The sequence below is a fragment of the Coptis chinensis genome, chromosome 2 (genome assembly GCF_015680905.1).
Source record: "Coptis chinensis isolate HL-2020 chromosome 2, ASM1568090v1, whole genome shotgun sequence".
In the NCBI taxonomy this organism is placed as follows: Eukaryota; Viridiplantae; Streptophyta; class Magnoliopsida; order Ranunculales; family Ranunculaceae; genus Coptis; species Coptis chinensis.
The window spans coordinates 103705715-103772567 of NC_141457.1; the positions used below are offsets into that span (position 1 = coordinate 103705715).

The following is a 66853-nucleotide window of genomic DNA, read 5'->3' on the forward strand; positions in this document are numbered from 1 at the left end:
TACTACTAATTTATCAGATATCTTAGGATTTGGGTTCACGTTGTCGGTTAAATCTCTTCTTTGGGTAAGCATTGTATGAAGAGTAAGGTGGAATAGTAGGAAGAATAGTACGTTAGAAGTGATGGGTTCTTGCTTCTTTTTTTTTTTCCTCGAGCTTTGTACTTTAGTGGTAGTTTACGACTCCATGCTTTATTAGGTAGATATATTGGTTCTTTGGTAGACATGTTCCTGCCCACTTAATGGAGTATTTTTTTTTTTTTTTTAAGCAGGCGTTTTCATTTTTTCTCATTTTATGGTTGGTAGTTTGACCAACTCAAACCAAGTGGCCTTGAGAGGTCAAGAGGACGAACCAAGCTTTTACCGACTCAAATCAAGAAGTACACTTAATGGAAGTTATTGAAATGAGTTTAGTAATGAATTGTAGATATTTCAAGAGAAGGTTTGGTTGTAAAGCCATAAAATTTCCCTCGGATGCATCAGGTCTTCTCGAACATATGTTGGTATTCTCGCTTGATATCATTCGAGGCCATATAGCAAAGGTAAAGTTATTTTTTGTTCAAATCTTCTGATTTGTTTTATTACCACATATATCTTCTTTCATTAGCTTCTACATGTCATGAGCCTTTTATAGTTATAAGCTGATGGAATTGTTTTGTCCCATTCAACAGTAGTTGTAGTGATCACCGTCTAGAGCACAAGTGATATGCATTTCTTCTAATGGGTATGTCTCCTCATTTACTTTGAAATTTATTGGATTTGGTTGTTCCAATATTTCTTTTCCTCGGCTGTTTTTTTCTTTTCTTATTACGAGCATTGCATCATGGGAGTAGCAAGATAAGCAATTTGGGTAGATTTGATTGGATCACCAGTGCCAATTTACACTTCCAATTAATGCATAGGGTGCAAGGTCAAATGCAGAGCCATCTCATCTTGCTCCCATCTCATTTTTTTTTTTTTTATTTCAAACTGATATAGATAGAGTATGACATGGATGTTCAACTTATAAGATGAAAACTGCAAGCCCGAAGCTTTATGTGATAGATGTACTATCAAAGTAATATGTTAATAAATGTGTTGATTCAATGTCTTGACAAATTTATTTGATGGCAACATCAGGAACTTTTCTTTTGAATTTCTATGGATTTAGTGAGACTTTCAATTTTGGACATGCATATCACTGTATAAAGTTTTTAATTGTCGCTTCTTTAAGTTGTATCAAAACTTCGCCATAGTAATTGTAATTTTAGTCATAGTAATTGCTAAATATTTTGGTCCCAATGACTTCTTCTTTTGTCATAATAATCTATGTTGAATTGCTAATCACATAGTTTAGAATTGCTAGCAATGTCTTTGTCGTGTCTAGCCCATGCTGCCAGTTCTTGAAGAGATGAATTGCATATTTGCATGCAAATCAAAACCATAAAGACATCCGTGACGAAGACTAGGGAGTGCATTTTGAGAGTGATATATCAACTTAACAAAACAGCTCAGTTTTCTGACTCGCGGCTGGGATTTGTTTTGAGGGGGATAAATCGAGGGTCACCATGCTGCCACGTGGATTGGGAATTAATTAGAGTTTTAATTAGAGTTTTCAAACTCGATGCATTTCCAATTGCATCATTTTCTCGCTTTAATGTATTGGATTCATGGTTTCCGTTTCAGTGCCATTTTGGAGTGGAACTTTTATATAACAGGTAATTATTTCCATTATTTATTATTTTAAATTGTGTGATTAGTTCCATTTTAAAATATATTTTCTATTTTGTTTTCTGAGTGTCTTTCCCTGATTGCTTTTACAATTTGATGTTAGTATTGCTTACTTAAATCATTGTTCTCGGGGATCTCTATCACAGGAAATATACCCACTACTTGGTATGCGTGTTTCTTTCTCTTTTGTGGATATGTATGCCCTTTGTTCTGATCAAAATTATTTTTAATTGTTCAAGACTTTCAATAGTCATGTTTAAACCTTCAGGATTATTGGTTTCAACTTATGGCATGATTGGTTATTAAATGGTTCGTGTTTCTTCTTTAGTTATTGTTATCTTCTGATGACGTATATTGTTTGTTTGCTTTGGGGTTTGAATTTGGTATCATAATGCTTGAATGTTACTATCGTTAGACATGGTTACTGTTTGTAAAGCAACAATGTGTTTAACGGGCTGTTTCCTTACTCGCGGCTGGGATTCGATTTCAGGGGTATAAATTGAGGGCCACGGTTCTGCCATGTGTATTAGGAATTAATTAAATGTCTTAATAACCCTTTGTAGTGCAAACCCTTGGTTCTCACTTTCGCCATTAAGGGCAGTTATTCCTCCCCGGCGGTGGATTAGATATTAATTACCAGTCTTAACCATTATGGAAACGAACAAAGAGAAATCTTTTGGTCTTCACAATCGACAAAGAGAAATAAACCCCCGTTCCCTTCAAAACCCTTAGTTCTCTCTCACCAATGAAGGGTTGCTCTCCTCTTTTCAATATTCCCTATGACCAAATAAGAAAAATAAAAATAAAAGAAGAAAGAATCATCGTATATTTGCATCCATCACTCCGTCGATTAGCAAGTTGCTAATTTTGATATCAAGTACGTTTTTTTTTTTTTTTCCCAATTCTCTCAGCCAATCAATTTTCAAGGTCAATTACAACTCTTTTATTCCATTTTCTAAATCAAAATTTTTTCTTCAATGAACCAGTTCTCATGATAAAACAAAGAGATTGAGAGGAAAAGGAAGGAAGAGTTGAGTTGGTAATTCTCTTACCGAACTGAATTTCCTATTTATGATAATTTATGTCAATACTTTTCCTTTCTTTTTTTCTTTTTTTTTTTCCCATTTGAACAACGTAAGTTATAGATATTGGTTCATAAAGTGTCAGATATTGATTTTATTAATGATATTAAGGTATAAACAGTTGGATCCTTCTATGAGTGGAACTGTGGAAGAGGTGAGGAGCCTGTTTTTTGTGACAAAGAACGTGAGAAACATTCATTCAAGATTTTTAATTTTTCACGATTAGAATGGTTGTAAGTTGTAGCACATGCATCTGATAAATTATTGCTCTAGGAAAACACATTGAAGGAGGAGGTCTTAAAGTTACCAAAAGGGGAAGCAAAGCCCAAGGTATTTTCAGACACGATATGTCTTGCTTTCATATCTTATGTTCAACTGTATGAAGTGATTGCCAGTTTTTGTTCATGGGATTTTTGGTTGTGGGTTTACTTTGCTCTTTTTGATTACTCTCTTAAAGTTGTGCTTCCTATTTTATGATAAACTTCTTATTTCAGTGTCTATAGTATATTAGAGTAGTACTATCTATCGCACATGTATGCTTATGCCATCTTAATCATGGTCAATTTGGCCCTTCATTAAATGCCTCTTGATGGAATACATGCCAACTTTTCTAAAGGTTGTTGTTTCCACACTTCAGCACGGAGGTCCTTCTTCCGGTTTTGCATTTGGCATTTGGAATTGCAAGATCATCTTTGGCTTTACACTAAAGGTTAGATGACTACTTTTTGTTTAGTTTTTCACGGGCCTTTCTAAAATGAGAATGTTTTATCTCAATTCAGCAGGTAAACATGCCTTGAAGAATTACAATGTAGCAGGTCTAAAAAATGATATCACTGCGATTAGATGAGGTCGAGATGTAATAACAGTGGGGATTTACCTTAGGAGCCTCGCATGAATATGGACTATGAGGGGACAACATGATCGTGGGTTTGTTACACACTACTATAAGAGATTGGTGGAAGGGAAGGGAATTCTACATGTTTGTTCAAAGAAATACGGCCGGCCAAGCAACCGCAAGTTTGGTTCAAACCTACTCATTAGATGGACCACTTGTTCCAGTGGGACTTTGCTCAAGTGATGATCAAGCTTTCGAGCCTTTCAAGTCCCGACAAGGCCACTGAAATCAAATCAGACTCAATTGCTCTATGGTTTCCTCCTCGGGGGTCTGTGAGAAGACGACTTTCTGCTTCGAAGTTCATGTCTATACTGTTAGTTCTTTTATTTTGCTCTCTAAGCATGTAATGTAGAAGGAATTTTGATGTATTTGTTTCCCTTAGTTTCAACAGGAAAGCTCATTGTACACTGTTTCCATACAACCGGGACTAGGTTTTTTGTTCTTCAGTGATTTGCAATAAGATAGGAACTAAGTTGGCAACTTGGCACACTTTGGATATATACATCAACTGTGCTATTTTTTTCCCTCATTATCTCATTCCAGATATTCTTTTATAGATTCCTTGATGATTAATGCCTAATATCAGACTGTTAGGTTAAGTTATATATATAAATTAGCTTAATTAAACCACAGACACACACACACACACACAAACTGTTGTTTATTATTATTATTATTATTTAAGTCCACCCTATTGAGCTTGGTACGGTGAAAAAGTTTTTTTTTAGCAGATTAAGTTGCATTGGAAATTGAGAGAGTATCGATCATCTTGCAAATGCACCTATTTGAACTACTTACATATGAATGTAAGAAGACCAATCCAACCACTACCTTTTTCGGCTTTCTTCGAATTCTTATTATGCGTTCTTTTTAATACTGGTTTAACATTGTCTTCCAAAGCTGTTTAGATGATTGTAAGTAGCATGCGTGTAATGTCATGAGCATTGTTACATTATTATAATTTCAGGAGATCAAACCACTAATGATGGTTAGGGGTTAGCCAACCATGTGAACTCTGGAGTCATTGTGTTAGTAAACAATAAACATCAATACATGCAGAACATATGAATTCTAAAAATTGATGTGATATAATTCATTTTCCAACATCACACAAATAAAGAATTCTAGCATCACATACGTAGTTCTAACGAATTATTTTTCTATTAGATAAATGCATGTACAATTTTATATCACACACTATTGACGATGTCTCTTTATGAAATCCGTGCCGAAGGCACGGGCATTAACTAGTCTATTATAATAAAACAAAATGGGTAGACAAAGAGTGGTCAGGATCGCGTGGGGATCTGAGTTAGATGTGTGTGGGGATTTGCATAAAGAGGGGTTTTAAATACAAATTCAATGCATACATTAGATGCCTAATCGTAATTAATATTTTAATTAATAAAAATTTAATAGAGAAAAAATATTTTGTGTTCAATACATACATTGGACGTTTTTGACACATATGGGGTAATGTGGACATTTGAAAGATCTCCTTAATAACATTTAAAGTGTTTACTTAACACATTAAATACGCCTTTGACAAGTCTTCATCGATATTATGTATGATTTTGAAATATATTAAACCCCAAGATGTAAACTTGAAATACACTCGAGTATCAACCAATTTAAAATTGTCAATTTGTAACCGTGCTAGACGGTTTATGTGACGTTTTGTTACCCGTTCATTTTCAACCAATTAATGCTAATTTAAGAAATCGCGTGGGTTCTGAGTTAGATTGGGGCAGATGTACGATCTAGAGCATTTTGAAACCCCTTTGATGCTAATTCTCAATGACATTTAAGTCGATTCCTTACCTATATTAAACTTATTAAATGTTTTTAAAGATTGTATTAAAAGAAATTAATCAATTACAAAAAATAAATAAAAATGGTTGTATTAATAGTAAGGATTAATACACTATCCAAGAAATTTTCAATTAATCAATTACAAAAAAAAGTTGTATTAATAGTAAGGATTAATACACCATCCAAGAAATTTTCTACACCATTTTTGAAATTTTGAAACGCCGTAGTCTTTTGGAATGACCTTTTACACAATATTATACTCATAATCAATTTGTAACATTCTCATAATTATGAATCATCAATTTACCCATCAATATAATGTACCTACGTTACATTTTAGTCTTTGGAATTATCTTAATTTTTCCACAATTGTTGTTCTTCTTAATTAAAACAGTAAACAAGCTATGATATGAGGTTAATTAGTATTCTCACATTAATTAGCACCATTAAAAGGCACCTCTAAAATGTAACCACTACTCAATAGTCAATAAAAATGACAATTTCTCTTAGACTAGCTCTTAGTTTTATTTGTTTTTGCCATTGATTTTCTTCTCTATTTTTCATTTTTCATTTTATTTTCTCATCAACATTTTATGTGTTTTCTTCGTTTATTGCTTTTGATTAAGTTTTAAATTATTTCCATTTAATTCTAACTAATTTGTTTTAGTCATGTTAGCATTTTTTTTATTTTTTTTTATGGTGTGTAACTTTGATTTTGGTACTTTTACATATTTTTGTGAAGCTAATGAATACTATTGGCAGGTTTAATGCATTTCTAAAAACCAAGGACAATGATATGGGGTTCAACAATATGACATAAATTCCATTGTTAGTTTGTTACGTACGTTGTTACTCTGTTCACTCCATGTTGCATATATGATATTACCAATGTTTAAGACATATTTGTCTTGATACGAATTATATATAATACTAATTAACTGTGTTGTTGTTGCTTTAAGAGCAGTACGTACATGTTTCTTCGTCAATTTTAATCTATCTCGAGATTCAAGAAACTATGGCTTCATGATGTTCTCAGAGTTGCTAACCATGCAAGGTAAAACTATATTTGTTCATTTCTCTTGCGATTGCCCACAAATATTTGTGTATGTTTTTTTGTCGTGCAATTTTAACATTAATAGTAGCAATTAAACATCAACAATTTCTTTATTTGCTTTCAACTTTTTAGCATGTTTGGATTGATTTATTTTGTAGTTTCAATTTGTTGATGATGAAGGTGTCTAGGTGCAAGACAATATAGCTTGAGGTACGTTTTTTCTTTTATTTTATTTTCTTTTTCTTTGATAAACAACTCGAGGTAGTTAGTATGCTGGTAGAAGCTAGCCATAGCCCATAAGTCTAACACAATGTTATTCACGGAAGAAGAATGATTAATGTTCTCCAATGAGGCAATGAGTACAATATTGGTTTTGAGTTCAATTTGTTTTCAGTTCAGTTTGAAATTTTTGTTTTTGTCGTTGTTAAAAATATATGTCTTTTCCTATTAAGCACCGTTGTGACTATCATTCATTCTTTTCGCGAAACCTTGTTGCAATCTCTATTGGTAATAATATTATTATTTCTTGACCATATCAGTAGAGTTTCTTTTGTATCAAGTAAGATCGTTGGGTACTTGGGTAGATTTGTACATCTTTTTCAACCCCATTTCTTAAATTTTTATTTTCTATGGTATTCCTATGTTATTGATATTTTATCATAAATTAATTTGCTTATTAGTTTATTAACAATAATTCCCCCCACCTACTATTATGTCTAATTTGTTCTACCCAAAACGGTTGATATTATAGTTATATAACTAATCAAATTCGTGGAGAATCAATTAATATATATAAATTTACAGGGCGGAACGTACAAAACATTTAACGTTTATGTTGATTGCATTGCTTTGTGACTTTTAACAGAGTGGTACTCCACGGACCTACTTTAATTTTAGACCTACTATTGCGACTCACTATATTTGGATAACATTAGTTTGCATTGCAATACACACGGACACGTATCTCTATGTAAATCAATGATATGATTAGGACTTTTAACACATCGGTAGGTTCAAATAGTAGGTCAAATAAGTGGGTCGGTGTAGCATTACTGCTTTTAATACCCGACACAATTGTTAAATTTCAAGAGCATAATACAATGATACGATCTATTAGAAGGTTAGGAGCATTCAACTAGCTTGGTTATATATTTATCGTTTGTGTTGAGAGTACTGCTCTTAATACCCGACACAATTGTTAAATTTCAAGAGCATGATACAATGATACGATCTATTAGAAGGCTAGGAGCATTTAACTAGCTTGGTTATATATTTATCGTTTGTGTTGAGAGTTTATGTTTATTTTCTTGAAAAGTTGCCTCGCAATGACCTCATCTTCAAGGTCCTTTTTCTTAATACTTGATCTTATTTTGCTGATGAGAAGATTGTCTTGAAGTTGTTGGTAAAAAAATATGTAACACAAAAATACAATTTAGCATGAAAGGGTAATATATTGAAAGTTAAAATTACATCACATGAAGAGTTACCGAAATCTAAATATAAAAACGATATAGCATCCACTAAATTTACAATAATGAAATTTGAAATGGTAGAGTACTTTAGAAAGACCATGCACTCAATTCTTTAGAAAGCCTAGCAAACATGTGGCGGTTTGTATTCCAAACAGAATCATTGAAGTTTCATTTTTCTTTACCAGAAAAATTATTTGATTTTTCAAGACTCCCATTAGTGGCAGTCGTTACTCAACTCCCTCTTCGACTTCCTCTCCCCGCCCCATTACTAAATCCAAAATTTTCTTTTTCTTCACCAGAAAATTAATTGGATTATTCAAAACTGCCATTAGTATAGTCGTTACACTGCACCCTAACCTCTTTTGTTTCTCCATTTTCCTTTCGCATTCAATTCAATTATTCAATAGAACCACAATTCATGTATAAAACCCTAACTCCCCACTCTCTCTCTCCCAAGATCGGTGGTTTATGAACTTGCTCAAACTCACTTGTTGTAACCATCCCCCATAACTCTAGAAGGCTTCTATAAGGTATAAAACAACTGCAATTTCCAACATCATTGTCTAAGTCTTCCTGTCTTCGTCAATTTCTTAGAACTAACTTTTTTCAATCATTGTTCATTGGGCGAATCTTAATTCCAATTTCAGAATTCAATTTGGTACTTGCAGAGTTTTTCATTCTTTTTCTTTTTATTAATGATACAATTATATAGTTCCAATTCACTTGGTAGGTTTTCTATTTTCTGATTTTTATAATTGAACAAGTTTAATGAATCCGATCATGTTTGGTAAGTTTTCATTTTCATTTCATTTTGAATTCAGCTATTTTAGTTTGAATGAAACTATGCAAGTCTTATTTCAGGTTGCGAAATGGTTTTAGATTGCATCGTTCAACTTGGATAACTAATTAATAAACTCTTTCTTTTTCTTTTTATTAATGATACAATTATACAGTTCCAATTCACTTGGTAGGTTTTCTATTTTCTGATTTCTATAATTGAACAAGTTTAATGAATCCGATCATGTTTGGTAAGTTTTCACTTTCATTTCATTTCGAATTCAGCTATTTTAGTTTGAATGAAACTATGCAAGCCTTATTTCAGGTTGCGAAATGGTTTTAGATTGCATCGTTCAACTTGGATAACTAATTAATAAACTGATGCAAATTGTTTTGTGTTTTCTGCTTACATACATTTCGTAAAGACCATTATGGGAATTTTCGTAGATTTATTGTTTTTTTGGTGTTCTCGACTGTGAGTACAATATTGAGAACTGTTGATGCAGTCGTGTGCTCCATCTTACTTTTATAAACCACATGTCATCAAGGTGTTAAATATACTCGGTTTGTGAGTATATTGGAAGAAATAATAACTACGTTTACCTTTTTTGTTGCTTCAAATTCATTGGAGGTTATACTTATGCCAACCGACATGTATATGCAATGTTAGATGCTTTAGTGAAAACCAAGAAAAGTAGGTGATCCCCCCCAAGTTGATATGCATTGATTTGATTTTTCCTTATTCTGATATACTTGCATGCCATTTTGTATATTGACTCCAGGTGCAAGTGACGCTTACAAGGAGTGTTGTGAAGGACTGTATGGACTTGGTGTTTCAAGTCCTCATTAGACTTCCTAATTAACAACTAGAAAATTCAAAGGCAAGTATGTTGGAAAGTGGTCCCAGCTCACTTTCACATATTATATGTTACTGATGCTTAATCTTGATATTTTCTTGGGTGAAAATATTTCAATTATCAACGAGAGGGTGTGATAGTTGAGACATGTGCTCCAGTTCTATGTGAGCAAATGGACATCATGCCAGATCTGCAATGGTGCTGAAGAAATACCAACTTAACATAATATTTTAGTCAAGCATTTATGTAAAAGAAAACATGTTTTAGTGGGGATTAACCCGTTAATAATGGTGGAATGATTTTGTAATGTTATTAATTTTGGTGTTAAATTTTCAGGGTTACGAGTCAAAGCTTTAGTAGATGTATCTACCAAAGGCTTTATTGATAACCCGACTTAAGAAGCAAACTCATGTGCTCGATGTCGTAGTCTCCGCTTTTTTTACGTTGAAGCATTTGCTTGGCAAAGAGGCTTTGTTATCTTAGCTACCAAAGATAGTTAAGACACGATGGATCTTCATAATTATTTTTATCCATGGTCAATTTGAGAATGTTTTTTTTTTTATTTTTGCATGTTTACAATATTATTATTATGGCATGTAGTATTTTATTTTGAGTAAACACATTTGAAAATAACCGGTTATTCATCCGGGTGTTTTCACCTTCACTCATCTTCGCCAACACATATGTTTTCACCTCCACTCATCTTCGTCAACACATCTTCATTCATCTCTCCCAATCTTTGCAACTCTCTTACCAATTCTCCTCTACTCATTTATTTATTTATTTTCTTATGCAAATCCTATTTTCTTTCATCTTCTAAAAAGTTATTGAGTTACTTAATTGATGAAGAAGAAGCTGAAAAAGCCATTAATGGCTGCTACAAAAAAATTCAAATACTATTTAATTTTTTTGCGTTCCAATTCCACTGTAGTTTCGTTGCAGTTTTGTTAGATAGTTGATTATCCATAATTTCGTCGGTATTCCATATATTTACTCAAAATACCACTGGTGGTATGATGTTTCGTTTCGATTTCGTTTCGGTTATTTGGAAAACTGAAATAATTGTCGGAATTCATCCGTGATTCCATTCAAAATCACGAACTATGGGTGCACCAACGTTAATACCACAAATAACATAACAAGCACTTCATAACAAATTGTGCCGTAGGCACGGGTGATACCTAGTTACTTAATATAGAATAGTACTTGACAACTCATTCTACTATTATGCATGCATATTCAGATCTTCAATATGATTTTTCTCATAATTTTCCAAATTTGCCGCTAAACTTACAATTTTCTTTTATTAGTAATAAAAATTAGAAAAAGGGAGAAGAAGATAAGCAAATAGTCCATCATTCCGGCCAGTGTTTCACTCTACCGTGTTTATGAACATAGCTAGTAAATTCGTGGACGGCAAAAGTTCGGTACGTCAATTATTCGCCTAAGATTCGAAATTTTCAACAATAATACTTTTAAATATTCGGTCCAATAAAACGCTAACAAGAAAAATACGATATAATGGTTTTAAACGGGTATAATACTGAATATATTTCTTTAAAATTTGGCTATATATTTTACATTTAAAATTTTGATATATAAGTATATAACGTTTTTATTTTTATTTTTACAATTTTATTCATGAAAAAATAATACAAATGTCATTTTATTCGCCAAACCTTATAATTTGTGAATAATTCGCGAATAATTCGGCAATTATAAGCCCGACCCAACCAATTTGCGAATTAAACCGTATCATTCAAAAATTCGCCGAATTATTCGTTTTATTCGCCAAACCTTATAATTCGCGAATAATTCGCGAATAATTCGGCGAATTACTAGCTATGTTTATGAATTTTATGTTATTTAATTTAATTGCAAAACCACCATCAATAATATTCAAACTTTTTTGACGAAACTGATACTGATAGTCTTTGGTGGATTGCTAACTCAATATGCTGAAATAAAACACATGTAAGCCTTTTGACATCTATGAACTTAAAGAGTCGAGAGCATGTACCACTTAAAATCACTTCCCTTTGTGGCGGCAATTTTATTTACGTTAAATATTGTCGTGGGAGTTGCTAAACAAACAAGCAATCCTAGAAAGTGTTATATCTATGTCATGTACAAATAATGTTTTATTTGTCTATTTCCTTACTTTTATTGTCATATATTTGTCACTTTTAGTATATATTTTTATTTAAATATAAAAAGAATAATAAGAGAAACAAAGAGTCTATCATTCCGAGCAGTGTTTCACTTGTGTTCTCTGATTGCAAAACCTCATCAATAATATTCATACTTCTTTAATGAAACGGATCTTCTTTGGTGGATTGCTAACTCAACATATTGAAAGAAACACATCTATGGACTTAAAGAGTTGGAGCATTACTACTCAAGAGCGATTCCCTTTGTGGTAGCAATTTTATTTATGTTAAATACCGTTTGTGGGAGTTGTTGAACAAACAAACAGTCATAGAAAGTGTTCTATCTATATCCTGTACAAATAATGTTTCATTTGTCTATATTCCCAATTTATTACCATATATTTGTCACATTTTTTTTTTGTAAGTATGCAATTTGTCTTAGAAGGTTTTTATTGTTGAAAACTTTTGGAGATTAATTATCATAAGGGGTCTTAACTCTTAACTAACTAGATAGATTATATAAGCACACTAGGACAATGTAGAACTTATTTCTTACCCGCAGAACTGAAAACAAAATTTTCAAATATTAAATCTTTATGCGCTGCTAAGCGTTATATTGCTACTCAACAATGTTATTAGAAGTATCATGACAATAGGTCTCGCAAAAAATGGGTGTGGAGAAGATGTCATTGATCTATTTAATTAGTTCAAATAAATGGGACTAACACCGGATGCACAAATATTTATAGCATGTGATGTCCTATTTGATGAGGGGATGTTGCAATTTGAATCAATGAGCAACCATAGAGCATTATCTGAGTGTAAAGAACATGTTGGAGAGTACAAAATGTTTGATAGAGGCATGGAGTTAATTGAAAATATGTTGTTTGACCGAAATCGTTCGATATTTCGGACCCTTTAAAAAATGAAATATATCATAAATGTCGATATATAGGTGGATATATCTTTTTTGTTAACCGGTAAAAAAAAATTGTGTCAATATATCAGACATATCGTCACTATATGATATATATCATAAATATCAGAAAAAATAATAAAAAATCAGTAAAAAAATCATCAAAGTCAACAAAATCAAAGATCAAAATCGGATATATTGAATACTTCGATTGATATATATTGATATATCGGAAAATCCAATATATATCGGATCTGAATTGTGTCAATATATCTTTCCGATTTATCTCAATATATCCATTTTGGACCTTTCAAAAAACAAAATATATCGACAATATATCAATATATCGGACGATATTTTCGGCCTTGATATAACACACTCATTGGCGTCGCAACATGCTCATACAGTCATACTCATTCTTCAGTGCCCTATAATTCAAATTTTAGACTTCAGTCAATCACCAGCGCTGCTGCTTTTCATATATATTTTTCATAATCATTCTTTTGCTATATTATTTTACGGATACAGTCATAGAGAACACCTCATTTTGTTGTTGCTATTTTTGTTTTTGGTTCATGGCCTCTCTCAATTCTTACTTTTTCCTGCAGGGACCGCATATACAGTTTCATCTGTAAGTAAAATTTGCCTTCTAAAGATACCATTCGTTTCAAGTTTTCAACTTCCAACACGTTATGATTTTTTTGCATTTGGATTGGATTTCATGCTAATGAATGAACTCCATTGCTCATTTTCCAGAACTCCAGAAGACCAGAAGTCATCACCGTAAAAGCAAGATAAAAAAAACCCGAAGTATATGAATGCCAAATTATAACAGAACCTTCTCTATACCTGACGGTGTTAACCCAATCTTCTAGTTTCTTGACATTATGAATAAATCCATAAAAACAGTCAAACTTTAAATTATGAGTGGAAACCTAGAACAGTCATAAATACAATGAATGCCAAGTTTTCCTAATGAAATTCAGCTATTTCAAACACACGTACGTTCCCATCCATCGAACCAGAGACGAGGAATTCTCCATTTGAAGAAACGGACAGAGATGTAATGTTATGCAAGTGCCCATTGAATATCTTCACACAATTCCCAGATAGGCTATCCCATACCAGTACTTTCCCGTCTACACACCCTGTAGCTATGTACTGAGATTTACCCAACCATGCAAGGCAACTTACACCAACCTGATATCAACAAATGGGATTATGCTTTTAGGACAAAACAGTTATGTCTACGAAGTCAGGTCTACCATTACATATTATCGGGAAAAAAAAAAGTCTACCATTACATGTATTATGTTTACCAAATCAGACTTGACTTGGAAACCATATACTAGTAGGTCCATCTTCCTCACCTTTCGTCTTCATTAGACAAAATAGATTTCAACATTGTTACACAATTATGTAAAGAACCAATAAAATGGAAGGAAACGACAAGCAATTTGAGAAACCAACACACAACACACCTCATGAACGCATGTAAAACGAGCTACAGAATTTTGCATATCCCAAATGATAAGATTCTCGTCCAGTGATCCAGTTGCCAGCAAAGGTATGCTGCAAAGCAATAAATGATAAGAAACAAAAATAAAACAACACAAGCAAAATTAAAAATAAGATCAATGGGAATTTTGGATAACAATGGTTCGCAAGTAACTTTGCAGAATTGTTGATTCACATGGTAGGACATGTCTACAGACTCAACGTATTATCCCGTTCGCAAGTAACTTTGCAGAATTGTTGATTCACATGGTAGGACATGTCTACAGACTCAACGTATTATGCCCCCACACACACACACACACACACACACACACATTCAAGTCATATGTATGTATTTTGTATTTATAAAAGAAAAGAAACACTAAAGAAATAACGTAATATTTTTCCAAAAAAAATTGAATTTTTCCAATGAAAATGTAATACTTTATATGTTCCAAGTTTTTTCCTTCTCGACTAAATGCCTATTGACCTAATAATTAAGATTAAATTGCTTCGGCCATAGGTATGATTAACAAAATAATGGTTTGGGAAACAAAATTGGAATTTGTCCAAGTGCCCCCACCTGAAGGGGATTCCTGGCATTGCCACTGACTGCCAATACCTTGGTGAAAGCCCAACACACTCGACAGAATCCGAGTGACTAAGCAGGGAACTGATTACCTATATCACGATAAAATTGAATGATCAGCTTCCAGTCAATGTCATCTAAAAAGACAAGCTTCAATACTTTCCGTTAATATGAAACAAGATATGAAGTCATCAGTATAATAACACGGTTAAAAGAGAGGGCATTCATTGCACTTAATTTTACTCTCAAAGCAAAGGGGTAAAAGTGAAAAAAGGAAAAACATAGTGAGTAATAGACTAATAGACACAGGTTCAAGCTCAAAGAAGAAACTAACACAGTATTCTTAGCACAAAAATTCTCAATGTTGAAGATGTTACTCTCATTATTTGATCAGACAATACCAGCACCACATTATGAAAAAGCAGACATAAAATAACACGAAGCTATGTGGAGCTTTGCCACGGCAATAGAGTTGTGGTGAGCAACAACTAAGGGTGGAATTTGAGCCAAGCGGCTCGGGCTCGGCTCATTTAAGCTCAGTTCGAGCTCGCTCGTTTAACTATATGAGCTGAGCTCAAGCTCAAATTAAAGATCATGTAACAAATGAGCTTGATGAAGCTTGGATCATTTAGCTCAAATAGCATCTTTGTAGTGTAAAATAACCGAGCTACTTGGGCTTGGCTCAAGCTCGCTTGTTTAATTATATGAGCTGAGCTAGAGCTCAATTTAAGGCCTGTCTAATAAACGAGCCGAGCTTGAGCATAGTAAAGCTCGGCTCGTTTAGCTCGAATATCACCCTTACTCACTAGGGTGTCCCCTTCAAGTTTCAGAATATTGATTACATACCTATCGCTAGAACCATTTAACTGGGTCTAGCCCACAGGTCTACTATTTCAATGAACACCAAGAAAATACTTCAGCTATAGTGGTTTTTAGTTTGCGGCTGAGATTTAATGCTATGGTTGTCTAAGTGGTGGCTACGATTCACTTTCATGCCTCAACAATTGTGTTAATCACCAAAAGCTTAGGGGAATAATTAACAACCTACCAATACTAGTCTTGGTGGTTTGCACATGGACCCTATGGCCCGGGGTTCCGGCACCCAACAATAGTAAAATGAGAGGTGAAAAGAAATCCCAGTAGGTGAGAAAGGGAGAGATACATACCTTCCCAGTTGCAATGTGCACTATGTGGACAGAACTATCCTCTGACCCCGTAATAGCAAGGTTGGAATCATAACTTATGGTCAAACACGTGATTGCCTTGGTATGATACGGATAGCCTAGAACAGAATATAAGAACAAATAACTGTCAGCAAACCAATGCATCTAGGGTGTATAAGGAGGGAAGAATAAAAAAGAACCAGAAAAAGACAATGAAAGCAAAAGCAAAAGCAAAACATAAGCACAACCCAAACATTTCACTGAGTTTTATGTGCATATTGTGAAATCAAAGCACATCACAGTTCACAAAGGAGCAAGGTTGAATTCAATTGACAACAGCCATATATACAGTGGTAAACGTACTCTCACGAACTGAAATTTGAGTACACAACAGCAAGTAATTGACATTTGTGCAAGAGCACCAACCCACACATTTCATCAACTTTTTATGTATAGATTGAGAAATCAGAGCTTATCACAGTTCACAAGTGAGAAAGGTTGCATTCCGTCGAGTGCAGACATTTATACAATGCTAAGCTTATTCACAGGAACAGACATTTATCTACACAACAACAAGTAATTGAAGCTTGTCTACTTTGCATTGCAAGTTCGGACTGCAAAGTCTACTTTGCAGTGCAAGCACATGTTAAGAATGTTGCCAATGGCATCACGGGACTTAAAGTTTCATACTTTCATAAATTTACCAGAAAACCAGACGTGAAGTGTAAAAAGTACTGGACCTATACCTCATCCATCTACTTTTGAATATTTTCCTAGTATAAATCTTTCACATATAAACTGAGCTAAACTTTATATGATTTTAGGACTTAAATTCTTATTTATTAATTATTATAAAGATTAAGGAACTATGTAGTAAATCACTTCCAATAAGAAAGAATTATTTTATTTACTACTAAAAAGAAAAGACCCAATAAGAAGGTAGGATACGCACCCTTCACAACATGAATTTTGGACCCCGTTTTAGGGTTCCATATCATCAATGATGTATCATTAGAAGCAGTACAAATTGTTTTCCCTGCAGAAACCAAGTACACCAAGTTAACAAAACTGAAAACATATAGAGGCAAAACAAGGATATAAGGAGAAATGTAACATTGTACATACCATCGGGAGTAAAATCTCCGCAAGTAACGCTGCCTTCATGACCGAAAAAAATATTCAGATGCGAGGCTTTGTCAGCATTCCACAACCAAACTGTGGAATCTTCCGAACCGGCCAAAACCAAATTTCCTCTTGGATGCCACCTAACCCACTAAGAAAATATAAAGTGCAAATTTCAGCTCTCATTTTCAAACTACCTTAAACATCCAATATTATTTGAGACTTCACCTCGACACCGTCACTAGGACCTGCAAGTGTGCACTTATGGCTACCAGAATATGCGTCCCATACTTGAACAAGCCCATCAAAACTTCCAGAAGCAAGCAATTTCCCATCAGCACTGAAGGCTAAACTGGTAATGGAGTTTGAATGACCTGCATAAAACAAGATGGAGGTTTACAAAAAAACAAAGCCAAAACCTCCAAAGAATGAAATGGCAATCAAGGAAATCTTTGGATGACTTAGATATACCTAGAAGCTCATGAGGCTGATCTCCCTGACCAATGCTCCACAGAAACCCCATATCATCTTCACCCCCTGTTGCCACCAATGTTTCAATTGTAGGACTGCATGCAACTGTGAGGATTGGATCTGTGCCCATACAAACAGTAAGCAAAAAGCCAAAAACAAAAACCTTTTTTTTTTTTTTTTTCAAAATTGAAAGACCGAGATAGTATCTACATATTCATATTGATGGATGAATCAACATACAAACACTGGCTACACTCATATAACAAGTTTATTCATCAAAAAATAGGAAAAAAACACATGACACAGACATATAACAAGTTGTCTATGAACTACACCACTGGACTCCACTAAAACACGAGCAGACGAGAAACAGTAATTAATTATCAACTCTGAAAAACATGTAATGTATTAAAGAATTGAAGGGGCATGATAGTCTTTACCCTTATGGCCATTGAATAAGTGAAAAGAATCATCAGGATTATCTGCAAGCAATAAGAAAAAACATAATTGAAGAGAAAAGGTCGAAATTTTATTAGGAAAAACATAGATAAGCGTACCCATATCTTCATCTTCATCTTCATCTTCCGAAAGGTGGCCATCATCACCATCATCATTGGCTGTAAGATAAAGACATGCATTATTGATTAAAAGAAGTAGAGAATAAAAAAATAAAACTGACCGACCTTCATAGACGTCGTATAGGATGTCTTCATCACCAATCGCATCTATTTCCATCTTTGGGGACCTGGTTGGTCCATTGAATGGCTATTCAAAACCCATATTCTCTCTCAGCCCTCATCCCTATAGAGATATTCTTCGCAGATCAATCCGAAGGTTCTCCAGTTTTTTATATTTCTCTCAGTTGGCCAGCCCTAGTACTACTTATTATAGCAGGCAACGTTTCCATTCAGTTCAAGTTGATTGCATTTACCGTTTTGTCCTCCATTCAGATCAAGTTGGATATAAAAATCCGAAGGTTATGAACAAGAGTTTATAACAGTTATGTGCAGTTATTACCTACAAGATAGAGAAGTGGAATCGAGGATTGACTAGGCGGGCAGCAGAAATCTTGATCCTAATAATTTTCAGCAACAGGTCAGAATAGTTTTTGGTTGAGATTGTCCATGAGACTGCTATGTGAAATTGTGGCAGCACCTCCTAATATGCTTTAAATATCAACTACAATATCCAAACTTTTCAGAAGCTAAGATTTAATAACAAATGACCATATCAGTTATCGTGCTATAAAGTTTTAGTATTTAGTATTTATTATGATAAGATGTTTTAGCATTTCATGTACATAGCATCAGTTACTCATAGAATGAATGCAACATATTTTTCATAAGTCAATATTGTTATCCATGCATTTAAGTGAAGAAGGTGTATGACAAAGGACCTTTATGGATCAGATGCCACGATTTCAAAACCGACCAAAATAGTTCGGTCGGTTTTGTCTGATAGGGTCGGTTTTTTGCACACCCCTAATACCTACTACATGGAATTTCCCAATGACCCAATCCAACCTAAAGAGTAAGGTAAAACAAAATGTGAAGTTTCATTTTGAAAATAAGAGAAACACCCCAAATCCACGAGCATAATAATAAGTACTAAACAATAAATAACTCAGAGAAGAAAAGACGCCAACAGGAGGGGAAGAAGTTTTTTCAGATAAAGGACCCCTCTGAGAAACTAAGTACATGCACCTAATGCCTATTCTCTCCTTAAGTTGGCCTCTAAACCACAATGCGAAGGTTTATTGAACTGGCTCTGGCTTGGCTCTTTACATGTAACTGTGCAAGTGAGACTCAAATTTCCTTCTAAATGCTTTAAAGTCGTCCACAAATGCTACATTTCACAATCCATGCCAACGAATAATAAAAAGTATATAGTAACTGAATTGTCGTTTCAAAACCATTATTAAAAAAAAATTAGGACACAAGAAAAACACTAACTAAAAAAGAGATAAAGTAAATCCTTGATATAAAAGAAAAGAGACATTTCTTTTTTGAGAAAACAAAAGGTCACGATTCTTTTTTGAGTAACAGAAAGTACTTTAAAACAAATTGAAAAAGCTAAACAATGTAGAATCATTGTTTCGAGAGCAGACTATATTTTTGGCTTAAAAAAAACCATTTTCAAAATCATTGTTTCATGCTCACTGTAAGAAGTTGAAAAGGTAATTGAGAGAATTTAACGAGTAAGTCTCACTATCAATAAAAGAGCTTCCTTGACATAGTAAAGTTGATTGCCAAGTGAATTTGCTCCACGTCCCTTCCGCAATGAATCCTCAGAAAAAATTCACAGGCGTGGAGAATAATACCTTTGCATATTTTCCTACAATATGGAAGTTTTTTTACTGCCAAGTAAAACATACTCATGAATATCCCCCTTACAGTTCAAGACATCCTTTTTTTTTTTGCTAAAAGGTAATTGTGTATATAGCAAAAAGAAAAAGATACAGTTATATCAGGTGAGAGACTCTTATAGCCCCTCCAACATTACAACGATTTAAGCAATAAATCTATAGTAGGTGAAGTGTTGGTTCTCCATACTATGTAGGAAATCTGGTCTGTGAGGCCACCATTGTTGCTGCCCATTCGCTAATGTTGCTCCTCTTTTGGCACATTTATCTGCTCCGAAATTCACTTCTCTCCATGTACAGTGAGAATGATGTTTGCTTTGGTCTTGAGTCTATTCCATTCTGCTTTGCATCTCCAATGTACCTTGCTTTTCTGGAAGGCTTGAATTGCAGCTTTCGAGTCTGATTCTACCACAATTCGATCCCACCCCAACTCGATAGCCTTCTTAACACCTTCAACAATTGCAACTGTTTCAGCCACATAGTTGGTTGTAATCCCGAGACCTCCTATGAGTGTTCCTATCACCTGGCCTGTGTGAATTCTGAGAGTCACTCCCCAGCCAGCATCCTAAAGAGTGAGGAAAAGCAAAATATACTTTTATACAGCAAAATTTTATACCTGAAACTATATACCACAGGTCCACAAGTATCCCTCCTTTCAGTCTAAGACACCCAAAAAAAAGCCAAAAACTCCATCAAATGACAAACGTCTTATACCTGAAGTTATACAAAATTAAGTTAATAATTTATGTCAAAAGGAGTTGTGAAGCTAACATAGCACATAAAACACAGCTCAGCTAATGTACATTTGATAATCTCGAAAGCAATCAAACAGTACATATTATGCCATTCAACTACACAATTAGTCGGGCGGGACTTACTCACCTAAGTTGAGAACCTTCCCTTCGTACTTCTGATGATGGTTTGGGAGTTTAAGAGTAAGAGTGGGAGTGGTAACCACTAGAGGTGGTCTGTGTGACTAAGAGCGGGAAATGCCAGTATCATGAGCTTCTGATGATTTGTAAAAATTCCCAAAAATCTACAACATATAGTTCATCATGACAAAAAATTCAGAGTTATACACACTGGGATAAGGAAAATTAAAGTTAAGCTAAACAGAAGAGAAACTCGTACCACTGAATGTCTTATTAGCACCATTAATAACATTCCATAAACCAGACAGCCGCATCTGCATATTGGCCAAGAATCACACAACACAATACAACTCTCCTATTTCACGAAACATGGAGTTTTCATGTTAACTTTGATAAGAAAAAACAGTGAGAATTTATTATTTTTTCTAGAAGAGTTGTTTCAAAACCATTTGTAAAAGTTTGGAAACAAAACCATTTGAAAAAACACCGTGAGAGATTTGAAAAAGTAAAAAAAAATGAGCGGAGCCTCGGCATGGTATCAAACTCTGAAGACGATGTTGGACTAAAACATGTTTTTTTTTTTATAAAACGGTAAAATAATTCCAAATAAAAAATATGGTTTTGAAAATATGGAACACACAGTAACAACTCCAACAGCCAGTCTCTTCTCCCAGATTTGATTATTTTACATCCTGATTCGGTGTTTGTTCATTTCATTTTTCCATCTCCACGCACAGTGTCATCTTCCTTTCCTTTTGATATAGGCATTAGCTACAATAGAGATATTGGTTGAATCATAATCTGCATTTTTTGCACGTTTAAAATTGTCATTTTCATCAGAAGGAAGAAAGGTTTGGATAACAGAGAGACCAATAGTATATTTATATTGAAATGAATGGAGAAACAAAATCCTAATTCACATATTAATTCGTCTTTTCTCTTATTCTTTTGCAAAAATCAAAACAATGTAGGCATCTTCGCCTTATATTGGAGTTGGGACTATGTTTCCTATTCTTAAGATATAGCTTTTCTATTGGTATCCTGTAGGCTAACTAGCTGGGTATATACACTTCCGGGTTTACTCATAAGTTCCTCGTGGCTACCGTGTTCTACAACCTTTCCATGCTGCAATACGCATATCATATCCGCGTCACGTATTGTTGATAACCTGTGTGCGACGATGATAGTTGTTCGATCTTTCATTAGCTTATCAAGCGCCTCTTGTACTGTCTTTTCTGAGGCTGAATCCAATGCACTGGTAGCTTCATCTAAAAGAAGAATTGCCGGGTCTTTTAATATTGCCCGAGCTATTGCCACCCTCTGTTTCTGACCACCTGACAGCTGCACTCCCCGCTCACCGACTTGAGTATGGTACCCCTCTGGCATTCTACTGATGAAGCCATGCGCATTTGCTGCCTTGGCAGCCCTAATTACCTCTATTTCTGAAGCACCATCCTTCCCATACTGGATATTTTCATAAACTGAAGTAGAAAATAAAGCTGGCTCTTGTTGAACTAACCCAATCTTCAGCCTCAGAGATCTCAAGTTTAAGCATCTAATAACACGCCCATCAATCAGAATGGAACCTGAGGTAGGGTCATAAAACCTCATCATTAACGCAATCACTGAACTCTTTCCAGAGCCACTTGGCCCCACTAATGCAAGGTTACTACCGGCAGACACTCGCAGATTCAAGTCCTTGAATACAGAAACATCGGATCTCATGGGGTAGCTGAAACTCACATTCCTGAACTCTACATCACCCTCAATCTCTGTAATCCCTTCAGATGTTGAATCATTTGGATCTATTGCTGTTCTTCTTTCAAGAATACTGAAAACTGGTCGAAGTGCTTGTGATCCCTTCAGGATATCAGGTGCCAAAGCAAGTGTCTCTGCTATTGACAGAGCAGTGATCACCAACACCATGAAGGATTTCATGATATCTCCAAAGTTTGAATACTGCTTCTTAATAAGAATTGATGCATACCATAGGCCGAGTGCATAGGAGCAGAATCCAAGGAGTTGTGATGCACCATACCCAATGCCAGATATATGTCCACGTAGGAATGCCAGTTTATTTGGCTCGTTAAGTTCAGAGGTGAACTGGGATACAATGCGTGCCTCAGCCCCAAATGCAGCAACAGTACGAATGTTGGTGATTGCCTCACGGGCAACGGAAGTAGCACGGGAGTAAGCTTGAGTGTAGTCTCCACCAAATCCCTGAAGAAATAATTGCTGCAATTACAGAAAGAAGGATAGAGCATGAGAATAGGGTACTACACAGTTGTAAATGTGGGATTCCAGCAGATTTTCTCGCCCACCATTTGAGGGGGGGTCAAACGTAGGGAATGATGTCAGAATTAATTTCATAATGACCGATTATCTTAGAGGAAGTGTATATGCAAGAATGTAAAATATGTTTATGAATGAAAACTACAGATAACGATCTGCTTAACCCCACCAGCTCTGTAGCTAAAAGAGAAAGAAGCAAAACAACATGCAGACTATCCTGATCAATAGACAACCAAGTACTCCAGACCAACCTCAGTTATAGAGGCTCCAATTAGAAGCGGAAATGTGGCAATGACGACACTTGCCATGCGCCAACTGAGTGTGAAAGCAATAATAAAAGCTGTTACAGTGAGTGCTAAATTCTGCACAATAGTTGATACACGGTCAGCAAGTGTACTTCTTAGTAAGGTTGCCCCTGCTGCTAAATTTGACACCAGAGACCCAGTGTTGTTCTCGTCCAAATCAAACCAACCAATCTCATTCCGAAGGATAGCTGTTGTCAATAAGAACAGGTCCTCAGAAAGAATCAAACACAAAAAATATCCCGATCTTTTGAAATATACATATTAATAAGACGTCTTGTGCAAGTAAATAAAGGATATCTTTCCATCTAATTTCGTTTGGTTTTCAAGGTGTTCTTGCAATACATTAGAATCAGTATAAAGGTATTCACATTGAAAAATAAACTACAGAATCGAAAAATATTTATAAACTTAATTCCAATGCATTTCCATATGAAGACCAAAAAAGGATAAAGAACAAAGAGGCGCAACAAAAATCCTTATTGACAAGTCAACTGTTATGTAATGGTTGACTTGGTTGTTTTAAGTTGTTATCATACATATCTTATTTTCAAGACAACTTTAGACTTCTTAAAGATAGGTTCACTATTTGTCATATTTTTGAGACCAGTTGAACTAAGCACAGTGATTAAGTAGCAAGCGAAAGTTCTTATATGTAAGAGAATTAAAAACATCAGAAATAAAATGTAATAATCCAGGAGGGGTGAAAACCTGAAAACATGGAGAGACGAACACGAGTAGTAAGCCGCTCTCCCATCAAGGTATAGAAGTAATGCTGTAACATATAAATAGGTACTGTTGCTACAGCCACTCCAATAAATACAAGAGAGACCACCCTAATTTCATGCTTGATTCGTGAGTCATTGTAAGAGTAGAATGCATCCAGTACATACGTGATTCCAAGAGCAAATAGAGGAGCTTCCATTCCTGCCAGAACAGCACCAATTGACCCAATTAATGCAAAGGGCCACTCAGGCGAGTTCAGTTTGATCAGTTTCCAAATTGAAGGTGCTGGCATAGAACTGCACGAGTCCTTAAGTTGGTTGCCCATCTGTATCTCTTTTGTGCCAATTGAGTTAATCTTTTGCGTGTCATGAATTTGACTGTTGAATGCTTCTGAAAGCAATGAACTTCTAGAATCACTAATATTCTGGCTCGGGTCATTATTATTTGATGTTACCTGTAGACTCACTAGAGTAGCATACTCTCCCTTCTTATTGGACATCAATGCCAAATGGTTACCACTTTCAACAACCCGTCCATTCTTCAAGACGACGATTGTATCAACATCACGAATTGTGGACAATCTGTGTGCAACAATGATTGTGGTCCGGTTTGACATGATTGAAACAAGTGCCTGCTGGACAACTTGTTCAGATTCTGCATCAAGTGCACTTGTGGCCTCATCCAGAAGTAGAATCCTTGGATTTCTCAATACTGCTCTTGCAATGGCGATTCTCTGTTTCTGTCCTCCAGAAAGCTGAGTTCCCCCCTCACCAACCTTAATTCAAAAGAAAAGGAAAAAAATAGAAAAGGAGAATAAGAAGGAAGAGGAACACTTGGACTAAGAAATCACATTCTATCAATTGACAACAAACAAAATCAATAAGCATTCAGTAGATGCACACCAATACATATATTATGTCTTTAAGTTTCTGAATGAGGGCCATCCATCGCAGTAGGTATATTTTCTTCAAACGGTACATATCTAATAGCTGAATAACCTATTTCTTGAGTGACATACAAGTTACTGGTATTAAGAGGGCACTGAGTGGAACATATACCAACCTGGGTTTTATAACTGTCAGGCAGAGATTGTATGAAAGAATGTGCATTTGAGGCTTTTGCAGCTTCAATAATCTGCTCCATGCTAGCATCCTCTTTACCATATAGAATATTTCCAGCTATTGTGGTCGCAAACAATGCTGGTTCTTGGCTAACCAGACCCATCTGTTCCCTTAGCCACTTAAGTTGGAAAATCTTCAGGTCATTCCCATCCAACAATATTTTACCTAATGGATATCAATACATAAGTCATGCGTGTGTTCTTTACAGCTTAAACGGTTATGAAACTTAGCATGTCAAATACTTAAGTTGCTGTAAAAACCCAAATCTTCTTCCAAAGAGTTCATGTGTGACTTTGTTAATAGCCAAACTCATTCTGACCTAACTGAGTCCTGACATCTTCCGATATATGCATGTGGGAAAAATATTTAAATATCATACTTGGGCCATTTGAACAATTTCACATGTTTATCAGGGTTTTTTGGCCATACTTGCACTGGTTTATTGTTTCTACTTGTTAGTAGTGAATATACCTGAAGTTGGATCATAGAATCGTTCAACCATGGATATAATGGTGCTCTTTCCAGATCCACTCGGACCGACAACTGCAAATGTTTTCCCAGCACCAACAGAAAAGCTAAGAGATTCAAACACCATATTGGATCGTGAAGGATACGCGAAGGAGACCTCACTGAATTCTATTTTCCCAGTCACTTTGGGTAAAACTATTCCAGTATCAGACTGTTTAGAAGAAGCTGCAACTTTTTCAATCATGCTTATAATGCTGCCTGCAGCTGCACGACCTTTTGCCAAAGCAGCAAGGTTTGGAGCAGCTTGGCCAAGAGCACTACACAGACACAAATCAATTCAATAAAAGAAATACATTAAGGAAGGTAAACAGACTTACATATTTTAGCATAGACTTACAATCCACTGAAGATGGCATTTATGATCGTCACAAACGCTTTTGCACCAGAGGTAATGTGATGCCTGACTAGAACACCAGAGTACCAAAGAAGTAACGCCCAAGCACAGAACAACACCCCATATGTAAGGCCAACACCAACTCCTTTTACAAATCCACCCTTCTTCCCCAACTTTAAAGCATTGTTAAGTGACCTTGAGTAAGATTCAATTGCTTTTTCCTCCCCCACAAATGAGTAAACCGTACGAACATGCGAAATAACCTGGTCAATTGAAGAAGACATATGAAGTTTCTTTAAACCTTTAACACACTATAAATACTAGGCACCATGGACGAGCTGTACTTCTTTTGTAAGTTTAAAAAGTCAGAAAATAAACACACTCCTCGTAATATCACTCCAAACCTCTTCTCTGCCTAGAAGATTCTCTTGCTACATGGTCGATCAAGACTGTCGGATTGACGAAGCTCTGATTTGCAACATGGAAAAGGTATTGACACATCCCAAATACATGGTTCTTAGAGAATGTTACTGAAATCTTTCCATCTGACCATTAGAAGTGATTTTATGCTGATAATGCAATATGAGAAGAAGGAGAAATGGCTTAATGCGTGGACCCCTTGATTCTTCCGCCCAGCTCTCACAAGCATGCAAGAAATCCTATCTATGAGAACAGGAGGTTTGGAGTAGAACTCCATAAAAAATTTCCTCCTAAGCAAAAAGTCTATTCATGCTGAGTAGACTGAACTAACATGAATGACCCTATTCATCATATATCGTAGAGAAAGAATCGCACATGATTGATGATTCCAAAATCTGATCTCTTACGCATTTTTTGCATGGTCAAGAAAGAAAGCTGATTCTAATCATAATAGTATGTTGCTGTTTTTGCAAATCAGTTTACTATGTTGAAATTGGCGTTATAGACAAATGTATACGCTTCTTTTCTTCATAAGTTGATTATTAAAAGCACTAACTAGCATGAAACCTATGAATTAGAGACACAATGGTCTACCTCTTCTGCATATTTCCCAGCTGCAGCGCTTGCGTCCTCAGCCTTTTTGGACAAACCGGACATGATTATTGCATACGTACCTCCCACTATAGCTATCAATGGTACAACAGCCACTGTGAGAAGTGTGAGCTGCCAAACTAATGTAAATCCAACAGCAAAACCAGAGAAGCATTGAGCAAGGTATCGCAGAAAATGCCCCATCTGTGACGACACAAAAAGGAAATAACATATTTAGTACCCTCACTAATGATATATCAGTTACAGAGCATAACGGCAATATATGACTACCTTATCACCTATTGCATCCTGCACAAGAATTGTATCACTTGAGATGCGAAAAACTATATTTTCATCCCTTGCTTCCATGTCAAAAAAGTTAATATCTCGTTGTAGAACTGATTCAAGGTACTTTACTCGCAAACGAGCTGTCTGTCTCTCCCCAGTTTGCATCCAACATGAAACCCCTGTAAAATATTATTAGTAGAAGAATATCAGTTCTTTTAAGCTGGAGTTACATTTCAAGTTACTCAATACAACTGAAAGTAACACAAGGAAAATTTGTAATTTGGATCAATAAACGAATAAACTTACCCACCCATGCTGAAGCCAGGACAGCCAGGCCTAAGTAAACCAAGTATAAGGCATTCTGCAATCAAAGTAGGAATGCCAAAAGTTAGTCAAAGTTCCATAAAGAAATATCATGTCAATCAATAGTTCAATACCATTAAAACTCTGCACTACTTATGATTATTTCTTCAAAAGCCTGTATTTCCATGGACCACAGTAAATTTAATGTCTGCTGTATCAACATGGTATCTCAGTTCCAAATATTTTTTTCTCTATAGTTTTCTTGTCAGTTTGTGTGTATGACATCTATGATTAACGGATTTTCAAATGGTACTGTGACTACTGTCAAATATATCTTCCGCATTTTTCGCCTTTTGCGAGGGTTTTATTTCGTCAAGAGACTCAAAATTCTCAATTTTAACTGTAATCCATCTTGGAATGGTTTGATATCAAGATACATTTCCTCACATTTTTCTATAAGGATATTTCTGCTTTCTATTATTTTCCTTAGGCTCACATTGATGTTCTTCTGGGTTCTACTCCACTCTACCATGAGTGCTTGACGCGGGGGTAATGTCGTCTTTTTGCATTTCTATTCTGCGCAACTTATTGAAGAGGCGTGGAATGGTTTTTATTAAATTCTCCAGTTGTATGGCTAGAAAGGACTAAACTAAATTATATATACCTTGTTGCATGCATGCTAGAATGAAGGAAAATGTACCTTTGAAATGTCAGATGATAATCTGTGAGTATCTTTGGAGAGTGATCCCAATGAGTCAATCAAGTGGCCAAAAAACAAGAAAAACGTAGGCAAAGCTGCACCATGAACACATGCTCCTATAGTTCCAAAGAACATCAACAAACAATCTTTCTTGTCAGCAAATGCAAATAGACCAAAAAATGAAACACTAGTCTGTTCCTTCTGGTTTGTGTTTTCCACAGCACTCGTACTTATTGAGAGCTCCACTTCTTCCATTGAACCGAAAATGCTAGCTAGAAAGAGAGAAAGAGATGGAAAGAAGAAGAAGTGAAATTAAGAGGCTCTCTCATGGAGCACTCGTGGTAGTGGGTCTTATTGCTAATCATGGAAAAAGCTATCCAACCAACTATTCGTCTTCTTTTAACTGTTTTTATCAAAATGTGGTGAAGGTTTGAGAGGAGTGCATTTAAGGTGCATGTTACTTGTGTCTATCTATCCCATGCATAATATCTATACAAGTACTTTGCTAGCTACTTCTCTCATGTTTCTTTGTTTTCGTTCTACTTACTTTAAAACTCTGAATTTCGGTGTTTAATGGATGTGTGGCCACATCCACCATGTCCCTCTCATTGATCTTGGTCAGCCGATACATCACCACCACATTGATCGAATATTCTTCCTTGATGCAGTACATGGAGCGATGCATGCAGTAAGCCAGTAATCAAATCCAATTGTTATATTAGTGAAGACGTTTTCCAGGAGACAGTATGGTTAAGGAAATAAGGAGGCTATCTTAAGAAACAAGATGTGGTCCTAACTCCTAACATTGAATAGTTAATGCAATTGTGAATTGATGATCATGTGCACTGGCTTGACTTTATATGATTCTAACCCACCCGATCTGATGAATGTTTGATAACTTGATATATGTTAGATTATAACATTTATTTAATTATTTTTATCGTCGATTAAATTCCTTTAGTTTCTGTGTTTAACACATTTTAAATGAAACTGAAAAAAGGTGGCTACCTCTTCTTTCGACTAGGCTCAACGTGGATGCATTTGAATAACTAGTTCATAAGTCATTGTCGTTGTCTGGCCAGAAAGTGCTAATGAAATTCCTGACATGTAGGATTAACTGACACTGAACCTGTACCCACCTACGTGTCTGCTACAAAATAACAAAGTAAGAAAATATACAAGCATTTATTTTTTGCTGGGCCCTGAAGGACCCTTGGTTCTTGTCAGATAGTTGCCAAGCAATCAAACCCGAGAGCCCTTGGTTCTTATTCAAATGGAAAAGATACGTTTGTCTATTTTTTTACTTTGTGTCCACACGTGGTATACAGACATCTCTATGTCCACTATGTGCAAGTGCATCTTCCTGTACATCTCATTATAAAACGTAGTGAAAATAGATGTAAGCCAGGTTCCCAGATGTGGGATAATCAAGACGTTAACAGACAGGGCCTGACCTGCTCAGTTGGAGTTTGGAATTTTTGCAGACACTCTGAATTATCGAAGAACAACTTCAACACTAATTATAAGATGAAAATGATTGTTCAGCCAACCCAGTATTTGTTACATGACAATTTTATTGTGAATGTGTACAATTTCTTCCATGTGTACATGAAACTACGATAGTAAGTAATTGCAGTAGAAACAAGTGCAGGGCATGAAACAGACCAGAAAATTTTCTTCACCCTAATCAACTCTGTTTCTGGATAGTTTTCAAGAACTCGAGACTCAAATATTCAAATGGAAACCAGAACGGTTAACTTGTCACCATCCCTATTAGTTTCAAATGAACTTTCCAGCACATCTCTTAGGTGGAGGAAAAGGACTTGTTTTACTGTATTCACCAGCAAAGGTTAGCATCTTGATTAATGTGGGTCATGGTCATCACATTATCATCAGTTGAGAAGGCAAAAAATGTCCAACAAAACTGAGGGCATCTCGTGCCAAATTATGCTTATACATTCATTACATCACGGCCTTCTATCATAGTCAGATCATTTTATATCATATCAATCGAGTTAGATTGCTAAACCGCAATTCTAGTATAAGACTTCACTCACTATTTTAATTTGTTACAGTCCTTCAGAGTTCAGATACTGTAAACCGAAACCTAGATTTTTAAGGGCCAACATAGGTTAAACTGTGACAGACTTGCAGCGTGAGACACGGTAAAGTCGGAACAAGTTTCAAAGAATGATAAGCAAAAATCTACTGAATGTTTGTCAAAAATAGCACAATATTAACATAGCAAAAGGAATAGAGTTAAAAAAAAAAGAGAGCCTAAAAAAAATAGTCACAAACTCTTGCACAGCTTGATTGTATTAGTTGTCTTCTAAGTTCTAATCGCTCCATACCAAGCTGGAAAAGTTACAGTAAACACTTGTTTTTGCTCTCACCAAAGAAGTTGCACAGCTCTGCAATATTGTTTGCTCCTTTCAACGCTATATATATATTGATTTAATGCCCACATCACAATAACTTCATCGTCTCCTAGAACCCATTCTATGGTTACAGTACCATTTTCTCCTAAGAGAGATACAGCAGATGCAAAATCATTTTTCTATAATATGATTCACCAAGACCCATATAACACTCCCACGGTCGACAATTTCTTAATTTTTATAAATGAAGGTTATCTAGTTTTATAAAAGGTAGGATATCACTGTTTTGGAACATTGAAATATTGCAAAAAAAAAAATCAATATACTTGCTGCACAAGAAAGGGCCAGTACATGGAAACTCTCGATTTCAAGTTAAATTTCACAACTACTGAGCCAGTTTCACTTGACACACCAGAGGTTATGGAAGCCTGGGCAACTGCTGCCTTAGTAGATACATACTAAAATATTAGGAAAAGAAGTGATGGACCAAAGACACTTTATTCCCAATGCTTAATGTAGCAAATACTACAAATGTCTTATTACAATTTGATAACAAATTCAATAAATAATTTCTCCAAATTACACGGAAGAATTGTTTGTAAACATCACCCTATGAATATATTGTTACAAAAACTGCACATTACATTGATATTTGTAAGAAACCGAGGTTTGGCATCAAGACTTACAGAATGCACGAAGGGTCTCATCTAGGGCCTTTCTGTCGTAATCACCAGTAAAGACACAGTTGCCAAGAGGACCTTTAAGAAGAATTAGCCTCAAAAGTCCATCAGCTACCTTTTTATCAATCTGGATTCCAAAAGATGTAAAGAAACCATTAAAAATGAGACCAAAACAATTATAGTGTTAACAAGAAAAAATTGGTTAATAAATTCGCACCGCCATGTAAGATTTGAACATATCCACAGTCATAATTTCAGGTGGGGTTGTCGGTAACTTGGCCTGTTCTAGAATATTGTATGTTCGCTTCACAATTGACTCGTCTATCCAGCCGAGACGGTATGACATGTCGACAGCCATAACCTGCACATCAAGATACAACGCTCTTCAGCATGAACAAACTAAAATTCAGAATTGATACAGTGAAAGGAACTGCGGTGGAAAATACCGTTCCAGCTGCAACAGCTTCTCCATGAAGCCACTGACCATAGCCAAACCCAGTCTCTATTGCCTGAAAAAGAAACATGGTGATATGTTATAGAATTTACTCAATATGATGTGGTTTTTTATTCTGACAATGATGATAGAGTTGTTATTCATACAAGACTAGAATAAGCCGACAGGGCTTATAAACCTATTGGAATAACAAAGGCAATTTAACATAATACAAGGTTGCTAGGTCCATTCTCTTTCAAGGCATAAAGTTATAAAGCTGGGAACCGTTTCCAATATTTTGGGACATATGGCCAAAGAGATGCACGTCCACAGATTTCCATAAGACTATTTTGTCAATTGAAGTCGTTTTCTTCCAATGGTAGGGATTTTATCTATCTTTTATGTACTTTGTGCCTAGATCAGGCGAAATCATGTACTGAGAGTTTATACTGGGGAAAATGGCTTGGGCACAGGGAAATTCACTCATTATGTTTTCTTCGAGTTGTATCTCCATTGTACTTGTGGGGCACTCAAGTTACCTTCTTCCTGTTCTTATGAAGCATTCACCCTTTACTGACCAGGGGAGAAAACTTATCATCTGAATTTTAAAGAATAGATGATAGGAGATACTTATATTTGCAATACCTACTTCAGAACTTCATCATTTTAAACAGAAGGGCAAATGATTATGAACTAAGGGATCCATGTCCTTGCTTAACTATATATGCTTCCCCATTCTGTTCTTACGTTATATACTTATATGTGCATGATTAACACTATCGTATACATAACAACCACAAAAGTATACAATCACCACTATTCAATAAACCACCAGAATTAAATATTCGGTAAGAAGAGATAAAAGAAAACTCACATGACCGAAGGTGTGACCTAAATTCAATGTTGCTCTGAGTCCACCCTCTTTTTCATCTAGTGATACAACCTCGGCTTTGTTTTCACAAGAACGTTTGATAGCATAAGCCATTGCATTTGGGTCCCTGCACATATCATGATACTAATGTGTGACATAAATCAAGGATACAAACACGTGACCTAGTAATGAGGAAAGTAAAATACAATAGAGTGAATACATCCTGGCTTGTCCCTACTAAATAATTATTAAAACATTGACCAGAGGCGGTTCTTGATATTAACTTACTAGTTACTAGTTGAGGACTTGATGTGATAGGGATAGATCAATTTCCTTTTGCTGTTAGGGTCTTCCACTTGGTGTCAGATATAAATAAACGGGTTGGGATGGCTGTTGGAAATATTCCAAAGAGGATTTGTGGGATCGTAAACAATGTCTTTAGCTCAGAGAGACCAGCTAACATTGATCTCGCTGGCATTCCTTACTACGTATCCGTTATTACTATTCCCAATAGTGTCAGTAAGTTCTTATTGGTACTAGTATTGGTATTTTTTCCGACTAATTTGTTTGGCAAGACAACAACAATCAAAGGTTTTAATCCTTGCTTCCAATTTTAGTTGCTTATACAAGACTGCTGTAATAGAATGACATATTTTCACAAAATATTATTGACATATAGATAGAGCAAGCTATTATAAACAACAATAATGCATTTGTCATTTGACATATCAAAAAGCGTGAGTTATGTTCCAAATGGGGTTGGGGAGTCATTGAGTACCTTGCTAATAATGCTTCCATATTCTTTTCTTGCCACTCGAAAAATTCAGCATCCCTAATGAGTCCGTACTTTACAACTTCACCAAGCCCCGAAGCTAATTCCCTATCAGGCAATGTGTTTAATGTGTCCGTATCTATAAGTACACACTGCGGCTGGTAGAAAGCACCAATCAAATTTTTCCCTAAAGTGTGGTTTATTCCAGTTTTCCCCCCAACAGAAGAATCAACCTGAAAAAAAACAAAGGTATTTAGACATACTAACATACAAGCATCATTTAAAAAGAAAGTAAGGGCTGCAACAAACCTGCGCCATTACAGTAGTTGGAATCTGAATGAAATTCACACCACGAAGATACGCAGCAGCAGCAAAGCCACACATATCGCCAATCACACCACCTCCAAGAGCAACAAATGTAGAACGACGGTCAAACCGAGATTCTATAGCCTTGTCAAATACTTTCATAAGAGTATCCTATTAACAAAAGAAACATTAATGCAACATTTCTCTCACCCCCATTCTAAATGAAACTTGAAATCCAGAATGCATACCATGTCTTTATACTTCTCACCATCTGGCAAAATCACACTCTCAACCGAAACATTTGAGTTCTCATAAGTCAGTGCACTAATAACTTTATCAAGATATAACGGTGCAACAGTTGTATTAGTCACCACAAGAACTCTCTTCCCATGAACATGCCTGAATTAATTAATATATATAACACATCAAATCAAATTGGCAATAAATCGATAGATATAAATAAAAATGTCGCACCTCTGAAGTAAATCAGGTTGATTGAGTAGTCCAGAACCAATATAAATAGGATAACTACGATTGCCCAAATCAACATCGACTATTGTAGGTTCGGGTGAGTATTTCTTTTCCATTAGTGGAGTTGAAGTAGAGGAAATATTTGATCTTTTTAGAGCACAACTCGTTTTTAGATGATTCGACTTAAATTTAGCGGATGTAAGAGTAAGTTTTTTGTTTAGGAAACGTGGGTCGAAGGTTTCGGATCGTGAGACAGTTGATGGTTTAATCGAGAATTGAAGAGGTGGATGAGTTGTGGAAGTAGCCATCTAGAAATCGGAAATTTTTTTAGTGTTGTTGGAATAATGAGGAAGAAGAGGTTGTCAAGTGGCGCGGTAGGTGAAGAAGACAAATGTATTTTAAACGTGCGTCTATAGGTGCGGCTCGGGTTTAAGTCCAAAGTCCAAAGTCCATATTTTGTACTTCACATACCTCTGCCTCTACAAATTAAATTAGATAACTGTAAGCAGTGGGAGCACGAATGGAGGTGGAGAAGAGAAAGAGAGAGATGGATTTGTAGTAGTAGAGAGAGTTGGATTTGGTTGACAAAGAAAAAAGAAGAGAGAGAAATTTCTCGAAAATGAAAACAGACATAAACCAAAATATTTTAGGTCACACAAATAACTTTTGCTCCCCTCACTTAATAACCCATCTCAGCTAAGAAAGTCTAGTTCATAATGTTCACATTTTGGTTGAAGACTACACAAGTAACCATGCTACAAGTAAACCACAAAACTTCAAGAGGCATACCTAAATAGCAACAACCCATAGAACCTGAATTGAAAAGTGATGTAATTAAGGCTTAAAACCAGCTTTAACAATTTTTGAATAGCTTAAGTGGGTGTTTGGTTATCATTTTTTCAAAAAATCATTTTTTCTTAAAAAGTATTTTTTTGAAATAATATTTATTCTAAAAACAGTTTTTTAAAGTCTAAAAACAATAAACATGTTTTGTTGTGATTTTTCAGCTTTTGGGAAAAAAGTCTATTTTATCAAATAAGATTTCACATGTTTTTGACCAGAATTGAAGATTTTTGGCATATGTATCCTCTAATGGCATAAAAATCAAAAAAAATCTAAAACATCAAGGAGGCATTCATTTGGGTTGAGCAACCCAAAGCGGTTCCTTCAAAGAAAAATAGTTTTTAACTTGAAAAACAAATTTTAAATTATCATAAAACAAGTTTTGGGACCAAAAGTGTTTTTGAATTTTTTATAAATATAATTATTAAAACAAACCCACATTATTTTTTTCAAAAATGTTTTTCACTAATAAACATTTTTTTTATTCAATAAATAAATAAATCCAAAACCCCCTTTTTGACTTTTCTTTAGATCCCCGTGCAAATACAAAAATCACAAGGAAAAACAAAAAGTAGCGATTTCTCCCATTGCATCAAACAAGCTTTTAGCTAAAGCCAAAATACCACACGCACTTTGCATACATATCAATAAGAGCAGTACTTGACTGCACACACAATTTGATTTAAGTATCAGTGAATCCATCTCCCAGTTATCCATGGCAGGACCTAAAGCACAAGCAGAAAGACTGCAGACAAAATACCAATATATAATATTTTACAGACAAAAAAATTTAAATAAAAATGCTAAAATGTACCAAGGACACACGCTCAACACAAAAAGAAAAAGAAAAATACATTAAATGAAAAAGTAAACTTAAAAAGATTCACACAAATTATAAAAAACACTTAATGAAAAACAAAAAAAAGTTTCAATAAAAAAAATATAGAAAAGACTTTAGCAAAACATTTTTTTTTTTTATTTTTCTTTTTTCTTTAAAAATAAATAGGATCCATCAAACACAATTTTTCTTTTAAGAGCAGATGGGATCTCAAGCACAATCTAATGAGATTTGCTACGATCCCTCGAGCATCACCATCATAGCCGTGATCCCACATACTCAGAATTATTTTCTAAACATGATGCAATTAAACAAACTCTAAGATGTGAATATGTGATCCCACGGGTTTGATCATAATAAGCTTCAAACTCTATTTATAGTGTGCCTGAGAGCATGCGCAAAGAAAACAATACAAAATATGATTAACACGTTCGTTGTAAATAACTATGAATAATACTAATATTTTGAACATGCCATCAGGCAAAAGAAAAAAGAAAAATAATAAATAGGTAAAACCATTTGCATATATCTTTAAGAATGAAAACAAAAAAAGTTATATCCTTATACAAAATATATAAACATAAGACATTTTTTCAAATGATTGGAGCATAAACACTAGTATACCATCAAACACAATTCAACAGGTGGATATGGAAATGTCGAATGAAAAATCAGGTTTGATGGTTCTCAAGCATCACCAAGGCGTAGCTGTGATCCCACATACTCAGAATTATTTTCTAAACATGATGCAATTAAACAAACTCTAAGATTTGCCGAATATGTGATTTTTTCCTGATCATAATAAACCTCAAACTCTATTTATAGTGTGCCTATTTTCATGGGCGATTTTAAACAATTTTGAAAATAATCGAAAAAAATTGGATCGTTTTAATATAATTCTAAAAATCCATCCGATAAAATAATTTGAATTATTTTGTATTCAAAATTTAAAAAAGAAGGCCTAGGTAAACCAGTAAAATATATATTTTAAACGTTTTTTACAGAATTTCATTTTCTTAATATATAAGTTTACAACAAACAAAATTATATCATCCCATTTGGAAAATCTATAAGTTTATAAATATCGAAATGAAAAAAAAATTTTAAAAAAATGATGAATGTTATTTGACTTAAAACTTTATCAAAAAAATGTCAAATTTAAAATAGATAGAGTTTATCCAAAGCCAAATTCCAATAGATAGAATATTATGAAAATATAAAAATTTAAGACCAAAATCCATTATTTATGCAAACACTTTTCAAATTCCGCAAACGAAATAAAATTAAAACATTACAAATACCCGATCTCAACAAAAAATGCATGCTTTATTGGTTAGCAAAATTTTTCTTCTTATTTTTCTTTGGATCACTTGTTTGAATGAAAATGGGTTTTCGAAAGAAAAAAAAGTTTTATTGTTGTTGGTAAATGTTGTGGACATGGTTTTCTCTCCCTACAATGAACATTGACGTATGATATTCCAAAAATTGAAATTAAAGAGATCTTTTTTTTTTTACCAAGTATTCCTAAATTTCCGAATTTATTCAAAAATTTCAAAAAATCAAAATTGGAAATATATTTTGAATCGAAAAAATTGGATCGATTGGCTTTAGCATATTAGGTTCAAATTTTTTTGGAAAAATTCAAGGATTAATCCAATCAAACCGATCCAGTCACCCCTAGATTCAACGAATCAGTTTCACTCAAGAACTCTTCTTTCAGTATTTTGGAGTTTTCCAAGGAATGGATAGACAAAAATAAATACAAGTCTTCATTTGGTAATCCTGGTCCCAGTGGAGCTGGTTATTTATTTCGACGGGATGATGGTTCTTTCATTTGTGCAGGGTCTGTACCTATTCCTTATGCAACATCTTTGTTGGCTGAAACTATTGCTATTCGAATAGCACTGCACTTAGTTTCACAACTTAGAATTCCTCTAATAGTTGTTGAAACGGATTCCAGTTTCCTATGCGATCTCCTTAATCATCAAATAGCCAAGTTCCATGGGAAATTAAGGAAATTGTGAAAGATATATGGGAATTGATAAGTGGAATTCCACAAACTTTGATTCAACATTGTTATCGTGAGTATAACTCTGGGACAGATTGTTTTGCAAGATTGGGATCGACACGAGCTCAACAAACAAATTGGTCATCCTCTCATTAACTTCATATAGTGAAGACTATCCCTTTCTCCCTGTTTATAGTGAACTTTGGTTCTCCACATTTCCATATTTTCTATGTAATATACTTAGTATGGACGCTACTAGTAGGGGTGTCAATGGATCGGTTTGGATCGGATTCTGTAAAATCCGAACCTGAACCGATAAAATTTAGTGAACCCAAAACCAATCCAAACCGATAAGAATTTAATGAATCGAAACCAATCCGAACCGACTTTAGTGAACCCGAAATGTGATCCAACCCAACCCGAACATAAAAGAAGAAAAAAGTCATTACCATCTCCAGCACGGGATCAGTAGATGCGCCAAAACTTGAGATCATGTTTTGCCTTCCTGGGAAGCAGCCCACCTCCCTTCCTTTGAAAACTAGGGCAACCGAATCCGAAATATGCTGATGCAAGTTACACTGAAGATTGAAGATCATACCAAAAATAGAACAACAAGAATTTAAGCTCGGTTAAGCACAGACGGTTCCTTGCTTTGAAAGGATACCTCACTTTAAGGATTGCCATTTCTTGGGGATCGCTGGATCTTAGTTCAATAATCACTACTGCAGGGATAGAATCAGAAGATCTATACTTCCAGGAGTCGCTCCAACAGGTGTATTATCAGTTCCAGATAAGAATAAATGACAACTATTGTACCCAGATATTACTACAATGCCACTCTATTGGTTCGGGTTAATATCGGTTCGGTGGAAGCAAATACCGAAACCAAACCGATAGCTTATCGGAATTGAAAAATGAATCCATTACCGAACCGAACCCGAAAGACCAAATCCGAACCCATTTTTTATCGGTTCGAATCGGGTCGGTTATCGGGTTATCGAAACCCATTGACAGCCCTAGCTACTAGTATGTGTAAATACCGTTTGGTGTAATTAAGTTATTAATAAATTAGTTTGGTTAACAAAAAAAAAAAAAAAAACAGTTGCATATGATCCTTCTGACTCCATCCATGTATGATGTGCAAGAGAACTAAACTTTATTTGCAAGCTAAACTTGCTTATTTCTTACGAAGGCCCGACCCATTCTCCTATACACCCGGATGCAATTGAGGCCCAAATCCAACCGCAAACGAATGAAAGTAGGCACGTGTCATATACCCAGAACAATATAAAAAATCAAGAAATTGGGCTAGAGAGTCTCATTTAAAAAAAAAACAACTCTAAAGCCCTATCCATAATTTTTTTGGGTTTTAATACCCTACATTGTTTTTATTATGCCATAAGTGTTTTTTATAGAAAATCTTTTAGAATCTAAGCTTTTGACTCGAGACTAGGTGCCACCTTTTATTTTTAATATAAATTATTATCTTTTTCACCCTTCCAAAATAACTACTTGTAGATAAGATAACTACGGAATAAAGATTGAATAAGATAACTACTTTTAGATAAGATAACTACTTAGAACAAAAAGAGTAGATTTTGGGTTTGAATAGAATTTAGCAAAAAGTAATGCGTGTATTGCTCCAAAAGTTAAATTTGACATTACTTCACTGTTTTCATCCTAATGTGGACGTTATAAACTTATACATTTTAAAATGCAGATGCACCATGTTATAAACTTATATATTTTAAAATGGATTCTAGATTCACCACGTTATAAACTTATATATTTTAAAATGCCATGCACCATGTTATAAACCTATATATTTTAAAATGCATACACAATTGATTTTTTAAAATCTGACATAAAAATGATTTGATTATTTATTTTGTGGGTTTGATTAACTACTATTAAATGAAACGGGTTGGTTTAGAGTTTATTGTTTATAAATTTAGAATATAGGGATTAGGGTTTAGTGTCTTAAGGTTTAGGATTTAGGCTTAGGGTTTAGTTTATAGGGGTTAGGGTTTATGTCTTAAGGTTTAGGGTTTAGGCTTAGGGTCTAGTTTATAAAGATTTTGGGTTTAATGTCCATAGTGGTTTGGAGTTTAATTAACGACTAGTGTCAAATGGAGACATAATATTTTTAGTTTTTCATTACCGTTTGGTGTACTAATTAAGCCATTAATAAATTAGTTTGGTGTATTAAAAAAAAAAAAAAAAACAGTTGCATATGATCCATACACTCTCCATCCATGTATTATATGTGAATTTTTGTGTGAAATTTAATTTTTTTTTGTATCCCACTATATTACTTGATAGTTATTTGTTTGTTTCCAAGTGAGGATATTTTTAATTATTCTTGGTAAAGTTGGATAACAATTAGTTCCATATTCAAATCCATTAAATTCTAAACAAATTTAAGAGGAGTCTTAGGACTACTAAATATTTATAACTAAGTCCTCTAGACTAATTTTCTGTATAAAAAATGCCGCGTTCTCAACTTCACAAAATCAAAATTAGAGCAAAGTTTCAGGTAATCATCTGTATATTCTTTATATATTTGTGGTTCACTGTTTAAGTAGATTTAAAAAAATTGTATGGAATATGTTACAATAATAATGTACATTTAGCAATATAACACGTCTTCTTTCTTTTCCTCGTAGTATTTATACCTATGTATCTTCTATCTGAATTAATCCTATTAGATTTTATCTGTATTTCAGATGGAAGAATTATCTTTTGATACCGATCCACTGATTGAATATGGAATGGATAGACATTGTACTAATACAGAGTCTAGTACTCAAAATGGTGGAAATAAAGGAGCAAAAGGACCAGTGCTACCTGCAGTTGGGATGGAGTTTGAGTATTATGATGATGCTTCTAAATTTTATAGTGACTATGCAGAGGCTTTGGGTTTCGGCATCCGAGTAAGACATTCATGGTACAGGAAAATCAGTAGGGAAAAGTATCATGTAGTACTTTTGTTGTGGTAACGAAGGTTTTAAGAAACAGAAAGACACATATCATTTAAGACCGGAAACAAGGACTGGCTGTCCAGCAATGATGCGACTCAGGTTAATGGACTCTATGATGTGGAAAATTACTGAAGTTAAGCTTGAACACAACCATATTCAAATTTCTAAACCCAATAAGAGCATGGGCACTGGAATCACGAGAAGGATGCAGTCATGTAGTGATATAGCAGTACCAACAAATAATGTCCTAAATGCCGTGGGTTATGATAATTTAACCTCTGCTGGAACTGATGTTGTAGTCAATCAGTACAAGCGATTGAAAGTTAAAAACGGAGATGCACGGGCCTTTTATGACTACTTTTGCCGCATGCAGTTGACAAGTCCAAATTTCTTTTACTTGATGGATTTCAATGATGATGGACGTCTAGGAAATGTATTTTGGGCCGATGGCAGGTCGAGGGCTGCATACGGTCAATTTGGTGACGTAGTCATTTTTGACACTACATATTTGCTGTACAAGTATGAGGTGCCTCTCCTTTTATTTGTGGGTGTAAATCACCATGGCCAATCGGTGCTGTTGGGCTGCGGAATACTGGCTGATGAGACAAAAGAGTCGTTTCACTGGTTGTTTAAAGCTTGGCTAACATGCATGCTAGGACGTCCTCCATCTGTTATAATAAGTGACCAATCCATGACCTTGCAAAGTGCAGTGGCCGAGGTGTTCCCAGAGCCTGCCACTGCCTTTGTATGTGGCACATCATGCAAGAAGTTTCGTGGAAATTGAAACAGGTGCATGACTACAACTCTGTTATAAATGCACTAAATAATGTGATTTTCAACAGTTTTAGAGTGGATGAATTTGAATCAACATGGGAGAACATCGTCCAATGCTATGGACTTAAGCATCATGAATGGCTTCAAGCTTTATATGAAGATCGAAAACGTTGGGTTCCAATTTTCTTAAAGGAGATATCTTTTCTGGGGATGTTAACTACAAGGCAGAATGAGAAACGGTATCCATTTTTTGAAGGTTACATTTATAGGCATACTTCTTTGAAGGAATTTCTTGGTCAGTATGAGTTGGCATTACAACACAAGTATCACGAAGAAGCCAAGGCAGCTTTTGAGACGAGATATTCAGGCATTTTGTTGAAAACCAAATGTTGTTTTGAACTACAACTCTCCAAGGTGTACACCAGGGAGATTTTTTATAAGTTCCAGAATGAAGTGGAGGAGATGCATTGGTGTTTTAACACAACACAGACGCATGTTGATGATTCAGTCATAACTTACACAGTCAAAGAGCGTATTAATGTTGAGGGGAATAACAGGGTTATTAGAGAGTATGAGGTTTTGTATGATACTTCCAAAAAGGAAGTACGTTGTATATGTGGTTGGTTTTCCTTCAAAGGTTATCTATGTAGACATGCTTTGAGCGTCCTTAACCATAATGGTGTGGAGGAGATTCCTTCCCAGTATATTCTATCACGATGGAGGAAAGACGTTGAGAGGATGTTTGTTTCTGACCATGGCTCCATATATGTCAATGCCAATAACCCTTTGCAGCGGTATGATCATTTATACAGGCGTGTTTCTCAAATTGTGGAGGAAGGTGTGATATCTAAAGAGCACTATGAGGTTGCATTGCAAGCGTTGGAGGAATCACTGAATAAGGTTCGACTTGTCGAGCATGTTGAGGCAAATGTGATATCATACCAATCAAACATGTTTGGAGATACTAATCTGTCAGTAGCAGAGGGAATAGTTCGACCATGTCAAACTACACTGCAGTCCTTGGAAAAATTTTGTCCAACCTCCCAGAAAACGGTATGTTGACTGTGTAACAGCATAATATTTGTCAATATGCATCCTTTTGTAAATAATCTGACGTAAAGTGCCGGTTGATGTTGCATGCTTTGTGAAACATGCAAGATGGTCACAGTAGATTGATTTTTTTTTTTTTTTTAAATTTGTAGGTTATTGATAAGAAAAGAGCGAATACATACACTGAAGGAATTGGAGACATGGTCAACCAGTGCTTTCGGCCTATAGCACCAAAGCCACCATATCTTGGGAATCTGGTTAGCATGCACGATACAGTTTTGTTATTGTTTATATTTAATTTATTTGCATGTTAAGTGTTTAACTTCTATAAGTATCAGTACTTTCAAGAGCATACTTGTCTATGAAGCACGGACACTCCTCTAGGGGCAACGTATCCGTGTCGGACACCGACACTCCTCGACATACCTCCGACGTGTCCGATATTCGATTTGGAGTGTCAGATTTATTAATTAATTTTTAGAATTTCCGACACTCCGTGGACACCCTAGGGGCACACAGGGACACTTCTACATTTTATTCCTATTTTTTTTAAAAGTGATTAAAATACTTAAAAGAAGACATGACTTGGGTAGGGGTTTTATTTCACTCTTGAAATAAGAAAAATGAGGCACAATGCACGTTGCATTTGATGATTGTCAAGTCCTTTTTATATATATTTGTTACAAATCCTTTGTAATTGTTATTTCTTTCGGTGGTATTAGCTTGCATTATTGGACATGTATGTTGTTAAATATTTTAGAGTTGGACATGCTCAAAACTTGTGTTCATATTTTGATTAAAATTTAGTGGAGAATGTTAAATTTCAATTATATATATATATATATATATATATATATATATATATATATATATATATATATATATATAATTATCCGAACGTATCCGTGTCCTATTTTTTTGAATTATGCCGTGTCCGTGTCCGTGTCGTGTCGTGTTGTGTCGTATCCGTGTCGCGTGTCAGTGTCCGTGCTTCATAGATACTTGTAATGGAACCTAATTACCAGATCAAGCATGTGATTAGATTTTATACAATTCCTTTCCCCTATCTCAAGTGGTACCATTTGAAACCCTAATTTTTTAATTTATTGAATTATAGTAACCAATTTTAATTTCTCTATTTGCTATTTTGCTATGTTACATGGACACGCCATATTTTTAAAATAATCCGTGTTGAATACGTGTCCGTGTCGGACATGACACGCATATATTGTACATGATATTAATTTTTGGTATTTTTCCGTGCCAGACACTTCATATCCGTGTCGGATGCAGACACACTTATCCGTGTCAATGTAACTTAGCTATTTTGTTACAGCCACAGGATCGGTACAACTCATGGTTTGCAATGATGTTCACAAATTCAGGAGTAATGCGGCCTTTCCGACAACTAATGGTTTGAAAATTTAATTTCTTCATCTTAATAAGACGCAAACCTGCATCAGCATCATTATCGATTTATTTTCATTATTGATAAAAAAAAATTTCGTCTTCTTCTACTACTATCATCACTTACTATCTAGTATCTATTGCTTTTTGCTGGTAGTATTGATACTGTGAGGGAGTAATATTCACATCTAATGAATATTAGACACGTGTCCAGCATAAACAGAAATACCACACCGACCTCATGTTAACGTCCTCAAAGCTCACTTCATAAGCAGCTCGCCTCATGTAGGTGGTCTACTTCAGCTCGCTCCAGGATAACGCAGGTTGAACAGACGATCTCATGCAGAATGCCTCGACTTATGACATCATCTCTTATCCATATGCAATCATGACTAAAGGTGTACTTGCACATATCTTGACCGTCGATTTCGGTCACGGGCCGCAAGCTACTTGTATGTTACATGACACTCCACATCATTACAGCAGACCTATGAGAACAGGTTCTCACGTCATATCCTAATCTCCACCCCTCGTTTAGGACATCCTTTACACGTGAAGAGCAAGGATACACTCTCAATCTCTATAAATACCTCTCCTATGAACTACGCCAGACCTGATTCTACTCTCCCCCATAAAACCCAGAGTAAGATACGTAGGCAATTCGCTCTCAAGTCGAACTCGGTCTCATCCAATAACCTATTCCAGTCCTCTAAAGACTGTTTGTAAGGGAAAACCAAATCACACCTTTACAGATACTGAAACTGGATGTACTATTACAAAACCAATTTCCCTCTGCACAACCAAGTCGTCCCGAACAGTTTCACGTTGGATCTCTACATGGTGGGTTCAGTTATGCTAATACTTCTCTGATGGAGTTTTCTTTGATTATTACATGTATCCATAGATTATTGGTTTACTCATTTGTGTCTAGCAGGAACTTCATTGCCCACATTCACGTCTCTGTTAAAATTCCAAACACGTCTGAAAAGCAATAACCGTATAATACTACTGCTCCTCTACCCAATTTTTGTGGCGTACAGGCTGATTGCATCAGATTGTTTGATGTTTGTCATTGTGGATTTGAAGGAATCCTTTGGTTAGCAGTGCTATTTAGAATAATTGTTCACCAGGAAGATCTATGGTAAAACCAATAAGAGATACAAGAAAGGGGAGACGGTGGAAATGGTTTGGTCGTTGTTTGAAGGCCAATTACGGTGTGCGTGCACATTCTGCAACTTGAGGGGTCTGTGGACACGAGGTAACCTGCTAAGTTTGTGTTAGTGGGAGCCGGTCTTACATAGAATGTCCCTGGATTAGATTTAGGGTGTGTTTGTTAAATTTTAACTCATGGAAAGGAAAGGAAATAAAATGGGTGGTCCACTATAGAATGGAATGGAATGGAATGGAAAGGAAATAATTTTAAATGGTATGTGTTTGGTAACCTGGAGAAAGGAAAGTAAAAACTGGGGAAAGGAATAATCATGTTTGTTTGCAAAAGATATGGAAAGGAATAATTGTATTGTTGGGTCATGAGTGTATTAGTAGTAAGTCCCTATCTATTTATTTCCTTTCCTTTCCTTTCCACAAAAATTTCAGGGGTTAGCTAAGGACACAAAACCTTTTCCATTTCAATAATTTTGTTTCCATATGGAAAAGCCCATTTCTTTTCCATGGGTAAACAAACACCTTATAAACTATGGAAAAGGTGGACCACTCTTATTTTCCTTTCCTTTCCATAGTGTTTCCATCATAACAAACACACCCTTACTTACAGATATACGGGGGTTCCACCCAAGTAGTTTTGAGAAGAATGAGTAAGAATGATACTAAGAAGCACACATGGCGTCTTGGTTGAGAAATTGTTGTTCTATTGAAAAAATAAATAAAAAATCATGGACGAAATCTTTGTTGTTTTTTCCGTGTGGACCTTGTGGGAGGAGAATTGTGCAGGTCCTATCATGTGCGATAGCAGTGATGCATATGCAATGAAGATAAAGGCGGAATTGAGTTATAGTCTTAGGCAAATGTTACAAAGACATTATTTGTAGAAGAGGTGCCAGTTAGACGGTCTTTGTATATGTACACATCTTTACACTTGTAGGTCCTTTTAAGTTAATCTTGGAGAACTACTGAAACTGCCTCTGGTAGAAGTAAGGTTTTGTTACTTGTCGATTGATTGATTAAACATACGTCAAGCCCATTATGTGAATTCTACTTTATAATATTAACTTCACCACTGTGAGGGACTAATATACACAACCAATGTATATTATACACGTATTCAGTATAGCGGAAATAGCACACTTTCCCGAGCTGCATTTAGAGCAACCTACATCATCAGCTCATACCCCTGAGCTACGAGATCGCTTTAGAACAGATCGACTCGCACATCCTCACGCAGAGCGTTCTGATCCGTGACACAGCATATCTTCTAGAAGCAATCATTGCCAAGGTCGTACTTACACATCTGTCTCCGCAAGCTACTAACCACTACCACAAGCTACTAACCATTGCTACTAATCCCCATCATTACAGCATGCCTACCAACACAGTTCTCACACGCTTTCTCAATCTCCACCCTACATTTGTGTTGATCTTTACACTTATTGGGCTAAGATTCACTTTCACCATCTATAAATACCTCCCATATGAACTACGCTAGACTTGATTCTTCTCTCCCCCAGAATCAAGAGAAGATACATAGACAGTTCGCTCATCAACGAACTTCGGTCTTTACCATATTAAACCCCATTCTCCCTCCAACCTCATATGTGAAGGATAACTAAAACGCACCTTTACATTGGCGCCGTCTGTGGTCTCGATTTCTTGAGAAACCACTTCACAAATCTTTAAACCAAAAAAAACAATACTCAAGCCCACGAAGCATGGCAAGCCTCGGAGCTCAAATCCAAAACTGAGCGAACTATCTTTCCTTCTCTTCTCGCACGCCGACACATTTGCATCAACATGTGCTAATTCATCATTTGTCTAAAAACCACATCTCTAAAAAACGACAAGTCTTTCATGATTTTTGTTGTGGATTCAATAGCTAATTACTTGAAAAACCAAACTTTGGGTAACGAATAAAAAGTCAAATTGAAGCTTCAGGATCTTAATGGGGACCATTCTTTTGGTCATGAGTCGCCTGCTGATCCTAAAACCATTTCTCCCATTTCTTCATGCTTATTATACGAAAGTGTCTCCTTTTATTCAAGTGGAGAATCCTCAATTCGTTGCTTGGTAAGAAATTGTTGCAGAGTTGCTCGATTTGGATCCTAAAGAAAATGAAAACGATCTCACCTGTGTCCTCTGGATCTTGGATCCACCAGCTATGAGAAATCCACCGATCCGTCGCTGCCAACCAATCAGATAAGTCTATTTGCGTTTACTATTGTGTGAAGCACTTTACAGTTACATGCTGTGAATTCGTGAATTTATTCGTCTGGTTTTGGCATGGACGTTGCTTCATATTAGCATTATCATTGCGTGCCCCATGTTTATCATATCACGCTCCAAGTTGGGGGCTAGTCTACCATAACAATCTCCGAACTGGGGCTGGCTACAACCACAGGGGAATGTTCAATCCACTCAATTTATCACAGGCCAATCTCCGAACTGGGGCTACTCACATTTTTATAGGGCAATTAAAACTTCAAAAATAAACTGGGGCAAGCTATTGATGACGATCTCCAAATCAGGATGCCCACAGAATCACTCGGGTCACGACACCCAGCTGAGTATAATGCTCACTTAAGCTCAAACACTACATAGTGTCACCACTCCGCTCTTGTTATCAAGACCCCAGAGGTCGCCCTAGCTCCTATTGTCAAGACCCCAGAGGTTGCCGTCACCTCTGCTCCTATTATCAAGACCCCAGAGGTCGCCGTCGCCTCCGCTCCTGTTATCAAGACCCCAGAGGTCGCCATCGTCGCCTTCGCTTCAGCTCCTGTTGTCAAGACCCCAGAGGTCGCCGTCGCCTCCACTCCTGTTGTCACCCCAGAGGTCACCTCCGCTCCTTTTGTCAAGACCCCGGGGTCGCCTCCTGTGAGGACATGAGATTTTTAAATACGTATTTTTCTATTTTATTAATTAATTAAATTAATTATTTTCAAAATTGCCTTGATTGGACTCGGGATTTGGGCCGGTTTTTGGGGCCCGAAGTTCAGAAATAAAAATGGGTTTGGACCCAAGTATATAAACACATTTTTCTAGAAAATAGGGTTGAGAGAATAATAAAATAATGAAAATAGAGGTAGAGGAAAAAGCGATTTCAGGCGGAGTTCACATTCGGACTCGGAGGAATTAAATAGGAGCTGCTCGCATGGTGAAGCTATTGTTGCTATTTCACCGGATTTATAGTTTTTCCGTATACGGACAAAATTCTATCGTCAAACCCGTTTCTATTCATTTTCGGTTTGTTCGGTTGTAGTTATTCTACGATATTGTCGAATTGATTTAAACTAGATAATGTTAGGGTATCTTTTGTTAAGTGATTGATTGATTTGCGTTTTTGAACTTTGAACTCAAGAGAGCCAATGGCGGCTCCTCTTTGTGTGTGTCGTTCACGGATGTCGGGGATGTAGCACCAAATACTTTGATTATATGCCTTATACCCTCTTTATGCTTCCGACTTTAGGGACCGAAACTTCAAGGACGAGAATGGCGGTATCGAACCGGTGGTTGGGCTGTTTTGTGGTGATGTTGGTTAGTGGTGATTGAAGTGGGGTAGTGTAGAACATAAGTAGGGGCGCCAAAGCTTGGTTGGAATGCGTTAATGGCGTTCATCGCATTATAACTTAGGGTTTATCGTTGTTAACAATTGTTTAAACCGTGTTTTTGGTTGTTAACAATTGTTTAAACTGTGTTTTTGTATGGTGGGTTGATGGGATGATGTTTGGTGGTAGTGGGGATGGTTGGGGTTTGTCGATTTAAGCTTGAAACAAGCTTTAATGGTGGCAAATTTTATCTAGATCTAGTTTGGAGGTAGGAGATGGAGTTAACAAATCGAGGTGGAGCTTTCATTAAAGCTATATGGGTTTTGATTTGGGTCAAAACCGCTAGATGATGGAGGGACGGTGGCCTAATTCGAGTGGGTGGTGGTCTTTGTTGAGAAGATGACCAACTTGGGCTTGGGTCGAAGTTCAGCTTTGGGCCAAAAGCTAATTAGTTCATTTCGGCCGAACTGTTTTAAGTTCTTGGGCCCTAGCTTTTTTTTGTTTGGGCCCCGATTCTATTTTAAGTTGTTGGGCTCGGTTTATATTAAGTTTTGGACCAATTTGGTTTAGCCTATGGACCGGTTTCATTTTAATTTTTCGGGCCGAACTTCGGTTGGTTTTTAAGCAGCGATTCGGTCCAAAGTTTTTGGGCCATCTAATATTGCTTGGGACCATCCATTGACTTAAAATAGATCTATGCTGGTTTTCCAATGTTTAGACTTCGGGTTCTAAGGTTTGGGCTTGGCGGTTAAGGTCCGAACCATTACCTTTGGTCATGAGCCCACGAGCCATGCACCTTTGACCTTAGCTATGAACCATGGCTAGGACCATGAACCCATCGAACACCTTAAACGACGGTTTGACTTTGACAATGACAGTTTGACTTCGACCATGACGTGTTGATTTTAACGTTGACCATGATGTGTTGACTTTGACAATGATGGGTTGACTTTGATTTTGACCATGATGTGTTGACTTTGACCATGATGGGTTGACTTTGGCTTTGACCATGATGTGTTGACTTTGACCATGATGGGTTGACTTTGATTTTGACCATGATGTGTTGACTTTGACTTTGACCATGATGTGTTGACTTTGGCTTTGATCAAATCCCGACTTTGACATTTGACCGTTTGACTTTGACCGCTGACCGTGGAAGGTTGACTTTTCTAGTTTTTCACATATTTGATTATATAAAATATTGTCGAGATTATATAACTTGGTTTCATTCATTATCTAATTTAGATTTGACGTGAAGTATTTGTAAAAACATATATATATTGGGCTTTGATTGTGGACCGTATGATTCTTAATTGTCTTTCACGCTTTATGTTGTATGTTATATGGACACATATAGTAATAAAATCTTTGTGGAAAAGATATATTTGGTTGTCATTATCTAAGAAAGATGTGACATTGATGTTGTGTATTTTTGACACGTGACGATATTGAGATGTTAGGAGACATTATATTCCTAATACGCTATAATAAAGATGTATCTCCCGATACGCTGAAGCATTGTGACATGATATAATATGTTGGGATAGTTATATTAATGCAATATCTTGGAGAAGTGTATATACACTCCATTATTTTATATGTGAGATGCTAATATAGTATCGGTGAATATTTTCCACGGAGTGTGGTGTAGTCTGATAATATATTGGCTAAAGAATGAAAGTGGTTATGAGATATAATTGAGATGTTTCTAAATATTATGGATTAGTGCAATAAGGTAATTGACCCATGCGCGATATAGTGGAATGTTTATGAGTCATTACTGTATGACACCAATAAATTACGAACGAAAATCCTAGAACCTAACTACCACAACTCATGTGATTGGCCCTTCTTCAAGTTTGATTAAAATTTGAATTCGGCCGGTGGCATTCCGGGCGCTTCGTTTCATTAATCCAATGGCCTTCGGCGGCCCTCCCCCTAAATAAATTAATAGTGGCTTGATTATTCCGCTCGCAAAATAGAACGATGATGATCGCAATATTTTATCCGAATATATCACCGCTTACATAGATTTGGCTTCCGTGTGAGGATTTACTGTGTCGCGGCATCCCGCCGGGGTGGTTCGCACGAGTGGCTCATTATGTAAGGAGGGCATGTGGATGTACATGTTCGGCACATTCGCGATTGTGGTAGCCAGGAAACTAGGTAAGACATAGATACGACGTTTTAGGGACACGCAAAGAAAACCTTAATTAATATAATTATGGTAATATGTTTGTTAATGATGTATCCGTAGATAGATGATTATATATGGTTTTGCGTAAGGGTGGGTCAAACTAATTACTTGGGCAGAGCGACCCACTCAGAATTGAGCATGGAATGAGGTAAGTATATAATATGCTTGATGGTTATAGTTTAGTTAGAACCTAAAAACCGTGGAGGAACTACATGCCTTATTTCTTATCGCGTATGGTTTGTTGTGTGGTTAGGGGGGAGTTAAAAACCTCGGTGGAGGAACTAACTGCATGATGGATTATTGTATATATATGTATATTATATGTTGTATTTTAGGACTACTCACACCACATTGTTTATAATGTCAATCCGATTTGCATGTTTGTTTATCTCGTGTTCATTCAATGAACATAGTTGATAAGTTTTGACAGGTTTAGTGTTGAAGAAGATCGGTTCTTTGCTTGTGGTTTTGCCTTACAAGATCTCGGATAAGTTTTGTTTTCCCGAGGTGATATAGATTTTCACCGAGATAAGGTTATTTGCATTTTCATTTGTAAATTGTTTTTGATAATGAAGATGACGGTTGTTTAAGTTAAAATTTTTATTGGTTTTTAATTATCCGCATATTTTAAACAGTTTATGGGTTTTTGGAAGTTGAGAGTGCATCACACCTCGGAAATCAAAGAGTCGGAGACAAATAATGTTTTTCCGAATTCTGTCGAAATTCGGGGTGTGACACCGCCCCTGTTATCAAGACCCCAGAGGTCGCCTCCGCTCCTATTATCAAGACCCCAGAGGTCGCCCCAGCTCCTATTCTCAAGACCCCAGAGGTTGCCTCAGCTCCTGTTGTCAAGGCGCTCACTAGAGCCGCCAGCTCACTAGCGCAGGTAGACTCACTTAGGTCCTGACGCCCACTTGAGCAACATGCTCTCAACGAGCAGAACACTTTCATAAGCTAACAAGCTCTCCGCGAGCAGCAACACGCTCTCTTGAGCTCATAGGCTTCATAACCTCTTCAATTCCCACTAGTTGAGGACCTACAACGGTAGGATCAACTCAGTGAGAAAACTCTCTGTGAGCAGTACGCTTTCTTAAGCTAACACGCTCTCCGCGAGCAACACGCTCTCTTGAGCTTATAGGCTCCATAGCCTCTCCAATTCCCACTAATTGAGGACCTACAACGGTAGGATCAACTCAGTGGGAAATCTCTCCGTGAGCAGTACGCTTTCTTAAGCTAACACGCTCTCCGCGAGCAACACGCTCTCTTAAGCTCATAGGCTCCATAGCCTCTCCAATTCCCACTAGTTGAGGACCTACAACGGTAGGATCAACTTAGTGAGAAAGCTCTCCGTGAGCAGTACGCGCTCTTAAGCTAACACACTCTCTTGAGCTCATAGGCTCCATAACCTCTCCAATTCTCACTAGTTGAGGACCTACAACGGTAGGATCAACTCAGTGAGAAAGCTCTCCATGAGCAGTACGCTTTCTTAAGCTAACACGCTCTCTTGAGCTCATAGGCTCCATAGCCTCTCCAATTCCCACTAGTTGAGGACCTACAACGGTATGATCAACTCAGTGAGAAAGCTCTCCGTGAGCAGGATGCGCTCTTAATCTAACACGCTCTCCGCGAGCAACACACTCTCTTAAGCTCATAGGCTCCATATCATCTCCAATTCCCACTAGTTGAGGACCTACAACGGTAGGATCAACTCAGTGAGAAAGCTCTCCGTGAGCAGTACGCTTTCTTAAGCTAATATGCTCTCTTGAGCTCATAGGCTCCATAACCTCTCTAATTCCCACTAGTTGAGGACCTACAACAGTAGGATCAACTCAGTGAGAAAGCTCTCCGTGAGCAGTACACTTTCTTAAGCTAACACGCTCTCCGCGAGCAACACGCTCTCTTAAGCTCATAGGCTCCATAGCCTCTCCAATTCCCACTAGTTGAGGACCTACAATGGTAGGATCAACTCATTAAGAAAGATCTCTATGAGCAGTACGCGCTCTTAAGCTAACACGCTCTCCGTGAGCAACACGCTCTCTTGAGCTCATATGCTCCATCACCTCTCTAATTCCCACTAGTTGAGGACTTACAACGGTAGGATCAACTCAGTGAGAAAGCTCTCCATGAGCAGTACGCGTTCTTAAGCTAACACGCTCTCCGCAAGCAGCACGCTCTCTTGAGCTCATAGGCTCCATAGCCTTTCTAATTCCACTAGTTGAGGAATTATAACGGTAGGATCAACTCAGTGAGAAAGCTCTCCGTGAGCAGTACGCGTTCTTAAGCTAACACGCTCTCCGCACGCAACACACTCTCTTGAGCTCATAGGCTCCATAGCCTCTCCAATTCCCACTAGTTGAGGACCTACAACGGTAGGATCAATTTAGTGAGAAAGCTCTTCGTGAGCAGTACGCTTTCTTAAACTAACACGCTCTCCGCGAGCAATACGCTCTCTTGAGCTCATAGGCTCCATAGCCTCTCCAATTCCCACTAGTTGAGGACTTACAACGGTAGGATCAACTCAGTGAGAAAGCTCTCCATGAGCAGTACACTTTCTTAAGCTACCACGCTCACTCGAGCTACCAGGCTCCATAACCTTTACAGTTCTTACTAGTTGATGACCTACAACTTTAGGCTCAACTCAGTGAGAACACTCTCTACAAGCCGAACAATCATAAGTGCAAGCATTACCTCCAGGACCTCGTCGAGTCCGGACATATCAAGCATTATACCAACATTGCTGATGGCGACCTGCACCATAAATTCATGGCCGTAGATAACGTAGCAGATCTCCAGCTCGCCATAATCACCATGATGTCCAAACTCGCTCTCGTAGCAGAGGGCGTCCCAGCGATCGATCCCGTCATGACCGCCATCAGCACTCATCAGACAGAAATAACGACAGAACGATCCACATGATCACCTCCCTAGTTGTCCATGTCAAAATCAGCGACTGGATAGTCAAACGTGTCTTGATAGACCTTGATAGTTCATGTGGCATCTTGTTCTATCATACCATCAAAGAGATGAACCTGCCCAGATTGGTCTTCATAGATCCAATAGCTTTTCTCTATGGATTCAAGGGCTCTCGAGCCGACCCAAATGGTGACATCATATCCCAGTCTCCGTTGGATCCAGAGAGGACAAAGTCAGCATCAACACACGTTTCAGCGTTCTAGACATCCACTTGTCCTACAATGCCATCCTAGGATGTCACTAGATCCATCAAATGCAAGCATTACCCTCAACATTCCACCAAGTACTCCACTTTCCCAGCCCCAGAGGTATGATGGAGCTTCGTAGTAACCAACTCGAGGCCTACAACTCCAATAAGATCCTTTCAGTAAAAAAGCCAGCTGGGGCTTCGGTCGAAACTAAGGGAGAGCTCGCCAGCACCAAGATGGCAAAAGACTTCATCGTTGAGGTCAAAATCAAAATGCCAAAGGAGAACGCTTAGGACTTTGTCAAAAAACTCACTCCACAAGTCAACTCCTGTTGCCAAGATCTCAATTCCTCAGGTCGAGAAAATGTCACCCAAGACCAACTCCTCTGAGGTCGCTTCATCTTCTAAAGCCGCAGTTCAGAATGAGGAAAAGGAGAAAGTGAACCTAAGAACGGAGGACGTATGCACAGCTCGCTCTCTACAAAGCAAAACACTCTCAGGAGTTCAAACGTTCTCAAGCACAAAACGCTCACTCGAGCTCGAGGGCTACACAACCCACCACTTCTCACTAATTGAGAACCTACACTTCTAGGATCAATTTAGTACTTGTCAAACTAGCATCTCTTGCATATTCAGTTACTACTCCGCGTGCTTCCCACGTGTGGAATTACTCTCTCATCAGGTCGCCCCCACAGAATTGGAACGACCTAATGAGAGGGGGTTGTGTGAGGGACTAATATACACAACCAATGTATATTATACACGTGTCCAGCATAGCGGAAATACCACACTTCCTCGAGCTGCATTTAGAGCGACCTACATCATCAGCTCATACCCCCGAGCTATGAGATCGCTCCAGATCAGATTGACTCGCACATCCTCACGCAGAGCGTTCTGATCCGTGACACAACATATCTTCTAGAAGCAATCATTGCCAAGGGCGTAGTTACACACGCTGTCTCCATAAGCTACTAACCACTGCCGCAAGCTACTAACCACTGCTACTAATCCCCATCATTACAGCATGCCTACCAACACAGTTCTCACACGCCTTCTCAATCTCCACCCTACATTTGTGTTGATCTTTACACATGTTAGGCTAAGATTCACTTTCACCATCTATAAATACCTCCCATATGAACTACACCAGACCTGATTCTTCTCTCCCCCAAGAATCAAGAGAAGATACGTAGGCAGTTCGCTCATCAACGAACTCAGTCTTTACCATATTAAACCCCATTCTCCCTCCGACCTCATATGTGAAGGATAACTAAAACACACCTTTACAACCACCAAGAGTAGATTTATAAGATGAATTGAGGACTGATTTTTGGTGAAGATAGTCTTCTCATATTGGAGAATCTCTCTACTAAAAATCAGCCCAAACAAAAATGTTTAACTTTGTCAAAAGTGTTAGAATTAAATAGTCTTAGAGAGAACACCACACTAACTTAAGTAGATTGAATAATAGAGAGAATGAGAGAGAGAAATCTTATTGATTGGAGTCCCATGAATGGGAGGAGGACAGGAAGTTACCTTTATATATAACTAGGTAATCTCTTTTCCTAGATACAAGGATTACCAGGATAGGTAACTTCTTTTCCTAGATACAAGGATTACCAGGATAAACACATATGAGGAGGTGTCCTATATGGGTTCAATGGTGGGCATCCATATAGGCCCACGGATTTCATAACACTCCCCCTTGGAATTCTGGTGGATGCATCTATTGTAGCATTCTTCTGGATGCTCTATAACTATCCAATGACAGTTGCTTCACTAAAACCTTGCTAAGGAAAATCCAGTGGAAAAAACCAAAGCGAAGGAAATTAAAAGAGTATAACATTACTCAAAATCATTGTGACTTGCTTAATACTGCCTCATTAAAACCTTTACTAGGAAAACCCAGTGGGATAAAGCCTAGATAAAGGAAAATAGTACAGTACATATGTCTTGGGACATATTCTTTAGGATGCTCCCCCTAATAAAGACAAGTCTTTATATGGCTTGGTGGTGAACTCTGTGCATGCCAATCCTATATACAAGCTTTTGAAATGTACGCTTCGGTAGTGATTTAGTGAAGAGACCATCAAGGTTGTCACTGGAATGAATTTGCTCGACCTTAATCTACTTCTTCTTCTGAAGCTGGTGAGTGTAGAAGAATTTTGGCGCAATGTGTTTTGTCCTGTCTCCTTTTATAAATTCTTCTTGAATCTAGGCTATACAAACTGCATTATCCTCATAAATAATGTTGGGAACACCTGTTATAGAAGGTACGATAATTGGCAAAAACTACGAATATGCCCAATTAATAACCTTAGCCATACACATTCATGACTAGTTTTATGAAGAGTTAAAATTTCAGAGTGGTTAAAGGAAATTGCACTAAAGTTTGTTTAGTGGAACGCCAACAAATGACAACATTACCACTAAGAAATAATAACCTGTTTGGGAGCGATACTTGTGAGGATCTGATAGAAATCTTGAATTTGCATATCCCACAAACTTGGAACCTTTAGAATCCTTTGAGTAAAACAAACCTAAATCCATGGTTCTACGTTGATATCTTAAGACATGTTTTACGCCGTTCCAGTGCCTTTTAGTAGGCGCTGAGTTGTACCTGGCTAACAAATTTACATATAAAGAAATGTCCAGTCTAGTGCATTGTGCTAGATACATTAATGCAACAATTGCACTCAAGTATGATACTTTATGACCCAATACTTCATTTTCTTTTTTGGGGTGATATGGGTCTTTCTATGTGTTTAGTGACCGGACGACCATTGGGGTACAATACTTAATGGATGTGCCTTGTCCATATGGAAATGTTTCTAAACATTCTCGGTGTAATTAGTCTGATGGACTAATACACCACTAGATCGAACTTCTCTTGATCTGCAAACCGAGACAAAGTCTTGTTTCTCCAAGATCTTTCATCTCAAATTCCTTATTTAGGTATTGAGCAATTTTCTTGAGCTCTTTCGGAGTTCTAATCAAATTTATGTCATCCACATAAATGGCTAGTATTGCAAATCCATTTAAGGATTTCTTTATAAAGACACATGACACTACTAAAAAAAGAACATATTATGACGTATGATTTTTATCTATCTTGACATCTTTGTTGAAAACCATGCATCAAGATATGTGTCTGAGCGATGATTTTATGATGGCTATTACAACACTATGTCGTGTATGACACAAGTGTCAAGAAAATATGATAATTTTATGACGGTTGTTGTAATATTGTGTCGTGTATGATACAAGCGTCAAGAAATTTTTTACGAAACCAAGACAAGTGTCATCAAAATTTATGACGTGCTTGGCAAAACCATTTTTTTTAGTTTTGAAACTTTGTTTACCTTTTGCGGGAAGCGTCAACTGTCAACATCAGGTCTCACCAAACAAGCGACTGAAGTGAGTTTTATTTTTCAGTCTTTTTATTAGAGAAAAAAAAAACATGAATGTGCGTTTTTCTTTCTTCCTGGAAACCTAGGTCATTTTCTTGCACTTACACCAATACACCACTCCATTCCTTCTCTGAAATCTAGTTAGGACATCTCGCTGAATCTTTTTGTGCCTCTCATATCTGGCCATGGAGAAAAGGGCGCCTCCTTTTCTATCAAATTCTGGTCTTAATTGGTTATCATTACTGAGTTTTTGTTCGGGTTTTTGAAAGATTGAAAAGGAAGACGTGGAAGGCTTTGGATTGATCAAGGTATGCCTCCATGTCTTAATTTCCCTAACCCTATTTCTTTCCTCATTTCGAAATTTCCCTGATTCGTGCTTTGTGCTCATGTGTTCATAATCATTGATTAGTTCGGACCATCTTAACCGTTCTGAAACATAGGTTATAACACCCCGTGTTTTTTTATACGTATTTTTCTATTTAATTAATTAATTTAATTGTTTATTTTAAAAATTCGTCGGATTGGACTCGGATACGGGCTTGGTTTTGGGCCCGAAGTCGGTGTTAGGCTTGGGTTTCGACCCAAGTTATAAACACATTGTTCTAGAGAATAGGGTTTTGAAGATAATAAAATATAAAAAAATGGACAGAAAGAAGTCGGGTTTGTTGGAGAGGTGGAGCACCGACGATTCGGCTAGGAAAATTCGTCGAAATTTAGTTAAGGTGAGTAGCTATTTTGCTATTTCAATCAACTTATGGTTTTCTCGTATTGATATTGTTCATTATCCGTGGTATTGGACTTCGTGCCATCTGTTTTATTAAACTTTATTGAATTTCGGTTTGAATTTAACCGTCGAAACCAATTGGGTAAACCGGTCAAAGCTTTGAAGAGCAAAGCTTCGGTGAGGAGCCGCCAATGGCGGCTCCTCATCCATTTCATGTATCGTTAAACCGTTGTGTGGTGGGGTTAGTGGGATTACCATTGGTGGTGGTTGGAGAGTCGGGCTTTGAAGCCGGGTAAAAGCTTGAACGGCTATTAATGGCAGCCAAGAAATCGCCAAGAATCGGCCATTGTTGGTTTTCGCTTTTTGATTGTGGATGATGGGGTTGAAGTGTTGTGGTATATTGGGTAGTGTAGATCAAGTTGTCCGAATGGGTGCCGGGAAGCTTGGTGGAAGCCCCGGACTTGTTAATGGCGCATTTCCGGTGATACTGGACTTGGGGTTTATCGTTTCTAACAATTGTTGAACTATGTTTGGTTATTAGTTGGTTAGTGGTGGTTGAGGGGTTTGTCCGATTTGAGCTTGGAACAAGCTCTAATGGTGGCCAAATTCCGATCTAGATTTAGGAATAGTTTTTGTTTTATGATTTTCGGTTTTTTTGCTTTTGTTAAAGTCGGTTGGTTTTGATTTGGTGTAAAACCGATGTGATGAAGTTTGGAATGGGTGGAAGCTTGTGGTGGCGGATTTTGGTAGTCAATAATTTTGATTGGGCTTGGGCACGGGTTGGTTTTATTTGGGCCCCGAGGTTAGTTGTTTGGTTGGGCGGTTTTAGTAAGTGGTTAGGGGCCTTAACCACATTAAGTTATTTGGGCCAGATTCTATTTTTGTTTAGGTTGGGTCCGATTTTGGTTGGTTTGATTGGGCTGAAATCTTGTAGTTTTGTTTGGGCCCGATTTTTATTAAGTTTGTGGACCGGTTTAACTTAACAGTTTTGGGCCCGTTTAATATTTATTGGGGCCATCCATGGACTTAAAATAGATCTAATTGGGTCTTTAAATGTTTAGACTTTTTAAGGTTTGGGTTTGGCCAGTTGGGTCCGAACCATGGCCTTAACCATGAGCCCATGAGCCATGCACCTTTGACCTTAGCCATGAACCATGGCTATGACCTCGAACCTGTTGAACATGGAAACGATAGTTTGACTTCGACTATGATGGTTGACTTTGACTTTGACCAGAGTTGACTTTGACCAGGGTTGACTTTGACCAGTTGACCCAATTTGATCTTTTAACTCGGATTATGATTTGGGTTATTAAGATAGGTCTAGGGCTATTAGCATACTTGACTTTAGGCTAAGACCTCTATATATATGTGTGTATGTGTATTAACTACTATGTGATTTTGCTGTATTTTATGATATGCAACGCTATGACACTAAGACATCCCCGAAAATTAATAACGCCAAAATAAAAATACAGAAACAAGATACTCATTCGTTATCTTAAATGATATATAAAATAAAGTTCAATAATGCATAAATAAATTTACCGCGACTCTTTTAGAACTCCAATTTTTCAAGTTTTGAATTGAGTTTTATGACCGCTGATGTCATATGTTAGGTGGGCATTTATTGAATGTGCCATAAATGGCCCGTTAAGCGTTATATAGGGTATTCATTGAATGTGCCATGAATGACCGTGATTGTTTGGATCCGCCTCTAGAGAGGAACTAAGGTATTCGCTTTGAAGTGGTATTAATTTGATTATGTGAGTGTTTGGGTTTTCTTTTGAATACCTAATATAATATCTACATATGATATATAGAAGTTCTAACTTTCTTTTAGGAGGGTAGGACTTAATAACATTTTGTTCCTACCCTTATACAACGGGCGGATATCGGTAAGTGTAATTCAATGGTTTAGATATTAAAAGGAGTTATTAGAATGAGTTAATACAATGGAAGTTAATAAAATGGAAGTTTTGTTTGGGAAGAAACTATGCGATGAGATGACTAACTAACTGTCTTCCAAGCCGAGAATGATTAGGTTATGATAGATTTAAAGTGTTAGTTAAATAAGAAAAGTTTGAAATGTTTATATGTGTTTAGTCATCATACCAAAGAATTCAATTTGTCAATCCATGTTTGCTTTGTTTTGCTTAACGTGTGTGTTTCTTAGGAACATAGGTGGAAGGCGCAATCAGGCGTGTGATTTGGATTCTCGCCTGGAGCAGTCTGGGAGTTTAGTTTATTAGGTTTGATCTTTGGAATGATGTAATAACGTAGGTTACATTTTTATATGACATGAGAATATGATGTTGGAAATTGTTATTCTTAAAGTTTGTTTATGTTTGTATTGGGATGGAAGAAAGTTTTTAATAAAGTGATAGTTGAGGAATTTGGAGATTTTTGTTGTTAAGTTGATCCTGTTGTGATGTGGGTTTTAGGTTTTGACATGTGTTGTATCCCCCCGTCATAGCCTGGGTTTTTAGACAATTGAACCAAGTGATGGTTGAGATAATTATATTTCAAGTATTTCATTTTTTTTTAATTGTTTAGAAATTCGGGCTGTGACATAGGTGGTGTTTTGATGGGTGAGAGAAGATTTTTGATGCACGTTTTGATAAGAAGAAGATTTGTTTTGGCAAACAAGTGGGTATTTTTTATCATCTCATCTTATTTTCTATCCTGTTGATGGACATTTTGATCTAAAGAAATTGGTCTTTTGAACGTTTCAGGGAGCAATTTGGTTAATTATATCAGAGGCTTACCAGGTATTTTGAAGAGAACTTTAATGTGTTTGAGACCTGGAGAATTTAGGTGCTTTGCATTGTTGTTATTTTGAATAGTAGATAATGAGCTAGTTGGTCTGCTAGTCTTTGTTTAGATTTGGAGCTGCAAAGTAGAGTATGTTCTCTTTTTATGTTGCTATACTTTGCTTTTCCATGTCTTTCATGTATGTCGTCAGTACTATTTTTTGTATTGCTTGATGGTTACTAGTAGTGTTGTATCAGTGTTTTCGGTCTAAGCTTTTATAAGCTATGTTGCAAGAAATGTGATACAACCAGGAAGCAGTAATATGATAGCTTTATATTGCTAACATATTTCATGTTCTAGTTATAGGTGCAACTGTTTTCAGCACTAGGAAGGGTGTAAATGTTTTCAAGTTGATATGTGAATGCATGTAGGGATGTAGAATTTTATAAGTTTTCAGATGGCCATATGCATATGGTCGAGTTCTCGCAATGAATAATCCATGTTGTCATTTGTTTCATCATATGTTTTGTGTACTGCTTGCTTGATTTGATCATGAGTACATATGAAGTTCGCTCTTTTCTTGTTTTATAACAAGTGTTGCAGTGACCTTAGGTGATTGTTTTGGAATGAATACTTGGCAGTGATCAAAGTGGTCTTTATCTGGCTTAAGCTTAATCAAAAGGATGCATTCCAGTTTCTGTGCTGGATTCAGATTTTACAATATATTATTAGGAGCCATTCAATCACATCTAACTTGATTATTTGTGACTATTTTTTAGGGTATTGTGGCTAAATTTCTAATGGTGTAAAAGTTTTATATGTATTACAATTTTGATATGTGAACTTGTGAAGTAGACTAGGAATTAGTTTCAGTTTGTCGGATATATATTACGAACAAAAGTAGTAAATAATAAATTTAAAGACTTGTCTAAGTTTAAGTGATATATAAAGATAGAAGATAGTTAACTTGGCTTCTGAAAGTTTATTATGATCCTTAACTCCATCTAACTACTTATTTTGTTCTAATGGTGCCTTTCTCCAATACTCCAAAGATCAAAGAAGACTCCCTATGCACTGAGGTACATATATTAACATGTGTTACACGTTTTATTATAAGACAATACTTTGTAAAGTTGAGACCCCATGAGTGTTTATTTAATTTCATATTTAAGTAGTACACACGTAGTTCTATTTGCTTTTGCACTTGTAACTTGTGTATATATACTAGCATCATGCACGTGCTAGAGCACGTGTACCAGACATAAATAAAACATATTGAGAACATATATTGTTATAACAAATATATTGTCATAGCAGATATACACTTATTAATGTCCTTGACAATTAATTAACAACTTTATTTTGTATGTAGATATGCTAATCAAACTTATTTATGGGGAAGCCAAGTTTTTTTTTTATTACATTAGGAATTATACTTAAAAAGAGTATACAAAGGCCCAGGTTTAATACCAACAGATGGTAAAAACATAAAGAAACTTCAAAAACTTGCACATTTTATATCAGAAGGCGGAGAGCCTTACTACAATATGCAGTCTCTGATCCAATGATTTAACAGCTACCAGTATACATGGTTTGCACATAGGTACCTATATAAAAGTTTGCAACCGTATTAAAACTTGCAACTTTGATCCTTGAATAGCTATTTAGCTTCCTATCAAAGACTGATAGCAAACACACTTCAAGAGCTCATAATGAAATGTACATAAATTCCAATATCTCCATGGCGTTTATGGGGATTAAGATGGGCATTCATTCTGAAAACAATAACTCCCAACATTTTCTACATCATACATAATAACATATTACCAAATGTTTTCTCTAGTGTGACGGGTCTGGAATTACTTTGGAATATGGATTGAACTCCACTATTTTCCGCTAGATTAGCTCATTGATGTTCTCTTAAGTGAATGATGGTTGCTCAAAATCAAAACTGAATGGTCTTGGACAAACATGCTCATTGCTGATATCATGTAGAGACTTCAAGTAAGGGTGCTACAATGCTTCATCAACTGCAGAGATAACACGAAGATTAAGTTCACTTAATAAATCTGCTTCTAATAATACTAAATTGTAACACCACATTTTTTAACCAGCCAACTCTACAACAGATTCCAATAAACTTGTCACTATTGGCTAACGCGAGAGCGTCGAATGTGGTAAAAGGAGAATAATCTATGAATGAGTTAATACAACCTCAGCGATAAGTAAAGCCCCTATTAAAAAAAAGACAACCAAGAACAATGAGTGTTGAATCTTTTGCAATCAATCTTGTGTCAAACCAATAATCAAAGTAGCGTAGTCAGCTAAAGCTTGGTTTGAGCTCAAACACCCAAGTGTATTTGCGTTGCTATAGCCACTTTATTATAACCACAAAAAAGAATTGATTTGTTATCAATCTATCATCCTATGCTAGAAAACGTTTAAAATAAAATGGCTTTATACATACATACACATTTGGCTATCAATTATATATACCTCTTGTATTTAACATTTCATCATGCGGGCATTGCTTAAAATCGGAAACTTAACAAACAAAACATAAAGTAGTTCTGCATCAGCCTTTAGCATTAGGATGAACGTAGTTCTTCATCCAGAGTATAAAGTTAAAGAAACGGCAGTCAATAGGTTGCCAACAAAATAGCTGATCCAACCACATCCAAATTATTTCAAATTATTTGAATAAAGTCAAAGAAGTAATTCACAAGCTAAGCTAATCTGAGCGACTACGAAAAACATTCAAATCAAGCTTAGATAGTAAGCAACACCATTAATTATTAACGTCAACTAAATATATCAAATTAGTCAAACTACCACAACTTTGTAATGCCACTAAAGATCTACCACATACACATTCCACATTAGTACATCACACGTTGAATCCTCTAATCAGATTAAAATCAACAAATAGACAAAACCACAACCCTCAAAATGCGAAAGTTATCAAATCACAAACCTTAAACCCTTTAATAGATCAATACCCATATCTAAAATCATGAAAAAACCCTAGATCCAAATCAATACTCAAATACCCAACATTCCTAATCAACCAACAAATAAGTTCAAAATGATATGATACCATATATCAATAAACAAAATGAACAATTAATAACTGATTACTAAAACTAAGATAATAAATAAAAGCATTTGAAAGATAAAAATGGGAAAAGAGAATATACCCTTTGGAAATCTCTTGGCGCAACACCAGGTGGGTAGAAGGAATGTGTTGAAGGGGTGTGAAGAAGAAGAACAGAGAAGAAGAAGAGGGTTGAGATCTATAGTGAGTTACCCATCATTGCGCAAAGAGAGAGAGAGAGAGTATGTAGTTCTGAGGAGTGAAGAGAGAGGAATAATCGAGAAGAGTTGAAAGGCAATTACGCACACTCACAAACATCAATACAAACTTAACTACTCAAGCTAGACATTGACATTTCATTGAATGGTGAGGAAACTAAAAACAGTTTACAAAAGCTCTTCTCACCATTTGGGATAAGCTCTATATGGTGACGATGGGGAGTTGTATTGGGTTCTTCCTAAGCAGTGATAAAGTTTATGTAGTTGGGAAGGACCAAAGAACTAACACTTCACCACCTACGTACTACGAAAAATGAATCCTTACCAACCTTAGCAGTGGGGATTCCATACTCATATCACTTATTCATGAAGTCCTTTGAGGACCCCTCCCCTCCCCCTAGATGTCATAAAATGATATGACAATCAGATGCAAAGAATCACACAAAAATATGGAAGAGAAAAGCTACATTCATTTTTATTTCACAATTTAGTATCGCTTTTATTTAGGGATGTCCAAACGGGTACCCGACCCGGCCTCAAACCCGATTTTTTGGGTTTTGAACGGGTATCGGGTTATTTGGGACCGCGCCTATTCTTTGCGAGTCGGGTTCGGGTTCGGGTATTTGTTGGATACATGTGACCAAACCCTATCCTAACCCTATATTTCGGGTACCCGTCGGGCTCGGATTCGGGTTTTGGGTATGATAAAACCCGAAATATATGAAATAAAAGAATATTAGATCTCTTCATCAGGAACGTCATTTTCAGCTATTAGATCTCAAGATCTCAAGAAAAACCTCTTTTTCATCCAATTAATCAAAAACCATCTTCTTTTATTGGATTTGATCTGTTTAACTTTAACATCGTAAAGCCACCCAACAGTCATCAAAGATTCAAAGAACACATGATTGCATTTTTTGAAAAGCAGAAGAAGACAAAAGTAGACCAAACAAGGCAAGCAATTCTAAGACAATAACTCAATAAGATTGATGGCTTTTTTGGAGTTTCGGCTTCTTGTGGTGGTGTGAATCCAACCTGTTGATTTGACAATAAGATTGATGGCTTTTTGGGAGTTTCGGCTTCTTGTGGTGGTATGAATCCGACCTGTTGATTTGCTCAGCCTTGGTGACCACATTTAGAAAGAGATATTTGAGGAGGTGCTGCAAATTTTCTGAGTGAATACAAACTTAGCAGCACCATCAAACCCACCAATCTCTTCATCAAGAATGTGTGATTGGGTTGTCTTGTTCTTGGAGAGTTGTTGGAGGGAAGAGGGAGAAGAGTAGTAAGGGTACGGTCAAAAGTAATTTGTCTTGAAGACCAAAAGAAAATAGTAATGAACAAAAGACTAAAGTTTGTTGAAGATAAATAGATAATAAATGAAATTTAGAGCTGTTAGGAATTATGGTCTGGTTCGGGTTCGGGTTTTGGTCGGGCATTTTTACCTTATATAATCGGGTTTTAGGTTCGAGTTCGGTTTGGATATGGTTTCGGGCTTTTTAACGGGTTTAGGGCCAAATTATCGGGTTGGGTTTGGGTCGGTCTGGGTTTAAATAGTGTGACCAAACCCGACCCTATGTATTTCGGTCTAGGTTCGGGTTCGGGTTTTGTCGGGCTCGGGCAGGGTTCGATGCGGGTTTTTTTTTCCGGGTTTCGAGCATAATGGACATCCCTACTTTTATTACATCATCCTCTTCTTCTTTCCCTATTTATAAACTGTAAATAACTATAAAACAAACTAAATAAAAAAATAAATACAATATAAATAGAGGAACAATGCTGGAACATTGATTTTAAAAAAATTCTCACTTTCAAGCTCGAGTCCAAGTCCAAACTGTTGTAATTCAACTTAAAATTGCTAAATAGCGTTTTCTTTAAAAAAAAAATAGATCCAACATGAACGTCGTGAAAATAGTTAGTTGTTATCATTACTAGTACTTGTATGTGCTAGTTGAGATGGGTGTAAAAGGATTATTAGCCAGATCCGTGGCTATGCCAGTCCTTCATAGACCCACATCCATTATTGTCATCCCTTGCGTAATATCCCCTTGTCCCTCGGTAACCATGTAAAAACCAAATGAGACACTAATAGACAAAGACTCGAGTACTACCCAATTTTTTGGGACTTATACTTGGGAAATACTTAATCTTGTTTGCAATTCAAATTTCTAATCTTACCATTGTTCATCCTAACGTATTGAACAACTATGTCCAAATTCAGTCAACAATGTTATACCGTACCGTTAAATAAATTTCTATGAATTAACTCCACTGATTCGTTAGACTCTTACTGCGTTACTGAAGGCCATCAACAAAACTGTGACAATAAATTGAGGTAACTAAATATGCATGAGACCATACACATTCTA

General features: G+C 36.4%; 4 protein-coding genes and 3 long non-coding RNA genes across 17 annotated transcripts; 4 read left to right on the top strand and 3 right to left on the bottom strand.

The window, feature by feature from the left end:
- The first annotated feature begins 666 nt into the window (after positions 1 to 666).
- Positions 667 to 3733, top strand: LOC147519923 (uncharacterized). Of its 8 annotated transcripts, none has more exons than XR_015214322.1 (6): positions 667 to 721; positions 2694 to 2746; positions 2901 to 2973; positions 3063 to 3119; positions 3427 to 3498; positions 3569 to 3732. It is a non-coding gene; the product is annotated as an uncharacterized LOC147519923 (long non-coding RNA). The 8 variants fall into 8 exon arrangements; XR_015214325.1 differs by having other exon boundaries at positions 677 to 721; positions 2911 to 2973; positions 3569 to 3733; XR_015214324.1 differs by lacking the exon at positions 667 to 721 and adding an exon at positions 1576 to 2584 and having other exon boundaries at positions 2911 to 2973; positions 3569 to 3733.
- A 2722-nt stretch (positions 3734 to 6455) lies between these two features.
- On the top strand, positions 6456 to 10000 carry LOC147519924 (uncharacterized). The gene is made up of 3 exons (XR_015214327.1): positions 6456 to 6550; positions 6709 to 6760; positions 9582 to 10000. It is a non-coding gene; the product is annotated as an uncharacterized LOC147519924 (long non-coding RNA).
- A 3537-nt stretch (positions 10001 to 13537) lies between these two features.
- LOC147519925 (putative WD repeat-containing protein C25H1.08c) lies at positions 13538 to 18299 on the bottom strand. Its single transcript, XM_086594212.1, has 11 exons — positions 18248 to 18299; positions 18122 to 18181; positions 18005 to 18046; positions 17565 to 17684; positions 17322 to 17467; positions 17097 to 17244; positions 16924 to 17007; positions 15975 to 16090; positions 14803 to 14900; positions 14204 to 14294; positions 13538 to 13922 (listed from the first exon to the last, which is right to left on the bottom strand). Exons 1-11 carry the CDS (start codon positions 18297 to 18299, stop codon positions 13695 to 13697), a joined length of 1185 nt encoding a protein of 394 aa, XP_086450338.1. The 3' UTR covers positions 13538 to 13694.
- Positions 18300 to 21650: 3351 nt separating this feature from the next.
- LOC147519926 (ABC transporter B family member 13-like) lies at positions 21651 to 29162 on the bottom strand. Of its 4 annotated transcripts, none has more exons than XM_086591442.1 (10): positions 28404 to 29162; positions 27707 to 27761; positions 27404 to 27579; positions 27116 to 27316; positions 26105 to 26364; positions 25711 to 26024; positions 25181 to 25404; positions 24104 to 24893; positions 23342 to 23583; positions 21651 to 23018 (listed from the first exon to the last, which is right to left on the bottom strand). In XM_086591442.1, exons 1-10 carry the CDS (start codon positions 28656 to 28658, stop codon positions 21813 to 21815), a joined length of 3723 nt encoding a protein of 1240 aa, XP_086447568.1. In that variant the 5' UTR covers positions 28659 to 29162; the 3' UTR covers positions 21651 to 21812. The 4 variants fall into 4 exon arrangements, with proteins under 4 accessions (XP_086447568.1, XP_086447567.1, XP_086447569.1 ...); XM_086591441.1 differs by having other exon boundaries at positions 21651 to 23033; XM_086591443.1 differs by lacking the exon at positions 28404 to 29162 and adding an exon at positions 27838 to 28216 and having other exon boundaries at positions 21651 to 23033.
- A 2101-nt stretch (positions 29163 to 31263) lies between these two features.
- Positions 31264 to 34998, bottom strand: LOC147519927 (3-dehydroquinate synthase). The gene is made up of 8 exons (XM_086591445.1): positions 34318 to 34998; positions 34092 to 34242; positions 33847 to 34014; positions 33544 to 33770; positions 32769 to 32892; positions 31908 to 31970; positions 31679 to 31822; positions 31264 to 31588 (listed from the first exon to the last, which is right to left on the bottom strand). Exons 1-8 carry the CDS (start codon positions 34620 to 34622, stop codon positions 31457 to 31459), a joined length of 1314 nt encoding a protein of 437 aa, XP_086447571.1. The 5' UTR covers positions 34623 to 34998; the 3' UTR covers positions 31264 to 31456.
- Positions 34999 to 40711: 5713 nt separating this feature from the next.
- LOC147519928 (protein FAR1-RELATED SEQUENCE 6-like) lies at positions 40712 to 43147 on the top strand. The gene is given in 4 exon segments (XM_086594898.1): positions 40712 to 40990; positions 40992 to 41709; positions 41712 to 42811; positions 42961 to 43147. Coding segments are annotated over 4 exon segments (2241 nt in total). The 5' UTR covers positions 40712 to 40729; the 3' UTR covers positions 43123 to 43147.
- Positions 43148 to 57760: 14613 nt separating this feature from the next.
- LOC147519929 (uncharacterized) lies at positions 57761 to 61058 on the top strand. The gene is made up of 3 exons (XR_015214328.1): positions 57761 to 58005; positions 58107 to 58137; positions 60995 to 61058. It is a non-coding gene; the product is annotated as an uncharacterized LOC147519929 (long non-coding RNA).
- The last annotated feature ends 5795 nt before the right edge of the window (positions 61059 to 66853 follow it).

Bases quoted from the DNA above. Each gene is read 5' to 3' on its own strand.
- LOC147519926 (XM_086591441.1), bottom strand. From the start codon at position 28,658: ATGGAAGAAGTGGAGCTCTCAATAAGTACGAGTGCTGTGGAAAACACA. The intron at 26,365-27,115 runs GTAGACCATTGT...TCAATTGACCAG, and splicing joins CTGGGAAATATGCAGAAGAG to GTTATTTCGCATGTTCGTAC. The intron at 23,034-23,341 runs GTTGGTCTGGAG...CTGTAATTGCAG, and splicing joins TTGGAGCCTCTATAACTGAG to CAATTATTTCTTCAGGGATT.
- LOC147519925 (XM_086594212.1), bottom strand. From the start codon at position 18,299: ATGGAAATAGATGCGATTGGTGATGAAGACATCCTATACGACGTCTAT. The intron at 17,008-17,096 runs GTATGTACAATG...TGGTTTCTGCAG, and splicing joins CGGAGATTTTACTCCCGATG to GGAAAACAATTTGTACTGCT. The intron at 16,091-16,923 runs GTGCGTATCCTA...ATTCTGTTCTAG, and splicing joins CAAAATTCATGTTGTGAAGG to GCTATCCGTATCATACCAAG.
- LOC147519927 (XM_086591445.1), bottom strand. From the start codon at position 34,622: ATGGCTACTTCCACAACTCATCCACCTCTTCAATTCTCGATTAAACCA. The intron at 34,015-34,091 runs GTATGCATTCTG...TTTTGTTAATAG, and splicing joins GTGAGAAGTATAAAGACATG to GATACTCTTATGAAAGTATT. The intron at 33,771-33,846 runs GTTTGTTGCAGC...GTTTTTTTTCAG, and splicing joins CAACTACTGTAATGGCGCAG to GTTGATTCTTCTGTTGGGGG.